The sequence below is a fragment of the Nicotiana tabacum genome, chromosome 21, assembly GCF_000715075.1.
Source record: "Nicotiana tabacum cultivar K326 chromosome 21, ASM71507v2, whole genome shotgun sequence".
Classification (NCBI taxonomy): Eukaryota; Viridiplantae; Streptophyta; class Magnoliopsida; order Solanales; family Solanaceae; genus Nicotiana; species Nicotiana tabacum.
Window position 1 is genome coordinate 89,605,240 of NC_134100.1, and position 72,089 is coordinate 89,677,328.

The window sequence follows — 72,089 nt, forward strand, 5'->3', positions numbered from 1 at the left end:
CAAGTTGGGTTTTCTTCCTTTCCATTTTTTATATGGAGTAGATTACGTTTTGCTATGGGGTACTCTGTTGAGTATTCGGTTAGCTGTAAGGATAGCTTCGCCCCACAAACTCTGCGGTAATCCGGAACTTATTAATAAAGAATTAATCATTTCCTTTAATGTCCGATTTTTCCTTTCCGCAATTCCATTGGATTGAGGTATATAAGGTGCAGTAGTTTGATGGATAATTCCATATTCCGAACATATTTCTGCAAATGGAAATTCATATTCTCCACCCCTATCACTTCTAATCATTTTGATCTTTTTATTCAATTGATTCTCCACTTCATTCTTGTATTGCTTAAATGCTTCAATTGCTTCATCCTTACTATTAAGCAAATAAACATAACAATATCGAGTGCAGTCGTCAATAAAAGTAATAAAATACTTTTTTCCACCTCGAGATGGTGTCGACTTCATATCACAAATGTCAGTATGAATTAAGTCTAAAGGATTTGAATTCCTTTCAATAGACTTATAAGGATGTTTTACAAACTTAGACTCAACACATATTTGATATTTTAATTTATTACACTCGAATTTAGGCAACACTTCTAAATTAATTAACTTTCGCAAGGTTTTGTAATTGACATGTCCTAAACGAATATGCCATAAATCATTTGACTTCAATAAATAAGAAGAAGCTACAATTTTATTCATACTGTCAACAACCATTACATTTAGTTTGAAGAGGCCCTCTGTGAGGTAGCCCTTTCCAACATACATTTCATTCTTGCTTACAATAACTTTATCAAAAACAAATACACATTTGAATCCGTTCTTAACAAGCAAAGAAGTAGAAACTAAATTCTTCCTAATAGTAGGAACATGAAGAACATTGTTAAGCATTAACACCTTGCCGGAAGTCATCTTCAGGAATATCTTCCCATAACCTTCAATCTTGGCTGTTGCAGTATTTCCCATGGAAAGCTCTTCTTCGGGACCAGCAGTAGAGTAAGTCGCAAATACTTCCTTGACAGCACAAATATGTCGAGTGGCTCCAGAGTCAATCCACCACTCCTTCGGATTTCCAACTAGGTTGCATTCCGAAACAGTACCGGCATAATGCATAAACATGATATCTAGCATAATTGAGAACTTAACTACTTTATCACAGGGTGGAAACACGGATATCAACAAAGTAGGACACTATACAGCGCCATAGAAGCAACAGAGTCCCAATTCACATGGTGCACGCCCACACGCCCCGTCACCTAGAATGTGCGTCACCTCAATACCAATCACATAACATGTATTACGGGGCTTCATACCCTCAGCACTAAGTTTAGAAGTGTTACTTACCTCGAACAAGCCAATACCAATACCGAGCAAGCCAAGCGATGCTCCAAAGATGCATCCCGTGCGTTCCAACCTCTAAACGGCTCGAAACTAACCAAAAACAACTCAAATACTTCAAACAATGCTAAAGGAACCAATCCCGATCGAAAAAGATCAAATCTTGAATCAAAAGCCTAAAATCGGCCAAACGCCCAACCCGGACCCGCACCTCGGAACCCGACAAAATTCACAAAATTTAACAACCCATTCAATTACGAGTCCAACCATACTAGTTTCACTCAAATTTGACTCCAATTCGACGTTCAAATCTCAAAAGTTCACATTATGAAACTTTAGACCAAAAACTCCAATTTCCTCTTTAAAATTCACAATCCAATTACCAAAAACGAAGATAGATTAAGGAAATATAACCAAAACCAAGTAGAGAACACTTACCCCTATTCATATGGTGAAAATTGCTTCAAGAATTGCTTTAATCCGAGCTTCATAGCTCCCAAAATGAAGAAAGAACCAAAACCCTCGATAATATAGCTTCTGCCCGGCTATTCCGCATTTGCGGACAATTCGTCGCATCTGCGACCATCTCTTTTGCGGTAAAAACTTCGCTTCTGCAAAAACAACTCACCCAGCAATCCCTTGCACCTGCGGTCTTGAAGTCGCTTCTGTCATCGCGCTTCTGCGCACTTGAACCGCATCTGCGGTTGTGCAGGTGCGTCCAAGCACCCGGACCTGCGATCCTCACGCCCAGCTCTCCCTCACGCTTCTGTGACTCATCTGTCGCTTCTGCGACCATCGCACCTGCGCAAACCAGCCGCATGTGCGATTTTACCAGAACCAGCAGCTAGCAAAAATCCAAAAATGCAATGAAATGATCTGAGGCTCGTCTGAAACTCACCCAAGCCCCTCGGGACCCCGTCCAAACATGCCAACAAGTTCCATAACACAATACGGACCTACTCGAGGACTCAAAACACACATAACAACATCAACACGACGAATCACACCTCAACTTGAAATCAATGAACTTTGAAACTTCAAACTTCCATAACCGATACCGAAACCTATCAAATCACGTCCGATTGACCTCAAATTTTGCACACAAGTTCAAAATAACATAACGAATCTATTCTAATTTCCGGAATTACAATCCGAATCCGATATCGAAAAGTCCACTCCCAGTCAAACTTTTCAAAATTTTAACTTTTGCCATTTCGAGTCGAATTCAACCACGGACCACCAAATCACAATCCAGACGTGCTCCTAAGTCCAAAATCACCCAACTGAGCTAAAGGAACCATCAAAATTCCACTACGAGGTCAAATGCTAAAAGTCAAACTTGGTTAACGCTTTCAAATTTAAAGCTCTCTAGTTGAGAATCATTCTTCCAAATCAGTCCCGAATAACCTGAAAACCAAAATTGACAATTCACACAAGTCAAAATGCATCATACGGAGCTACTCACGCCCGTAAACTACTGAGCGAAGTGCAAATACTCAAAACGACCGATCGGATCGTTACAGTAGCAGAATAATAGGCTTGAGATTTTGTATATTTTGCATATGAAATCAGTATATTATACTGGTAATCTTGAAAGTTTTAATACTATAGAATCTATATTTTTCATATCAAAATGCAGTATTATATTTAATATTAATGTAAAGTTTGTTGTGTCATTTGCAGTATTCACTAATGAGCTGGAAAATAATGATGACAAAAAACAAAAGAAACTAAAATTTTAAAGTTTTGTTTTTACATGTTTTCTACATCTCTCTTAATATTAGTATATGATTCTGGATTTTTTTGTTCCATCATATACAAATATGATCTGCTTATAATTTTCTTCTGTTTTTCCTCTTAATAAAGATATCCCTTTTTTGAATAGCACGCCATGCTTTTCCATAGCCAACATCTATTCCATGTGCTCTTTTCATTTCTGAAATGACAAACTTAGGCTTTACTTCAGTAGCTATGTCTCTTAAGTTGTCAATCATGTAATCTCTTATCACATTTGAAGTCGCTTATCTTTGATGTGACTTTCTAATGTCAACCGAGCATTCATGTATTCTCTGAAATTTAACTATTTTAAAAGGTGTTGATTCCTTAATTCTTGAACCTCAAACAGTCCAACTATAATTTTCATCACTACATATCAAAGAGTATCTTGTATTACTTGATCTTTCAACATAGAACTCAAAGTGCTCCTTGATTGCTCCTAAGCAAAAACATCTAATCATAGCATTTTTGTCTTGAAAAACAGATCCCAGTTTTACCTCATCCAATGAAGCATTTTCCTTTAGTATTATTGATGGGGATTCTTTTGCCTTTCCTTTTGCTTTCCTTTTTCCCCCTTCAATTGTGTGTGGTATTTCAAAGTGTTGATCTTTCACAGGAATTACACTCTCATTTTCCATTGTAATTTCGGAAATCGGCATGTCTTGCTCTTTTGGTATTTCAGAAATCAGCATGTCTTGCTCTTTTAGAACATTGTGGTTACCTTCTATGATTGTTGATTGTCAATATCTATTATTGCATTAACTTCTTGTTGTTGATCTCTAGTAAAATTTTCAGAAAGTATTTCTGATATATCAACAACAAATTTGCAGCCTTTGTAGTATGGATCGTTTCTTAAAAGCATCATACAGGAAGTAAGTTCTTCATCTTTTGTTACATGTATTCCCTTGTCGGTACCTAGGTTGATATTAAGCCATACTGTTGCTTCAAACTTGTTCGTGTCGAACTCTATAACTTCAAAAATCTTATTAATGAATTCGTCAAATGAAGTCCCATCATTTATAAGTACTTGCTTCGTTTTATGATCTAAATACTTGTAATCTGGTGTCCATTTTCTATCGAAATCAATAATCAATAAATTTGTATACATCTTGCATTTAATGTACACAAATAATTAGATATTAGTATCCTGTATTTTATTCAGGAAATAGGGAAAAGATTAGCCATTCACTTTTTTTGTTTTTTGTATGATAAATTAGAGAATTTTTCAGTAATATATGCTGGAGAACATTAGAGGAACAATAGACATTTTAGATGTTTTCTTCTGTTTTGAATCACAGATATTTTCAGTATAAAATGCTGGATGTTTGTGAAATTTACATATCAATTGAAAAAGGTTCAGCATATTATGCTAGTGTTTTGTTTTGCACTATTTTATGCAGCATTTTTTATAGATTTGAATCAAAGATACCTCCATTACTATAAGATCAAGAGTTTGTAGTTTTGACATATGTAATCACAAAAGTCCAGCATTTTATTCAGGTCATTACAAACTTAGATGTGTTCTTCTGCTTTAAACAGCGGATACTTCCAGTATAGTATGTTGGAATTTTATGAGTTTTACATATCAATTTAGAAAGCTCCAGCCTATTATACTGGTGATTTGTTCTGCACCATTTTATGCAGTATTTTTCCTGGTTTTGAATCAAAGATACCTCCAGTACTATATATTACAGAGTTTGTAGTTTTCACATATATAATCATAAAAGTTTAGCATTTTATTCGGGACAGTAGGGGAACCTTAAAAACTTAGATGTGTTCTTCTGGTTTAAATCACATATACTTCCAGTATAATCTGCTGGAAGTTTCTGAGTTTTAGATATTAATTAAGAAAAGTCCAGCATATTATATTGTCATTTTGTTCTGCACCATTTTATGCAGTATTTTTTCTGGTTTTGAATCAAAGATACCTCCAGTACTATATGTTGCAGAGTTTGTAGTTTTCACATATGTAATCATAAAAGTTTAGCATTTTATTCAGGACATTAGCAACCTTAAAAACTTAGATGTGTTCTTCTGGTTTGAATCACAAATACTTCCAGTATAATCTACTGGAAGTTTCTGAGTTTTAAATATTAATTAAGAAAAGTCCAGCATATTATACTGGCGTTTTGTTCTGCACCATTTTATGCAGTATTTTTTCTAGTTTTGAATCAAAGATACCTCCAGTACTATATGTTGCAGAGTTTGTAGTTTTCACATATCTAATGACAAAATTCCAGCTTTTTATTCACGATATTAGGTTAATCTTAAACATTTAGATATATTCTTGGTGTTTGAATCATACATACTCTCTGTATAATATTCTGGAAGTTTGTAAGTTTAATATATCTATTCAGAAAGGTCTGGTATATTATACTGGATGTTTTGTTCTGCAATTAACTCAACTGCCATCACTTTAACTGTTTTTTTTTTAATGAACTAGATATTTTCAATGTTTAGTACATCATAAAGTACTTGCAATTAAATTACATTTATATATTATACAATTAAGTATTTTTCATATAAAATTTATAATAATATATAACAATGCAGATATTATTAGTTACGATATGAATTGCAAATGAGAAGAATCGTAGATTAACGCATTGATAAGAATAAGAAGATCAAACCAGAAAATTGGAAGAATCAGAAGAATAATCGTAGAGCTTACTTCAATCTGTAGATTGACGCCGCAAGATTCTGCTAAAACAGAGTATGAGGTCATGTCGTGTAAATTTTATAAATAGAGTAGGGGTATATTAGTCAACAAATTGTTTTCGTGCTAATTTAATGGCTAAATATAGTTGATTTTTGATTATGTGGCTAAATTTGATTGATCGAACGTAAAAACGGGTAGTTATAAATTTTCGCCCTTAAAAGCTTTCGAATATTGGGTCGTGCTCGGCAGGGGCTCACCTTCACTAGTAGCTACTTAATATTTATTTATATTGGTAAAGATTCTTTCAAGTTAACAAAATGTTATCCAATTGTTTTAATACACTACTTTAGTTCTAGTTGTCTAAAACCTTAATTACAAATATGAAGATTTGAGTAGTTTCATTCAAGTTATAAAATAATAGGTAAAGTTAGTAAAAGCTTAAAAATTTAAAAAGAAGATTTACTACATTCCTAACGCCGTTACCATACAAGAAAATTAATAGTTTTTTTGTTGTTAATAGAAACCGTCAAACAATGAACATATGAAATAATTAAGTTTTTCAATATTAATATTAATAGTAATCTCTTAACATAACTGATAATTTTGTGAAAGGCCTTTGCCAGAGAACTAAAAATTGATTAGAACTTGGTGTATCGAAATAAAAACTTGAAGATTTGGAAAGAAGATTCAATTCAATGCATTCATATGTCGCTATACATGAAAATTATAACGTCTTTTAGCATTTAACCCCCTTTTGTGTTGTGAATTTTGCTGTTCAAAAAATGAGAGAGATTTTATTTTTGAATTTTTAGTAGAATATGATTGTGAAGTATATAAGAAAAGAAATTAATTAACAAGACTTGAAAATGATACTTAATGCATCCCAATATCACTTGCTACTTCCCTCTTTTAATAAGAATTTCCTTATTTCTTATATCACTTAATTTCACATGTTTAATAACATTGCTAGTTTTTTTAATAAAAAAACTTTTTATACTGATAATGCATATATATAATTTAAATCCTAGTAAATAAGGAGAGAAGCTTACCACACGTGTATATTATTCTGCCAGAGTGGCTAAGCAACTGCTGCACGATTATTCAATATATATTTTATCGCTTCTAATCCAAAGGCTATTATGATTGCACTAGCTAGCATTTCTAGCAGGCTCCAAAGGACAAAAACATGGAATATAGGCTACGTGTTCGAGCCGTGGAAACAATCATTAACACTTGCATTAGAATAAGCTGTCTACATCACATTTCTTGAGAAGCAGCCATTTTCCGAACCTTATATAAATGCAAAATATTTTATGCACCCAACTATCTTTTTATCACAAGGTGCATCTGTTTTTAGGTTACTACATGGAGATAGGAAGGAACAAAGAAGGAAACCAATAAAAGAGAGTCATTTAAAGTTATGTACATGACAACATAATTGTTTTTACACTGTCAGTATAATTTAACATGAGATAGTATGCTGGTTACTAGTTTTACTAAGTTGTCAATTACTTAATTATCATAGAGAGTTATTTGTAATTACCTTATAAATAAATAGATACCTATAGCTGTTGGTTAACTTATTCTAATGGTGTAAGAATTTTATGCACTATATTGTCTTTTGTCTTTCCAAAGACAAATTGATTAATTTCAAGATTGAAACAAAATATTTATTGGATTGCCTCTTGAAACATATAACTTTCATAATGATCCTACATGAGAAAGAGCATAAGATGTAACATTTGGCATTTTAAATTCTACTTGACACTGAAAATCCTAAACATGACAGTCATCAACAAGAGTATGCAAGAAACATCGTTCAATTATCTCAGTAACTCATACTAATGTCATTTGGTTTTTGCAAGAATTATGTTATCATTAGCCATGATTCAAGATCCAAGTTGTTTACATTTTGCACCTTTGAGATATAGATCATTTTAGCGTTGTCCCCCGGTAATAAATAAAGAGAAAAGAAGAATAAGAGAAATTAACTTAAATAGCAGTCCACTCAATTACTTAAACTAAAAATAACTGGCGAATATATAATGTATGTATGATATGTGTATAACTATATATAATCAGTATATAATTTATGTATATCGGCTAAAAAAATTAAATAGTAAAATTGGGCGGCTACTTGTGTAAAGATCCCTGGAACAAAGATGGGCTAAACTCTTTTGGGTACTTGACAAAACCAACACATTTTTCACAATACACTTCATTTCATTTTGTACTCAAAAGTCATAAACTAATTAATTCGACTAATTCAGATATGCGCTAGATAAACCAATCAGAGGGGTAAAACGCTCCCTACTGGTACTTTAAAACTTTCATACACATTTTTAGTCAGCCATCTTTTGAGAACAACTTCTACGTAAATAGAGAGCACTTAATTAAACATTTTTCGCGATAAGCAGATGAGAAATATTTTTAATAGAGCAATCTCATTTGGAAGATTTTAATAGTTTTCAAGAATCTTTGACAATAGTTTAACAGTCCAGACGCAAGCAAAAATAAAGTGAACTAGCTTCAATATAAAGTGACTATGGGACTTGGAGGAGTAGTGGGGACGAAAGCGCTATGTGGATCACGACTGTGCAGTGCATTAGAGAAGTCGCGAGAGAGGTATTAGTGGTCACAAGGAAGACCGGTGGTGGAATGGAGAGGTGCAAGAAAAAGTGAAAACCAAGAAAGCGACGTATCTGAAACTAGTGGAAAGTGTAGACAAGGAGGAGAAGAGGGCGAATAGGGAGCAATATAAGTTGGCTAAGAAAGAGGCAATGCTAGCAGTTACGACGGCCAAGACTGCAACTTTTAGTCGTTTGTATGAGGAACTCGAGGCCGAGGTGGGGATAAGAGGATATTCAGGTTATCCAAGGTGCGAGAAAGGAAGGCTCGTGACTTGGACCGAGTTAGGTGGATCAAGGACGAAGAAGGTAGAGTTTTGCTCGATGAGGGGCTTATCCGTCGGAGATGGAAGACCTATTTCCATAATCTCTTGAACGAGGAGCGGGACAAGAACATTATACTGGGTGATTTGGAACTCTCTGGGAGTCGTTGTGACTTTGGGTATTGTAGGCGGATTAGAGTTGATAAAGTGGAGGGGGTTATTCGTAAGATGAGCAGGGGCAAAGCGACCGGGCCATATGAAATCCCGGTGGAGTTTTGGAAGAGTGCGGGCAAGGCAGGCTTGGAATGGCTTACTAGGTTATTTAATGTCCTTTTTAGAACGAAGAAGATGCCCGAATAATGGAGGTGGAGCACGATGGTTTCTGTATACAAGAATAAGGGTGATATCCAAAATTGCAATAACTATCAGGGTATCAAGATACTTAGCCATACTATGAAAGTCTGGAGAGAGTAGTAGAGCTAAGGGTGAGCAGGAGTGTGTCTATTTCCGAGAACCAGTTCGGATTTATGCCGGGATGTTCGACTATAGAAGCTACCAGCCCACCACCTTGTTAGGAGATTGATGGAGCAGTATAGGAAGAGGAAGAAGGACTTGCATATGGTGTTCATCGACTTAGAAAATGCGTACGATAAAGTTCCGATGGAGGTTTTGTGGAGATTTTTGGAGGCTAGAGGTGTACTGATTGCCTATATTAAGGTGATTAAGGACATGTATGATGGAGCAAAGACCCAAGTGAGGACGGTGGGTGGGGACTCAGACCATTTTCCGGTTATGATGGGGTTGCATCAGGGATCGACACTCAGCCATTTTTTGTTTGCCCTGGCGATGGACGTACTGTTGCGCTACATCCAAGGGGAGGTGCCATGGTGCATGCTATTTGCAGATGATATTGTATTGATTAACGAGACGCGAGGCGGTGTGAATGCACAGTTAGAGGTATAGAGACAGACCCTGGAGTCTAAAGGTTTCTAGTTGAGCAAGACCAAGACAGAATACTTGGAGTGTAAGTTCAGTGGTGATACTCAAGGAGGGGAAAGGGAGGTGAGGCTGGACTCAGAGGTCATCCCTAAGAGAGGAAGTTTTAAGTACCATGGGTCTATTATTCAGGGGGATGGGGAGATTGATGAAGATGTCACACGTCGTATTGGGGATGGATGGATGAAATGGAGACTCGTTTCTAGTGTTTTGTGTGACAAGAAGGTGCCACCGAAACTTAAAGGTAAGTTCTACAGAGTGGTGGTTAGACCGTCGATGTTATATAGGGTTGAGTGTTGGCTAGTCAAGATCGTTCATGTCTAGAAGATGAAGGTAGTAGAGATGAGGATGTTGAGATGGATGTGCGAGCACACCATGTTAGATATAATTGGAAATGAGGTTATTAGCGACAAGGTGGGTGTGGCTCTTATTGAGGACAAGATGTGGGAAGCGCGGGTTAGGTAGTTTGGTCATGTGAGGAGGAGGAGCACAGACGCCTCGGTGAGAAGGTGTGAGAAGTTGACATTGGAGGGCATACAAAGAGGTAGATGTAGGCCAAAGAAGAGGTGGGGAGAGGTGATTAGGTACGACATGACGCAACTTCAGCTGACCGAGGACATGACCCTTGATAGGAAGGTATGGAGGACGAGGATTAGGGTAGTAGTGTAGGTAGTCTAGAGTGTTCATAACAGTAGTATTGGCACGCAGTCTCGCTTTCTGTTGGTAGTAGGTTTTTATGACTAACCGTTATTTTTTTTCAATGTTGATCACCTTACTATCTTGTTGTCTTTATTCTGATTTTATATGGCTTTTGCTGATGTCCCTTCTTGTCTATATTTTTATTAATATGGTGCTTATACTTTCCTGAGCCAGGGGTCTATTAAAAACAACCTCTCTATCCTCACAAAGTAGGGGTAAGGTCTGCGTACACACTACCTTCCCCAGACCCCAGTGTGTGAGATAATATTGAGTATGTTGTTGTTGTTGCTGACCAATAAAATGATAGCAAAATATGTTTTTGAGAATAAATCAAATTGCAATTTACATTACATGGGTGTATCTTCTCTTGAATGATGTAAATTTAATTGACAATCACTAACTCTTGTTCATTCTCGTCTTATATTGAAGTACTCTTTAATTCAAAATTGACAGAATATAAAATAAAATAAAATAAAATAAAATAAAATAAAGGTACTGTCTTCTTAAGAATTTACAAACCGCAAGGACATCAACATATACAACAAATATACATATGATATTATGCTTATATAATAGTAGATTAATTTTCAATATACTTTTTGCTTTTGAATTTTATACTACACTTTCTGTTTCAATTTAGATGAGTTAGTTTGACTCGATATGAAGCTTAAGAAAAAAGAATAAGACTTTTGACACTTGTGCTCTTAAAAGTTTAATGGGTAAAAGTTTTGTGGGGCAATGACATTTGTGTGGTTATAAAAGCTTTCCATTAAGGATTAAATGGGTAAAATAAAAAGTTTAAAGTTGAATTATTTCTAATTGTAGAAATGTGTCATTCTTTTTGGAATAGACTAATAAGGAAAATGTATCATTTAAATTGAAAGAGAGAGTACCATTTTTCCATTCTTGAAATATAACACCTTCCAACAATAATTTTAAATTAATATAAATAACTATAGGTATTTATTGTAACATTTGTAGATCCGCCCTTACGTTTTTAATTGGTCTGCAATTAATTAAAAAATATATAGATGAAAAAAGAATAGTACAAATTTGGAAAGCAGACAAAAGATTTGATCTATTCTTGTCCTTTTACTTGCTGTCGTTTTGTGTCCGAAAGCCGCCAAAAACCACCGGATTAAGGATGTCTAAAACCCGCCACGTGTCCGCCTAAAATTAGATTCTTCCGCATGGTGTCACATTACGTGGATCAATGTACAACCCAATCTACTTGCCTTTAATTGACTTTCACTTTTACCAAACTACCCCTTGTTATACAAAAAGGTTTTCGTGAGAATTGGTACAAAAGCTGTTGGGGTCATTTGGTCGCAAATAAGCTATATTGGGATTAATTATTTTGGGATTAGTTATTTCAAAATTATTATTTTATTATTTTATAAAGGTAAAAATAATTTTATAATTTTGAAATTAATTATACCGTATTTTTATCCCAATTAAACGTGAGATAAACTTATCTCAAATTTAATTTTGAGATTAATTATCTTTTATCTCTCGTATCAAACGAACCCATTTAGAACAAGCTTTTAAAAGTACCTTTGAGAAAGAAGTTACTTATTCGAAATTCTCAAAAATAATTTTTGCTTCTACTCAAAAATATCTTTTCCTCTTAGAAGTTTAACCAAATACCTCAACTTTCAAAATAAAGAATACTTTTGGCCTTGATAAAGCTTGACCAAACATGTTATTAATGTGTTGTTTGGTTATTGGCATTATATACTGATATTAATATGCAATTATAATTTTTTTTTACTGCAATTGTATTTATCTACCATTTGGTTGTTCCATATAAAAAGTGAGATTAAAAGTATAATCTCTTGAAGCGAATGACCCCTAAGTACTTCATCCATTTCATTTCTGCGTCTTAATTTGATTGATAGAAAATTTAATAATATAATTTTTTTAAAATTTTATGATCTTAAAATAAAGATGATAACATACCGAAATATTCTTTGGATTTTGAGATAAAAATAAGTAGTAGTATTAAATTTTAAAAATAAATAAGTATAATTACACTTTTAATTAATGTTTCCTAAGCGTGCAAACATATTCTCTTTTGGTAAATTAGGAACATTAATCAAATCTACACTTCCAAAACCCACTCCAGATTTTAGCGCGTTCCCTTCACATGCCCAGATGGGTGAAGTGAGCTATTGCCATTTAAGAAACATGTCGGGCAACAGAAGTGCAAGCGCGTGATGGGGTGCATTGAACAGTGGAGGGGCGGCTAAGAACTGTGGTAGAGGGAACTAATACTAGAGTTACAGCAGAGTGTACAAAGCTGATAATGACAGTGAAGGAAATAACTTTGTTTTTGAGTGGACCAAGTTGGACCTATTCAAGTAGAAGAAGCAGAAGAAGAAGAAGAAGTGCTAAAAACAAAAAAAACTCAAAATGGTTAAAGGTTTGAAAATTGATGATGCTTTAACGGATTCCTCGGGAGCTTGCATCTTTTTTATTTGAGATCTTTACCCAAATAGTCATTCAAACTCATTATTCTTTTTTAGTATATACTCCCGGTTCATTTTTACTTGTCAAGTATTTCATAAATAAATTTTTATTTTTATTTATCACTTTTCGCATATCAGGAAAAAAATAATTTATTTTTCATGTTTTGTCCTTAACATTAATTATTCATTCCAAATTATTTTTCAATTCATTAAGACTATACATCAATTAATATGAGTATCATGGTAAATTATACACTTTATTTATTATTTCTTAAAGGGTGTGCAAAGTAATACTGAAAAAGTAAAAGTGAACAGTGGGAACATATAATTTATACGCAATTGAGTGAGCGGGTATTCGGGTTAATTATCTTTATATTTGGACCTTTCTTAACTTTAATCCTTTGAGTAACGAGAAAATGACCAAATTTAAGGGTGTGTTTGGTACGAATGAATCTATTTATTTTTTTTAAATCTAATTTTTTTCATATTTTATTTCATTAAATATTTTAATTTTTTTTTCTCGTGAACTTATTTTTTTCAATTGAAGGAAAATGATTTTCCTACAAAAAAAAGAAAATAATTTCCAAAAACTCTATTTCAACCTAAAGAGAACAAATTCCACTAGGTGATATTTTTTTATTTGTTCAAGTCTTAGTGGATAAAGTTATTCGGTACTTGGCTAACCCGAAATGTTCGCCTAGTAGTCAATGAAGAGGGTTAAAACCATGAGGTCTTCGGTTCAATATCCAGCAAAGACAAAAAATACGAGGTAATCTCTTCCTATCTAGTTAAGTGTTGGTAGATAGAGTTATATGGTACTTGTTGTTGGTGGACGATAGCAGATACCTTGTGAAATTAATTGAGTTGCGCGCAAGCTGGCTCGGACGCGGCGATTATTAAAAAAAATATTACGGTTATTAAAAACAATTAAATAGGGAGAATATAAAAGTATGTCCTTCAATAGAAAAAGAATGAATAAATTAAAATATATGAAACAATTGTTTAGTTAACTGTACACATCATAACCAGGAAGAAATGCACAGATTCTTATAACCCATCGCTTAAATTACAAGGCAAAAAAAGGAGATTTCTTTTTAGAGAGAGAGAGAGAGAGAGAGAGAGTTTGAAGGAAGGAGACATGCTTGATTTCAACCCAACAAGAAACAGCACTTGTGTTTATTTCGTACTATCTTATTAACTTTACCAGATTCCACAGGTCCTTAATTCTCTCCATTTCACTTCTCTTTCTTCTTTGCTTTTTCTATTTTTGTATTTTCTTATGTTCTTTCATGTTTCAGTATTTGTGTACTATTTCATTTTGCTATTGATTTTTCAAAATTTCCTTATTTGGGTATTGTGTATTATGTTGTGTTAGATAAAGAATGTTCTAGTGAAAATCTTGAATGCATGTTGACTTTAAAGTCAAAGGTATGTCCTTTGTAAGATAATTTTGGGTAAAGTTACTATTTTTATTGGTTTTCTGTATATTTTTTGTTTATGGGTTGTGATAGGAAACTGGGTTTTGTCTTCTATTAGTAACATTTGTAGAGTGTAGCTGTTGATGCAATAAAGATCTGAAAATTTTGTTGACTTTTTTCATGATCTTGTGTTCTTGTTCTGATCTAGTGTTTTTCTCCTTTTTTTTTTTTTGGGATTATGAGAAGTGGTTTCTGATAAAATAGCATTTTGATCAAGTCATGATCTTCAGGGTATAAGATTATCTTTCTGTTAGAACAAGATGCATGTGGGTTTTTTGTTTTAATTTTCCCCCCATTGTAAATGGTATTAGCTACGTAATCCATGCAGACTTAGCGAAAGAAAAAAGATCTATATAAGCGAGACCTATTAGCTGAGGATATGTTTTAATCATGTTAGCACCTTATTATACGTCCTACGCTTTTCTAGGACTTATTTAGCCTTTCAGGGATGTATAATCACTAGAAAATATAAAGAACTTTTTGTACTTTTTAGTTTTATTTTGTATTATATTCGTCCGGGCATGAGTTTATATGAAGTAATATGGTCAGATGGGCGGATGCAACATGGCAATCTTGGGTGCATATGAATTCAGTACTTGCGACGCGGAGCATAAATTTATAAGTAAAAATTCATTAAAATTATAACAAATAGTAGATATGAACCTATAATTTTAAAAATACAATGGATTCAATGCTAAAAACCTTAGAGGTTCAACCCAAAAAGTTTAAATCTTGGATCCGCCTTTGCATGGTCAGTGAGGATTCATTTAGTCGACCCCCGTTTGTTTGGACTGAGGCTTAGTTGTTGTCATTGTTGTTTTTGTAATTGGTATAGCTGATTCCATTTTAGGTGGTCATTTTGCTATTTGTTCCTATCCTTTATGCTATGTTTTTAGGGTCTATATCTATGAATGGACTAAATTAGGTTGGTGAACTACTTTTGTTAATATATTGATAAATTGCTAGTTACTGCATGTAAATATCAGACACAAAATTCTTGTCTACCTCTGTATGGGGTGCTCTGCTCATCAACCCTGGTACTACTAATTTAATAAAATTTTCATGCTTAAATGTTTTAGCATTGCATAAGCCTGTTGTCCTTGTGTAGTTTATCGTCTTTTGGAGTTCATATTGCAGTTCTGTACTTCCTGTACACCTTACAGTTCTTTTCTTATTGTTCATTTGCACATGGTATTAAGTTGTTCGATAACAATACATTGGGACTATGTCCACTGGTTCCCTTGTCAACTCATCTCGCTAATCCATCTTTTTATATCGACGTGCTTAATAGCAGAATGGGGATGTAGTTGTTCATGTAACAGGTCGATGACATTTTAAATTACTGCAGTTCTTGATAGAGTATCTGTATATTCGTCTTTGCAATATAAGGGTGTGCAGTTCTGATAGCATGTCTTTAGTAAATTTGGACTTGGTATGTCTTATGCCATGTTAATCTTCTTTGCTTAGTATCCTTGAGGATTTAGCTCTATATTCTTTGCAGCCTGAAGCATAGTCTGGAAATCTGTCGCTAATCTTCATTATGGATAAGTAAATGGCTGTACTATACTAGTACAATTTTACCAAAGAAAAGCTTAGAGCTTACATCTGTTTTATGCATCATTTTGCTGTCAATAGCTAATCATGGTGGAGTTACGATGAACAAGAAACTTCACATAAATTTTTTGCCTCAGAAGTGGTATTTCCGTCTCCTTGCTGTCAGGAGATGAAGTCTTTGGATCCAGACTTACAAGGCGAGACATTGCGGTTGACACATTCAACTATTAACTCCCAGGACGAAATGACTACCTCGAAGAAAACAAATTCTCAAGATCAATGTGCCTCCTCAGAATACGGTACACATACTTTAAGATTGTTAAGCTTTTATTGCAACTCCCTTCTATATCTCATTTAATCTTCATTAGTTCAGTTTAATATAATGACTGAGAACTGTACTACTCAAATTACAATAATGAATGAATTCCCGGTGGTTCTTTTTGTGTGTAGAGACACATCTCGATTGGTACAGGTGATCCTTGCTTATACCACATTATTTGTTCTTAACAAGTTAATGAGTTTCTTAAATATATAATAGCAAAAATGTTATTTGTCAATTGGGCAAGTTTTCTTTCTGATGTATAAGTAGCCTCTCGGAGTTTCCCTCAACGGGCTTTAGCTTTTTTACTTGATGAAGTTTTTTGCTTATAACAGTGGCTATCTTACATCTTGCGTTTGATTTGCCAGTTCATGATGAAAGATATGGAAGAGATATGCAAGCTCAAATAAAGCCTGCTCTTTTTTCGTCGCAAAATGAAGTGGCCCATTCAACAGTATGTTTCTAGAGACTTTTGCTTTAGCTTTTGTCATAATCTAATTTATCATTTTTCATGTTGCAGGGTTTCTCTCCCTTTGGTTACTCTGATCCCTATATGAGTGGCTTATATACTGCTTATGGACCTCAAGCTTTTGTGAGTACTTCGCTTTCATTTTTGTCTCTTGTAGTGTTCGCTTTGAAGTTTCCTCTCTATATCTTCAAAGATGAGATGTTTGCTTAATTTCTAGTATACATGGCTTGATTGCAAATATGTTTGACCTTTTTCTTCTTTGACTTAATCTGAAAAATGTTACGGATTTAATACATGTAATTTTGTGATATACCGGATGCAGTATTTTGTTGAGTCACGCTATAAATATCGAATAGAACTTGGTCATTTTAGACGTAGCTATCACAAGTTTGCAAAGGAGATGAATATTCTCTTGTAAAAGTTCTAATATTGATATTTGGTCAATGCAGCCACAAATGACGGGGATAGCGCCTACACGGGTCCCACTCCCCCTAGATCTTGCAGAGGATGGACCAATTTATGTAAACGCAAAACAGTACCATGGGATCATGAGACGGAGACAGATACGTGCTAAGCTTGAGGCTCAGAACAAACTTGTCAAAAATAGAAAGGTATTTTGGGTACTTTCTGCTCTTCCCCAGTTTTAGTAGTTCATTCAGCTCACATATGTGTCTCATTTTCATTCAATGAAAACGTGATAGACAGATTAAAAGTAGCAAGATGGTGGCAACTCAGAACTGTTTCATCCTTTTATCTCTAACCTGTGCTTACCATATTTCCTTTAACAACTTAAGAGGGGAATTTTTCCTCACGAAACAACACTATATGCATCGACAACAACAACGTACCCAGTGTGATCCCATAGGGTGTACGCAAACCTTACCCCTACCTTGTGTGAAGTAGAGAGGCCGTTTCCGATAGACCTTTGGCTCAAGAAAAGCGTTTTTAAAACAGGTTTGAAAAATACAAGAGTAAAAACGCTAAGATGAAAACAAACTATATGCATGTCTGCATAAAATAATTCAGTAACAGTTGTCAACATATTTGGCATTTTAAATTGCAGCACATTCTGCTATTAACAAACTTTCATCAGCCTGTATAATGGTTAACAAAGACTATTAGTGCCGACTCTTCCATGTATTTGCATGTTGCATGATCATAAGTACTTCTTTAATCAAAGTCTCCTCTTTCACAAAAAATACTGCGGACATCAATCTGCTGCAAATTGCTCAGGTAGGTGAAAAGCATTTTCTGAGGACATCAGTCTACTGCAATTTTTTCCATGAAATTATATTCAGGAATAAGCAAAACGTGATCAGGCATTATATCGTTAAATAAGTGCCCAAGGAAGCCATGATTCCCCGAGTCTGTTTACTCTGGTTCTTTGTAAATTGTGTGCTAAAACTTTTTTTACAACTGTTGTCTTGACATGCGAAACTTCATCGTTTTGATAGTTTTTTGTAAAAGAAGCAGGCAAATAGGCTGGTTAGAGAGATCTAAAGAAAGGAAACAAAAGAAATTGGCAGTTTTCGTTTCTTTTTTTTTGGGGGGTGGGGTGGGGTTTTTGGGGGGGGGGGGGTTGGGGGGGCGACTAGCAATTTTGCATATCCGTATCTTGGGGAATTGATATACCAGTAACCAAATAGGACAAGATGAAGTTAAATAGGAAGTTCTGCACAGAAGCAACTCGTGGGATTACTACCATTACAAAGTACAGGGTAGTCTAGTTCCCAATTATAGGCTTCCTAAACTTCTTGACTTTAACTTTTATCATTCTTCAGGATGAATTTTGGACTTATTCTTCTGGTCTTTTATTGCAAATGCAGCCATATCTTCACGAGTCACGGCATCTTCATGCAGTAAATAGAGTTAGAGGGTCCGGAGGACGTTTTCTTAGCTCAAAGAAAGTCAATCAATCTGATCCAAATAGTTACCCTACTAACTCAACTTCTTCTCAAGACTCAGTTGAGCGCGAAAATTCAACTTCTGCTTTCTCAAGTGTCCGGAAAGATGTCAACAACGGCGTCAGCTTCCAGCAGCAACCTGATCACAGGGCCTTTGGTGTATCCTCTCACATGGCTATTACCATGCAAGGCAATGGGGCTCAGCAACGTGCTCCAATTGTCCGGTGATAACTTCTAATCGACAAAGATAGTCACCGGCAGGCAAATCATCCTTGGCTTTATCCTTTAAATCAAGTCTCTCTTGTTTTTGTAAGTGTCAAATGGATTTCCACTGTAGTAATGGTAAATTTGGTTGTTAATCCTAAATTTGAACCTAGACTTAAGAAACGAATGTTTTTGGTACTGAATTCGTTATCTGGTCTGGTTGCACGTCTGCACCAAGCTTAAAATGCTGTTAGTGTATGCATTGAAGTTATGATTGATAAACCAAAAGGAAAAGAGAAGTAAAGTAATGGTTACTGGTTGTGTATTGAGTGGCACAAGAGATTGATGTATAATGCCAAATTCAATCAGAAAATTTGTGCAATGTATTCAGTGGACTTTCATGAAATCTGAGCTAGCTTGAAATGTGTTTTTGAACTACTTAGGACATGAAACATTTTCCTTTGACTCTAATAGTATCTTAGAACCACTATCAAGATTGTGGTGAGATGGATAGGATCCAAGATTGTGGTGGGATGGATAGGATCCTCCACTGCATAGGTGGTGACTTGAAATGTAGGTAGGCAAAGCTGCAAAGGAAAATGTTTCTATCCATAGTACAGTCAGACATCTTTATAACATCGCTATATAACAACCATTTACTATAAAAGCCAAGTTTCTTTTGGAATCAATTTTCATGCTATGTTATAATATATGTTCTCTATAACAACACTTCACTATAACGACCAAAGAAATTTGGAACAAACAAAATTGTTATAGAGAGGTTTGACTGTAGAATTCTTTCCCCTTTGCAATAAGCTTTGCGTAGTGTGAATCCGAATTAGCAGAGCCCCAATCCGAACTCCGGAAATTGTTTATGATTTTCTTGATCATTTTTTCCTTTTTATCCAAATGAGGATGAAGGTAAATTACATGACGATGTTTGAACGGAGTTTGCCTTTTCGAGCTAGTAACGAAAATACATACCACTATGTACGTAACATCACTCAGAAGGGCAAGCAAATGAGAACATCAATGTAATAAAGGAATAACTGACTTAATCATAATTGATTGAAATCTAATACAACAAGGAAAGAAGATGTGTGATTGCACTTCACTAGGAAAACTGATGCTTTTTAAAGATATTATTACTACTCTTCAACTGCCAATAAACTACATATTTCTCCTGCTACATGGGGATAAATCAGTCAACACTAGATGATACAACTTCTGAAGCTCATCCTTGAATTTAGCCTTAAGGGGTTCGCGCTTCAATTTGAGAGCTGCAGTAACTAATCCGGACTCGGGTGTCCATGGCTCGGGTATCAACTTGATCTTTGCAGGAATCTCAAATTTGTCCAATTTTGCAGCTTTGCCTACCTGCATTTCAAGTCAATCACCTACACATTCATCACTCTATAGTTGAAAACTAGTCACAAATTATTTCCGTGAAGATTAGAGATCTTTTGCTTCGGTAGAGTTAAATCTGTTATTGGCAAAAAGATATTAACTCATTCACTGTTTGCAATGACAATGACAGCATTCTTCGATTACGTTGTCTGGGATTTATGTCTTATGATAGCGTCGAGTTATCCTATATAGAGCTTAACACTGAGCTGTCAGATATACAAGCCAGGTTCATTTTCAGTAGGATCGTCGTGATTATAATTGGCATGAAAAAGGAGACAAACCTTTGAAAGCGATTGCTGGACCTCATTGACCGCTTCAACTTTGTTGCATAGATCGGAAAAAGCTCTGTGCTCGACGCCATTTTCTTGTGCCCACTTCTCAAGCACCTTTTGTGAAGGAACTATTAGTGCTACACAGAAATTGTGGAAGGGGTCTGCATACACCATTATGTTATCGACATAATTGCTTGATAAAAGTGCTGCCTCAACCTGCAATGAACGTTAATTCATCAAACTATTTCCAGAAATCAAGACTTAAAGAGGAGAAACAAATTTGGTAAGACAAATTTGAAGCAAGAAATACCAAACTCAGTTCAGATGCCAAAATAACAGATAAAATCCCTGTAAATATAATATAAAGTGTTTACAGTGCCCGCTACTGCCATTGTATAATATGCAGTTGCATTGAGCGAGTATCCAAAATAAACAATTATAAATCGCCACCAAAATGAACTCGGAAGTCACAGTCAGATGCACCAAATCAAACCAGTTTATGTTCATTGTAACTCCAAGCAAAGCATTGAATGTATATTTCTGGAAAATGACGTGACGGAGGGGAAAAGAAAATAGTGAATGCCGACCTATCCAAAAATAAACAAATGACACAAAGAAGTACCTTTCCAAGTGAGATATACTCCCCGTGCTGAAGTTTAACAATATCTTTCTTTCTATCAATGATTTCAAGGCATCCATCAGGATGAAACCTTCCGATGTCGCCTGTGTAGAACCAGCGCACGCCCCTCTCATCAACCTGATACAATAATGGCATAAACAGGCTTCTGTTATAAACAAATTCAGTCCATTTACACAAGGAAAAGCTCAGTACTACCTTGTACACCTCATTAGTTTTGTCATCATTGTTGAAGTAACCAGCAGTAACACTGTTCCCACCAACAACTACTTCTCCCCGAGGCATCGGCTTATCAACAATTCTGTAGCCTCCTTCTTCCCAAGAAATAAGCTGTATTGTTAAACACAGGACATACTAACCTCAGGGAACATTTATGACATTATCCTTAGTTCTTAGAATGTGATAAACACAAGGGTGAGAAGACTTTGAGTAAAAGTCATAAGCTTTAAAAAAAAGGGAAATGTTAGACACTTGCTAATGCAGTTTTAATAACACTGCGATTTCAAACAGGAAGCTGAATTCTCTTATGTATGAGAAAGTAATTGACCTGTTGGTATTACTCTTCTAACTACATGAACACTAATTTCCCTATAGTCGGATTATTTTGTCCACTGCATGAAATTCCACCAAATGTATCTATCCAGAACAACTTTGTTGAATAGTTAAAACATAGATCAATAAATGATTGAATGTAGCAGATGGTCTCAAAAGAATTCTATAGACTGATTATGAATGGGACAATCCCAGATTATCCATACATGAGATTTTATCAATCTTTTTACCAAGAAGTACCCATCATACCTTTATATAGGAACAAGGAAGAGGTGGACCAACACGACCAACTGAAGGATCATCTGACTCGGTAAAGGCAGCTCCGGCAAATGTCTCTGTCAAGCCATATCCCTGACCAATAGGAGCTCTGCAGCAAATGATTATAAAAATTCTAACATTAAACATCCCGTCCAGAGAGCAATGTTGAAAAAAAAAGTGAACACATTCGCTTTTTAAATACAAGTAAACTATATTCAAACAATTTCCTGACGTTAAGACGGTAGAAAAGTTACCCCATACAAATGTTGATAAATCTTTGTGAATCTCTTGACAGAGGAGCACCACCGCAAAGCATGAAACGGATATCTCCTCCGAGTACTGATCGTATCTTTTTAAAAACAATTACCTCCCATAATCGTTTCTCTAGACCCCATGCTCCAAACCAGCTACCTTCCATAGCGTCCAATTGGCGCTTAAAGGCAATATTGAAAAGTTTCTTGGCAGATCCTCCCTTCTCCTCCACCTAGATTGAGAAAAATATAACCAACAGATTAGTACTTCAGGTTAGGCCCTATACTCCAACTAAAATATGCACTTTCCAGCTCAAACCTTCTTTATAACACCATCCCTAACACGATCCAGAATGGCTGGAACCGCCGCCATTAAAGTAGGCTTTAAAGCGGAGGCATCTCCCTGTGTCCCTTTCATGATTTTATTAGATGTATCTGTCAACGTCAGAGCCGACCCATAACCAATTGACGCACCAGCAGTCAACATAACCGTCTGCAGGACCAGAATTGCTTAGAACTAAAACAATTTTCATTGCTAGATAAAGACTCAAGGAAACAAAAACGATATATAGACTCTGAAGATTACCTCAGCAGCTAACTCAAAAACATGAGCTAAAGGTAGGTATGCCAAATAGACATCACTGCTTCCAAGTTTTGGAATAACAGTTGTAACTGCAGCTGCAGTGGCTACGATATTGCCATGAGTTATCATGACACCCTAAAACATAAATAAATAAAAAAAAAAAACTTAATTAAGAACACTTCAAGCAAACTTTTTCTAACAAACGAAGAGGATAACATTAAAAATTTAAGTTTGATTAAACTCAAAGCCAAAAGAGATTAATGATTATTATTGCATTGGAAACAGACATCTAGAGTATAAAACTTATGAGATTACATTATGGCAAAAGTTAATGCTCATTTTCTTTTTGCTCGCTCGGTTTAAGCTTTTATAGCGTAATTGATAGGATTGAAAGAAGAAACATTTTCCAGGACTAGGGTTGAACTCTTCCTAAGGGAAAATGCCAAGTGTGTGCCATGACTACTTTGTCTTTGAACAGGCAGAATGCTGTTTTAGAATCTGCAATAACAAAGTAGAATAAGCTTTGTTGTCCTAACAAAAGCTAGGAAAGAAAGGAGCTCTCTTTTTCCCAGCCTTCTTTCTAAAGGCATACAGTGCGTTCTCGCTTTTAGAGGGAATTCAAGTGAAATCTAGTATAGGGATTTTAAGAAAACGCCTTGGCGATCAATGGTTAAGGATGAGTATAATGAGATACTGTTTGGGTCCTGCAAAAGTGATCAGAGACATCTCAGTCTAATCAATTCTATTCATTGCATTAATCACCGAGCTTTTGCCCGTGGAGTCAAGATGGATGAGCCATATTTTATTGTTCAGCTTCAGCCTTGTAACCATTAAATAACAGAAAAGATCTGGCCGTGTGAAAAGCTCTGATGCTCTATCCCATTGAGGAATCGAGAACATATTTGGTTGTGGTTTCTCTTGCGTTCCAGCTTAAAGCTAAATATCATATCAGAAGGAAAAATTAAAAGCAAGTTGCACCATACCTTAGGCATTCCTGTGCTGCCACTTGTATACATGATCACTGCAATATCTTTCTTTATAGGCAGTATCGGCTGAATGGGACTACTTTTACCCACTTTTTCAACTTCAGAGAAAGATGTCACCTTCCAGCTGTCAATATTCATAGAAATGCTTGAATCTATTGCAGTCTCATTGTCTTCAAAATATATGACATTCTTGATGGTTTTCAAGCTAGAACCAATTGCAGCCAATTTTTTAAGTTGCTTGGCATCACAAATCAACATGGATGCTTGAGTCTGTCAATAACCACAGGTAAAACCAATTCATTACATGTCACCGACACCTTGTGTAATCTAGGAGAAAAAAATATTTAAACTGACCCACCTCATTTAACGAGTGTATTAGGGCATCATCTCCCAAAGAAGCATAAATAGTAACAACAGTGATATTCTGGCGGAAGCATCCCTGAGAAAAACAATTTCACCTATTAAAACTTATTGCACTCCTGTAGTAATAAGATAACAAACAAATACAGGAACTATTTCAATATACAATAGGATTAACTCAAATACCTGAAAGGCAATTAGCCACTCCGCACGAGTTTCAGAGAAGATAGCAGCACGAGTCTCCACATCGTGACCCAAATTAACAAGTCCGGAGGCAAAGTTGCAAACACGATCAAATGTTTGCCCATAAGTCTCCCACTGATACTCTCCCAAGTGAAGTTTCTCAAACTTCCTTCCATCCTTTGCTGTTATAAAGTCCCTATTAACTAGTTTTCTAGTCCCAAGACAGCGCTTAGACGAATGTTTTTTACAAGACTTCTCAAATAGAGCTGCCATCGTTGTAGCCCCTTCCCAAGGAACTTCAACTAATTTGTCCGATTTAGCATTTCGCATTGCGAAACCTGCCTCACCACCAACTTGAACTGGAACTCCTCTCTGTTTTGCCTTTTTCTTCCCCATAAGTACCAATGAGAGGAATATAGGTATTATAATCGCAATAACAACAGCCCCAGCAACCGCAGATGACCCCTGGTCATTGAATAAGGAGACATAACTATTGCTGGCCATTCTCTCCAATATATTCCGATTGTAATTACTTCCTTCAGAACCTTCTATTTTATATGCTATACAGTTCTACGCTTCCACAATACTCTTCAAAATAAAAAACAAAAAAAGAGACATAAGACATAATACACAAATCAGCACCATTGCAGGCAAGCAACAGCGAGCAATGCAAATGTGGCATTTCGGACAAAAAGGCATTCCCCAATGACATGAACCAATTAATGCAATTAGTATGGCATTCTCTGCCCAAGAAGATACATCAAATGAATGGCCAATGAGCTAAAACTACAAAAACTAACAAATATTTGTGCATTTTCAGTCAATTTTCATAAGATAAGCATCGTGAATACTTTCAAATGTGTAAATGAGTAATGGTTCGAACCTCACTATCATTACTCACAGTGGCGGATCCATGAATTCTAATAAGGGGATTCAAAAAATCCAAAAGTGTTAAACTTGGGACTTGAACGTGTATTTCTCTTATGTTAATGGTTCGAACCTCACTATCATTACTCACAGTGGCGGATCCATGAATTCTAATAAGGGGATTCAAAAAATCCAAAAGTGCTAAATTTGGGACTTGAACATGTATTTCTCTTATGTTAAGGGGATTCAAAAACATTTTATATATATAAAAATTGTTTTACCCTTTGATTACATAGAATCCTCAACCTCATTAGTTTAAACCCTTTTCATTAAGAGGCTATATTGTTCAGTTTTTTCATAGACATAAAAAGCATTAACACATAATATACAAAAAGAAAAACAAAATACATTATTGCTTCTCATAAACAGCTCAAACACTTACAGTTGGAGAAAAATCAATTCGCGAAATGTACAAAAATCACCAAATTGCAACATAATTTACACTAAGTTCGCACTCGCGTAACTTCACGACTATTAGTTTCAAAATTTCGGATCAAACTTGAACATTAAGAAAATGATCATCTAAATAGGAAATTGGAAAATTCACGAAAATGGTACCTTGAAAAGTATTTATAGATTGTTGGTTTTTGAAGGTTAAGTCATGCAAAATGAGGAAAGTTGATGAAAAGTTTTCAGTTTCCAGAAAGAGTAAGTTCTTTCTGTTTGCTGTTGAAATATATATAGGGTAGATTGGCACAGAACTTCATGTATTTGCGGTTTGATTCAGATACTTTTGGGTATTGTAAATTCACTCCCGAATTTTGTAATAGTCTTCCCCATTATTGCATTCCTATTTTTGTTTCTTTATACTTTCTTCCTTCATTTTTACTTGGTACATTTTGACTTTTTACGCTCCTTAAGAAATAATAAATGAAGAGCATAATTTACCATGATACTTATATTAATTGATGCATATTTTATTGGATTTGAAAAAATAATTTAAAATGAGTAATAAATATTGTGGGTATAACATGAAAAACAAAATTGTGATATGCGTAAAGTGACAAGTAAAAATGAAAATCTATTTTTAGTATACATGTTAAGTAAAAGTAAACGGAGGGAGTATGTTATAGGTGTTAGGACCACAAGATTTCTAGGTTTTTTTTTTTTTTTTTTTTAGAAAGATTAATGATGAGACTTAAACAACGAGGATAATTATGATATTTTTTTAAATCTTAATTTGTATTGGTTGTTAACATCTTAAAGCAAAATTTCACACTTAGAAGTTATACAATCAATAATAAAATCAATATTTATAACTAAAAGTGATGTAAAAACATATGAAATTATTGGGGGAAAAAACATGCTTATTTTGTAAATAGTCATTTTCACCACATAAATGAATTAAGCAAAAAATTGTGTATTTCTTTAATACCAAAAATATTATTTACTTAACAATAAACTGTACATTTGTTTGGTAGATTAAAAGTTTGCTAATACCTCTTATCAACCTTGATTAATATAGCCAATGAACAATAAAATGATACTGTTATTATTTAAAAAATCAACTTAAAAATTTTTGATCGTATTTTTTTCACATATTTTTTACAATTCTTAGGCAAATATGGACCTGACACATAGCAGAAAGATCCATATCCGCATTTATATGACTAACTAATAACAAGTTGAATCGTTGCACCTGAAGTTACAGACACATGGCTTTCAATATGTGATCTTGGCACGTATTCCTATTGTATGTTATCGGAAAAGTAAAAAAGAAAAAAGAAGAGTTTTTTAAGCTACAACAATGTTTATTATTAATCTCCTTCTCAGTACAAGTATTAAGTTATTATTAAATACTCTGTCCGTTCACTTTTACTTGTCTGGTATACTAAAAATAGATTTTTATTTTTACTTGACACTTTACGCATATCAAGAGAAGATAAAAAATAAATTCTGTTATACCCACAATATTTATTACTCATTTCAAATCATTTTCTCAAATCTAATAAAATATGCATCAATTAATATGAGTATCATGGTAAATTATGCATTTCATTTATTATTTCTTAAGGGAAGTGAAATCTCTTTCTCGGTACAAGTATTAAATTATTATTAATAGTAAAGTTTCTCTTTACGGGGAGTTGTTTTATAATTATATTACTTTTTATATCAATAAGGTGCGAAAGTCAATAATAATAACGGATATGCAAATAGAAAGATCCAAAAATAAAATGTTGATCAAATATTTATCATTTGAAAATAGAATTTTGATTAGATAAAATAATAACTAAAGTTAAATATTTAAAATCTAGAATAAACTCATATTAAGAATTTGAGTCAACAAAAATTAAACTATCCTTTTTAGCGTTGAGAACACATGATTAATAAGTCTATATTAAATATCTAGCAAAAGAATCATATTCGAAAATTTTCAAATTCATTATACAAGTAAAAGAATTTTCAAGTTGACAAAATTCTCTGAGTACATGAACTTTTTTACATAAGAAGAGAATTGACAGTGAATGAAATTAAGAAATATAGCAAAATCGGTCATAAATATAGCATTAGCAGTCAAATTGGTTAAAAAGAAAACTTGAAGGAATGAGGATAAAATAATAAAAGACAAAACATATCCTAAATGAGTTGTGATTGTTAATCTTTCTTTCATTTTTCATCATTCCAACGAATGATTTTTATTATTTTTTAAATATTAAGTTCTTTATTGTAGAATATTAACTTAATATTAATCATATTTAGACTTTACATTATCACCTATCAATTTTTTTAGAATCTATAGGACTAACCCCTTCATTCACAGAACTTGTAAAAGACCAAAAGACTCAACTTCTTATTTGTGTCTTTTTAAAAATATTTAAAGAATCAATAAAAATATATAAAAATTATTCGATCATTGCAAATTCAATATTAAGTCATAAAAATTAAATATAAAAAAATTCATAAGTATTTATAAGAAGTCAATATCTTTTTTGGTCAGTAAGAAATTAATATTGTTTCCTATTGATATTTATAGTTTTTAAAAAATTTATACTCCTTGATATGGGTACTAAAACTAGTTACTTTAATAGGCAAAATACAAACTTGGCCGATTGCAATTGTCGAGGCTGATGAAACAGCAAGCCATGCATCAATTAATTCCATCACAAACATTAAGAGAAAAGGCATTCATTACACCGTGACAAATATTCTCTCTATTCACAATAAATGACTTTTTGACGACACACTTTTTAAAGAAAATATTATATAACTCTTAGAAAAAAATAAGTATTTTGATTAAATTACACTTATTTAAAATTTGATTATTGTTAACTTAACAAATTGGAATATGTAAATAAAAATAAATTTAAAAAATTAAAGTTAATTCATTCTTGATTAGATAAAAAGTACACTTATTTCAAATCAAAATAAAAAGACTAAAATATCACTTATTATGAATCGGAGAAAATACGTGAGCATTTTATTTTTTTAAACTTTAACCAAATCATGTCCAAATACCTTTCACGTATTTGCTAGTATCTCGAATGAGAGATAATTATTTCCTTTTCTCTCACAATCAAATAGAACAAAATTTTCTATTCCATTGTTAAATGCGAGTAAAGTTACCCGTTGGACAACCAAACAACGGTGTTCTTCTAGAAATTAAAGGTTTTTTCCACTTTACGAGGTCAAATCATTTTGGTATCAGAAACATATGAGAGGAAACTGAAGTAGCTACCCTGCCTTATTAATTTAGTTTTCCCAAGTCCAACGAGAATTAAAAGCTACCAACTTCCAATTTAATATCTATTCAATGAAGACGAGATTGGCTTCCAATGAAACATTCTAATAATTGCCTAGCGACAAGGATGGATAAACTACTACACTTTCAAAAATATATTTATTTTTCCTTATAAATAAATAAAATAATTAGAACGTCTTACATTCTAGTTCTAGAAACTTATGTCCACTTAACCACCCTTATGTTGGGATCTCATGCTTCTTTATACAGGCGTAATATCTGCGTACACACTATTTTTCCTAGACCCTACTTGTGAAAATAAAATATATTGAATATATTGAATTTATTGTTATTGTTGTGATCTCATGCATCGAGAGGCATTTTTACCTTTGCACCTCTATGATTGGCAATTTCAAAGAGGCCGTATTGGCTCGTCGACTACAAGGAGAAAAAAAAAACAAGAACAATAGCATTGCATATGTATGATACTCAAACCTAATGTCAAAGTTGATGTCATGCCAGAAAAGAGAGGCCAAAAATTTTCTTGATACATCCTACTAACATACAAGCATGGAACGGATGATTAGCTCACAACAGTCAGGAGTACTGATAGAACGATAAACTCTTGTCATCAGACACACTTGCAAGCATACAAGACCGAATATCAGTCCGTGATGTCGGACCAAAAGCCACAGCCCAAACCTGATCTGTATGGTTGGTCAAAGTCTGCGTAGCTGCTCTCATCTTAAGATCCCACAGCCTAACCGTCTTGTCACTTGACCCTGTTGCAATTGCTGCTCCATCTGGGGAGACATCAACACTCAGAACCCAACTTGAATGACCCGACAAGGATGTTAGCAAGGTTTTACCCTCAGCATCATATACATGTACATGACCATCATCTGATGCTGAGAAGAGTATCCTTGAATCATGAAGCGAAGGTGAAAACACGAGAGATCGCACAGGCATGCTATGGCCTTCTAAGAAGTGAAGGAATTTGGCACGTGCTACATCAAAAACAGAGATAGTCCCGTCAACTGAACCACAAGCAAGAAGTCTACCATCAGGATTCCATGCAACTGAAAGGACAAATTTCTTGTTGCTGCTTTTCTCAGATGGTTGCGGGGCGGCTTCTTGACGAGGAATTGACAATGTGGTAATAAGTTGCCACTGAGTAGTATCCCATAGCTTGACCGATGAACTACCACCACCAGCTGCTGCCAGGGTGCTACCCTGGAAAGTGTGAGAACCATAAGCGGGCGACCTAAAACTTTCCATAAAGATGTGTACAGGAAATTTAAATTCTAGAAAAGAGGCATTGCTTTATCACAAACCTTGAATACCATAAAGGATCAAGTAACATACATACTGGCAGGAGCAAGTCGCGATGTATGATGAGACAGATGTCAAAATCAAACAAGATGATACATGTGGGAATGACAAGGAAACATTCAAATGCTCCATTTAACTCTTAATAAAGGAAAAGAATCCCAATTACTGAAAACCATGTAGAACATAATCAAACAGAACTTCTTGTTCTGTTTCTTCTGTTTTTGATAGGCCAATTGACCCAAACTAGTTTAGGACTCAAACGCAGTTAAATTGATTTGATAGGTCAATCAAACAAAGTTCCTCATTTTTTGTCTCAATCCAATAATATAAGCAGATCCCAGCTATTTCAGTATCAGTAAGTTACCCACTTCTCTGTTGCCATTGCGATTCCGACCTCGTACGTCCAATTACATGAACAAACCATAAAGGTAAGTATGAGGAGAGCACCACACTTCAAAACATACTTGCAACAAAGACAGCACGAAGTACTGGTCGATACAGAGTCTGTTTCTTAATAATATTCACCACTTCATCAAATAGGTGTGCTGTTTCCATCAACATCTCAAGAGCTAGATCTTCATTACTCCGCACAATCAGGAATCGGCCAAGAAGAATTTAGGTATCCAAATCGTTCTACTTATGAAGGATCTTATGGCCTTCTAGCAACAACAAGGCATTCCAAAGAGCTATTTTAAATAATTGTTTGAGAGGTCTACGCATTGAAATCTATGAGGAATTTCGGCACCACGGCTCATCAACTAAACTAGTAAAAGCAGTTATTCCCTTTCAAAACATGAAAATAAGGGAAACCCATATTGTTATACGGACTTTAAGTATTTTTTAAGGAACGGGAAAGAAGGCTGATGCATCAAGGCCGATATTTACATCGAGCTCCTAATCAGAGTTTTGTATAGCAATGCAAGTTACATGCATAATCCCCTAACCTTAAAATCAACTCCTAGGACAAACATTAACAGTTTACTTAGCACTAGAAGAATAGCTAATATTTGTCCAACAGCCAATCAAAAAGATGAGAAAAAGAGAGAAACCGCTAGAACATCGATTACCAGTAAACAACTAAACATCAATCAATTTAATCAACTGACCCTCAACTCCAAACTAGTTGGGTCGCCTATGTCGTTATAAATTCCGCTTGGTACTGGACCTGACGATATCATTCAAATACTGGCGAATAATCTGTCTCTTAGAACAAACAAAATTTAGTTTTTTTTTAAGCTAAAGGTTCTCTTAGCACTAGCCCCATTGCTTTGTTCTAGCGGTAAGAACACAGTTCGTTACGTGTGGCTATTTAAATGGAAAGGTTGAGGATTTCTCGGTTATAAAGAGAGGTTCTCTTAGCACTAGCATACAAGTCTCTAACCAAACCGATGAAAATCTAGTAAAGACTATAACTTTATGCATAAATGTTTGTACGAGAACACTATACATTTCCAATTCCTTACTTACATTGGGACTAAATTGCAATTGCCAGACTTCGGAAGGAGGAGCTTCGAGAGTAGCAATGGTGTTATTCTTATCAACCTCAAACACTCTAATAAAGCTATCTATAGAAGCCGATGCCGCAATTCTCCGAGTAGGATGAGCTGTAACAGATACGACGCCTAGGCAGTGACCGGTGTAGGTTTGAATACAAGTGAAGTTTTTCGGATCCCATAGCCTCACGGTTTCGTCGAGACCTCCGGTGAGAAGCAGCGCCGGAGATTCCTCCGTCGACGGAATCCATGCCGCCGTCCAAATGGAGTCGTCGTGCGCGTTTTGTACGGTGTCTAGTGGAGCTAATTTCATGGTATTTTTGGCTTTTGGTTAAAATGTTAAAACCCTAGGAATTTCGCAAACGGAGAAAGAGACGGTTGAATATTATGTGTATTTTTTGCAATTGCGTCCTTTATGTTTTGATATTTTCATTTCGTTTAAGCTATCATTTAGACATAAATTTGATAAAAAAAAAATTTTTTTTTAAAAAATGAAGTTACGCTGTAAGATATTTTTGGAAATTAAAGTTATGTTTTGATATATATTTTACTTGAAATTTTTGGAAGTTTCTAGTTTTTAAAACTTATGAACAAATAATATTTTCAAAAAAAGAAGAAAAAAATTTTGGAAAAAAATAAAATAAAAATTTATGTCCAAACGGAAACTAAAATGTAATCACCGTGAGAGAAAAGTGTACAGAAAATCCTTTAAAATTTGTTCAAAAGAATTGCAAACCATCTGAAATGTTTAATTATTTTCTCCTTTGGTGGAATGATAAGATAAATTGGCAAATAGATGTTCTAATTCTGTTAAAGTGCTAAAATTGAGTGTAATGATAATGTGACATATTTGGTCGACTAGAAATCTTTTGTACTTTAATAATGATTTAATTGAGCCTCCTAATTAGGAGTGTTCATGGTTCGGTTTGGGTCGGTTTTTCCCTAAAAAAAAATCAAATCAAGTAAGTCGGTTTTTTAAATATTGGAACCAAACCAAACCAATTAAGTCGGGTTTTTATCGATTCGGTTTTTATCGATTTTTTGGTTTTTTCGGTTTTTTGTCGGTTTTTTCTTAAATATGAGACATACACTACCAAACGCATATTCCGGCGAGTACATTTTCAACGTAACGCTATCAAATCAATTGCTCTTTGAGAAATCTATCATTTACCAAGATATATTGATGGTAATTGACTCAAATAGTGATGAATAACTTAAGAACTCAATTAAAAATCGATTATTTTTAACATAAAATAAATTCTTGTACTTAGCAAAAGAAAAATATCAATCAAACTAGAGGGCATAGAATTAGATTATTATAATAGCAAAGAACTAGACTAAAACTACAAATGACTAATATGTACCATAAAATTTTAGAAACTTTATATAAAAATATACATATATATAGGTGTGATAATAAATTTAAATAGCTTTTTTTATAGTCGGTTTGGTTCGGTTTTTTCGGTTATTTTTTTATTAAAACCAAAACCAAACCAAATTTGATCGGTTTTTAAAATTTAAAATTAAAATCAAACCAAACCTAAAAAGTATCGATTTTTTGATCGATTTGGTTCGATTTTCGGGTGTTTATGAACATCCCTAGATACAACTGATTTCATTAATTACGAGAATGATTACAATGAAGATCCATAGCCACACTACTAGCCTGACCAAACTGCAAAAATTAGCTTATTTATTTTTAAAAAAAATACTTTTCTCAAAAGTACTTTTGATGAGAAATAGTTTGTGTTTGGCTAATTAATTTGAAAAGCACTTCTGAGCAGCAATTAGTGTTTGGCCAAGCTTTTAAAAACTGCTTCTAAGTGTATTTTTCTCAAAAGTGCTTTTCAAAAAAGTGCTTTTGGAGAGAAGCCACTTTTTCTGCTTCTACTTCTCTTCAAAAGCACTTTTTTCATTCCAAAAGTTTGGCCAAACACATCAATTTTTAGAAAAAAACACTTTTGGTTTTTAAAAAAAAAGTACTTCTAGCCCAAAAAGAACTTGGCCAAACAGGCTATACATCACAGTCTGCTATCTAATCATGGACTACCACTAACAGAAAATAAATAAAACTACATAACTACTAGAGCTAATCTAAATATTAAGTTGCTGGATCAGAAATTTAATTCTAGTAGACGCCCGGATATTACAAACATATACCATCTCCCTCACCAACTGACCGTGACTCTTTGCTATTTTTTCAAACCATCTCTAATTTCTCCCAATCCACATAGTATGCACCCATTCGGTATAAGCCAATTTGAAGATTTGAGCTCTTTGTGATTTGCCCTTTGATACTTTGATGATCCATTTCTTCAGTAGCTGCGATCGCGAAGTCCTGAAGAGAGGAACCTGCATCCGTTTCAACACTCCTTCCCATACTTTGATAGAGAAAGGACACTTCATGAATAGGTGATTTCTTTTTTCATTGTGATGTTGCATAGATTGTAAATAAGATCTACAGTTATCCCCTAGGAAGTAAGTCTATCAACAGTCATTAACTTCCCATGCATCTGCAGCCAAACTGTGAATTGGGCTTTTGGTCTAGCATCATTTCCAAATCTCAAAGTCTTCCAAGTTATTCTTTCATTATCACCAATAAGCTTAAGGTAAATATGTTTGATTAAACTGCCTAACTCAATATCTTGAAGCAGTGCCATTGTGTCTCTTGTTTCAAATATTTTCCTCACCATACATCCTGCCTATTGAGGAATAGGAATTTGATTAAATTGATGGTTCTTGATGTAATAGGCATGTAACCACCTAATCCACAACCTATCTGCCTTATGCTCAATATCCCAACTTACATTAGCTATTGCAGTTGTAACGACCCGACCTGTCGTTTTAAGAATTAACGCCCCGTTCAGTGACTTAAGGTCGCGGGGAGCTTCGTAATATGTATTATGACCCGCGGGTATGGTCGAGTTTAATTTTCGGAAGATTCGAAATTAAATTAAAATAACAATTCTTATTTAGAAGCTTAAATGGAAAGAGTTGACCGGTGAGTTGACTTTTGAGCAAACGACTCCGGAATGGAATTTCGATGATGGCAATAATTTCGTATGATGATTTCTGACTTAGGCGTATATTTGGATTTGGATTTGGAAGTCCGTAGGATAATTCTACGCATTTTGGCGAAAGTTGGAAAATAGAAGATTTTGAAAAGTTCGACCGAAGGTTGAATTTTTGATAACGAGGTCGGATTTCGATTCCGGAAATTGTAATAGCTCCATTATGTTATTTATGACTCGTGTGAAAAATTTAAAGTCATTCCGGATTGATTTATTACGTTTCGGCGCAAAATATAAAAGTTGAAAGATTTAAAAACTCATAATTCGATTCGATGCGCGATTCGTAATTTCGGCATTGTTTGACGTGGTTTGAAGCCTCGACTAAGTCCGTATTATATTTTGGGACATGTTAGTATATTTAGTTAAAGTTCTGAGGGCCAATTGGACTTGAAGGAAGCTGCTGGAAAATGGCAGCAGCTGTTGGAATCACATCTGCGGAATTTTGGGCACAGGTGCGACCATCGAAGAAGCAAGAGGAAGCTCGCAGAAGCGAGTGAAAGGGGGCCGGGCAAGGCTGATGGAGAAGGCCAAAGAAGCGGCAATTTGTGCGCAGATGCGCCTGGCCATCGCAGAAGCGGCCATCGTAGAAGTGCAAATGGCTCCGCAGGTGCGATGCTTCGCCTGGCAGCGGCCTTCGCAGAAGCGAGTTTTGGCTCGCAAAAGCGGCTCCGCAGATGCGGCGACTCGTCCACAGGTGCGAAACTGGACAGAATCATTGAGGACTAAAATTGGTCATTTCGCTATTTTCGTTTTGGATTTTTAGAGTTCGGAATTGGGCGATTCTGGAGGGATTTTTCACAAGTTTGGTTGGGGTAAGTGTTCTATATCCTAAAGTGATTATATTTCATGAATTTATAGTTATATTCATCGTTTAATTCGGATTTAAATGGAAGAAATCAAGATTTTTGCAAAATCTTCCAAAAATAAAAATTTAAGATTTGGAGGTCGATTTGTTATTGGAATCCGATAAAATTGGTATGGTTGAACTCGTATCGAAATGGGTGTTCGAATTTCATAAATATTATGTCGGGTTCTGAGAGGCGGGCCCGACGTTGACTTTTGTTGACTTTTTGGAATAAATGTTTAATTCGAAGTTTTACTATCCGGAATTATTTTCGATGAATTTTAATGAAGTTATACAATTAATTTGGATAGATTTGAGCTGTCCGGAGGTCAATTCAAGCAAGAAGGCGATTTTGGAATATCGGCATAACTTCAAAAAGGTAAGTATCTTGCCTAACTTTGAGTGGGGGAAATTTTCCTTAGGCATTGAGTCTTATGTGCAATTTGTGTAATTGAAAACCATGTACGCGAGGTGACGAGTACGTACTTGGTTTATATGTGCAGATTATATTGGTTAAAATCCTTAGACGCCCTTATATATTAAATTGGAAATTATTGGCACTTATTAAATCCTTTAATTATCTTACCTAAATCCTTCTTTTATTGGATTTATTTTTATATGATGATTTAGTGTGATTGCCACCTTGATTTTTATGTAAAATATTATTTTGTTGAGTTGTTCACTCTCGGATATATTTGTTAAGATTTTGTACACATTATGGTCGAGCCATGAGCTCCTTATTGTAGAAAATAATGTGTTGTTGAATTTTGTGGCGAGTTATAATATTTGAGCACTTGATGTGCAATCTGTGATAAATTATAATATTTGAGCACTTGATGTGCAAATCTGTGATATGTTGTAATATTTGAGCACTTGAGGTGCAATTTATGAGATGTGATATTGGCACGTTATATTGTTGGGAAGTTTTGTTCGGGTATTTGCACGAGGTTTCTGTCGTGCTATTGTTACTATTGATTTATGCGCATGCGGCGTGACAAGGCGGGATATATATATATATATATATATATATATATATATATATATATATATGGGTTTGCGCATGTGAAAAGACAAGGTGAGAATATTACTATGCGCGTGTGGCGAGACAAGGTGGACTATGTCGGAAAGTGAATTGTGATGACTTGTGATGGCCTGGGGGCATTGTTGTTCTTGCATATTTACTTTGGGACTACGAGGCGGTACCTCGGGAGATACCCCTATCTTGCATATTTACTTTGGGACTACGAGGCGGTATCTCAGGAGATCTCCCTGTCTTGCATATTTACTTTTGTGACTACGAGGCGGTACCTCGGGAGATCCCCTATTGAGAATTTACTTTTGGGACTACGAGACGGTATCTCGGGAGTGCCCTTGTTGACATCTCTCTATGGTTGCACTCGTCCTTGGTTATTTTGTATTTTCGTGATAGGTAAATCCCTGTGATCTGCCGTGATGTGTTATTTGATTTTACTATGTGTTTGTATTCTTGTTGTATTGTGTTGGTTTGGGCTTTTTAGTACGAGACTCTGAAGATTTATATTCCTGATTTTTATCGGTTTTTGATGACTGAGTTGTTTTAAATAAAAGAAGTTACTATTATATTTTAATTTAATAAATTTTACACCCAAATTAGTAGTCATCGGATGCTTCATTTTAAATTATTTTTCTTTACTCAAACTATTTCTAAAATAAACTCATTTCTTTGTTGAATTCTTATTTGGTTTTAAAATTTATAATCTTACTTTATTGAAAATAAATTAATCATGTGGATCTTATGTATTGAAATATTTGGCACAAGAGTTGTTCGTGCGTTTGTGATTAGAGATATGAGCATGAGGTGCCGTGAGAATATGAAAGGGGGTCGAGAACCGTATTTTATGATTATGATATGAGATATTTATTTGGAAGAGTTTTATATTCGAAGGATACTTATTTGAAAAAATATATTTGGAGGGTATTCATTTGAAGAGACTATATGTGAACGACTTGTTTAATTGGTTGTTCTTGTGTTTCTTATTCGTCTGAGTAATAATTATGGTGTTCTTGTTGCCTTACTGTTCATAGCACTAGTGGATTATTGTTGCTATCACTGCTATTTGTTTTCGATTATTTTAGTATGACACAGGTTATTTGACTAGTGAGTGTCTTGATTGTACCTCGTCACTACTCCACTGAGGTTAGTCTTGATACTTACTGGGTACCGACTGTGATGTACTCATACTATACTTCTGCACATTTTTGTGCAGAGCCAGGTAAATGTGGAGTCAGTTGACCGATCGCTAGCAGTACTGATCTTGCTGTGGTGACTCAAGGTAAACCTATTGCTGCGTTTGCAGGCTTCGGAGTCACCTTCTGATATTATACTTGCACTGTTTATCTATACTTCAAAACAGTTGTATTTATAGGCTTTCTAGTGACTCACTAGAGCTTATGACTTGTAGTGAATTGTAAATTTTATAGAGATTCTATTTCAAAAAAATTAAATTTAGATGTTATTTAATTATTGTTGTTATTCAGTAACTGTTAGGCTTACCTAGTCCCTAAGACTAGGTGCCATCACGATACCTAACAGAGAAAAAATTGGGTCGTGACAACAGCTTTATTCCATAGTCGTATATTAAGCAAGCCTAGACCACCAATTGATTTTGGAGTGCAATCCTTATCCCAAGCAATTAGAGCTTTCCTTGTGATTGGGTTTGTACCAGACCATAAGTAGCTTCTACAATAGGCCTCAATTGTACTTAGTACTTTTGAAGGAATAGCAAACAGTTGAGACCAATATGCTTGAATACCAAAGAGGACTGTTTGGATTAACTGAGATCTTCCTGCATATGAGAGTTTTTTTTACAGTCCAAGATGAGATTCCGGATACCATTTTGTTAATCAAAGGCTGCCACTGTAATAATGAGATATTTTTTGTGGACATGGGTATTCCTAGATATTTGAAGGGGAGCTCTCTTTTTGGAAATCCTAACTGATGTAGAATTTGATCTTGAATGATCTGAGTGACACCTCCAAAATAAATGGAGCTTTTCTCTTTGTTAGCTTGAAGTCCTGAAGCAGAAGAAAAGTCCAAGAAACACCTATTCAATATGAAAACAGATTCAACATCTCCCCTGGAGAATAATAGTAGATCATCTGCAAATGATAAATGAGTCACTGCTAGTTTAGAGTACTTTGGATGATACTTGAACTTTTTGTTTCCTTTTAGTTCATTAAGTTTCCTGCTTAAATATTCTATGGCTAAGGCAAAGAGAAATAGAGAGATTGGATCTCCCTGTCTTAGTCCTTTAGCTACATCAAATGGGGTTGTGGATTCACCATTAATCAATATAGAGTAGTTGACCGTCTTCACACATTCTAAGGTCCACATAGTAAATTGTCTAGGATAAACAAGTTCATCTAGGACCCGCTCCAGAAATATCCATTCCACTGAATCATAGGCCTTTTGAAGGTCTATTTTTATCATGCATCTAGGGAAAATAGTTTTCCTTGTATGGGACTTGACAAATTCTTGAGCAAGGAATATGTTATCAGATATCTTCCTGCCTGGAATGAATCCAGCATGTACTTCACATACTACTGATGCAATAATATTTTGGAGTCTTGAGGTAAGTACTTTGGAAATGATTTTGTACACAACAGTACAACAAGCAATTGGTATGTACTCTTTCACAGTAGCAGGGTGATCAATTTAGGGATCAAGGTGAGAGAAGTACAGTTAATAGCTCTATTCTTCTTGCCACTCTCAAAGAATCTTCTTACAACACTGATAATCTTTGGCCCTACTATACTTCATGCCTTCTTAAAAAAATAAGCATTATACTCATCCACCCCTGGAGATTTATCATTTCCAATTGTGCTAAGTCCATCAACTATTTCTTGGTCAGTAACTGGAGCACACAAGGAGATTTTCTATTCATGACTTAACTTGGGACCCTTGCTCATTGTAACTTTGTTGACACCCTTCGTAGAATAATACAATCTCATATCTGAGCTCCTTAGGATCTGTTAGCTTAGCACTTGAAAGGGAATTGAGTTCCATGATTTGCTTCCTTTGGCTCCTTTCCCTCATGACTGCAGCAAAGTACATAGAATTTGAGTCCCCCAACTGTATCCATTGGGCTCTAGACTTTTGCCTTAAGATACTCTCCTCAAGCAGGTTCCATTTTTCAAGATTCATCAAAGCTTTTTTTTCTCCTTAGTCACTAGACTATCATCATATCTAGCTACTAGTGCAGCTTGGATGCAGTGTAATTCTTCTCTTGCCTTCATAATTTTCAATGATGTGGCTTGAATTTTTTTTTGATTCAGTTGTCTAAAGACTGGTCGCAGAGCCTTTAGCTTGTTCCACACATTCTGCATAGGATCTCTAGTAAGCTGTTTCTTCCAGTTGGTATCAATTAGCTCCAAAAATTGTGCATGATCACTCCATATGTTGAAGAATCTAAATGGAACTCTGATGCTATAGTTTATAGTATTCAATGTTAATAGTATTGGGGCATGATCTGAAATGTTAAGGAGGTCATATTCTAAGACAATATGGCCACACATCATCATCCAATCATTGTTACCAAATGCTTTATCAATTTTGCTACAAACCATATCAGATCCTTGTTGCTTGTTTGACCATGTGAAGAATTCACCCTTCCATTGTAATTCACTTAGTAAAGTGGCAGTAATACAATCTGAGAAATCTTTCACTTCATTGAAACTCACAGGGTGATAGCTTATTCTATCAGTAGTCGACAATATTGCATTAAAATCCCCATACACTAGCCATGGGCTGTTAGTATTATATGAGATATTTTGAAGAGTGTCCCATAGAGATCTCCTTTCCTCCACAGTATTGAATCCATAGACAACAGTCAGGACACATTGAAAGTTAGAGGAGAAATCTCTAACTTCAGTTTAATAATTGAGGTTCCATTTTCAGCATTGTTACATTGTAAGTCCCTTGATCCCACATCAGCCAGATTCTTCTATTAGCAGCAAATGAATAGTTATTAAGAATACCCTAATTAGGAGCAATAGTCTTAGTAATTTGTGGACATCTATGTTGCATAACTCTGATTTTCAGCAGCCCCATTAATTTGATATTTTAATTTTATCTTATATACTTCTAACTCTCTCTGTTTATACACTTTATTTACACCTCTAATGTTCCATATAAGCCAAGTCATTGAGAAGTTATTTTACCTCCTAAGTCAGGAGATTTTGCTTGTCTGGTTCTCTGATCCTCTCTTTGCAAAGTCATAATCTTCCCAGGCTTAGATTTGCTAGCCATAGGAGCACTCAACTGTGGGAAGTTTATCAAGTTCAATTCTGGGATTGGCATTTGCTCCTTGCCTTTAGAGGCATTCCTCACTGTTCCATCTGGAGTTATTTCTTGAATTTGTGAATCAACTTCTTGTTGGTGATATTTGCCTTCATTAATAGCTACTCTAAGCTGAGCTACCTCAAGATGATCCAGCTGTTGTTTGTCCACAGTTTGGCTAGTTGATGGTACTTCTTTAGGTTTCCATTCCTGAACCACCTTTTTTTGTTCGCCTCTTCTCTTGTTATGTATTTGCCTCTCCATCAGGTGTTGTTCAGGTTTCTTCAGAGAGCAGACATGCCCTATAGTTAAGCATTGAGGACAGAATTGAGGCTTCCATTCACATTCCACCTCCTGCTGAAATTTTTGTCTATTGGGCTCCATAATTGTAATTTTGTCAGGCAGTAGTTTGGACACATTCACTTCATGAATTAGCATTCTAGCATATGAGATCCTTGTTTGCTTAGTTGTACACTCATTAGCAAACAAAGGTTTCCCTAACGCACTAGCAATTCTTTCCAATGAACCACATCCCCAGGAACTTATAGGCAATTTTGGGAACTTAACCCACAGTGGAATCTCAGTCATAAACTCCTGGCTAAAATCAAAAGCAGGAGTCCATAGTTTCAAAATAATTGGTCGATTTCAAATAGTGTAAGGACCAGAGAATAGAATCTCATTCATATCTTTAATATCTTGAAATCGATCCACATAGTAACCTTCCTCATGAAGATACAAATCCGGTGTAGCTATGGTATTCCACATCTGGGATATGTACCTATGCATGAGGGAGTACACTGATGTTTCTCCTATAACATAGACAATAAGGACATTCTTCCACTTTTTCGCTTCCTTGTCTATCTCAGTTTTTTCTAGTTGTACTATAGTTTCTCCATTAACAATCTGTGGGGGGAAATAGGTTAAGGTCATACCATTTTCCGCAGCTCTATTTCCAGCAAATAACGAATTCTATTTAGGTTTGTTCACAAGTGGCTCTTGCTCTGTAGGAATCTACTGATTTGCCTCCTTAATTTTAAGGTTACTTTGTACTGGGGCTTTATCACCCTGTGCCTGAGTAGGTAAATTAACAATCGGGGCCTCAGCTATCTTCAATTGTGTTTCACCCTCCGCCTGAGATCTTACTTGTATTGGTGTTTTATCATCTTCCACCAGCTCCACCGCCTTCCACTTCTTAGCTGTTGACCTCGAAGATGGTTCTGACAAGGGTAACTGTTCCATTGGATTTATAATAGCTATTCGTTTGGATGTTGAAGCATTTACTTTGGATTGAGCATGCACAACACTCCCAAAAGCAATTTGTATCTCTTTCTTAGGTCTTCCTCTTCCCCGATCTCGCCCCCTTCCCATGGGATTCCAGGGTGCACGTTAGACTAACCAGCGCCTAGAGAGAAAAAGGAACTAGTTTGATTTTCTTATTTGTTATTGCAGGACTACGTGTTGATAGGAAGAAGGCAAATATTGATTTTGTTGCTATAGATAGCAAGGGTACTCTACCTCACGTCTCCCACCTCAATTTCGAGTGAAAGACATTCCATGTGACAAGTACTGGATTCAATTGAACCCGTTACCGAAAGGTTGCATTCGCCTTTATATGCATCTGCATATACTTAAGGAGTCCAGCCGAGAACAATCAAATTAGGAAAAACTTGCAGCAATCGCGGATGCAGCAAGTCCTGCACGTTCTCTAGTCTCCTTCTGATAGTAGTTTCAAAACAGTATTGTGGCATAATACCACATATCCTTTATATGTCCCTTAATTGATAGAGTCAGAGAGAGTTAATCTTAGAAAAATATGATTTATGTCTAATTACTACAAAAAGTCATGAGCGGATAAAATGCAAACTTATACTCCCTCTATCCCGTTTTATGTGAAGGCGTTCAGAATATGAGGTTTAAAGTAACAACAAATTTCAGTATGAATTTCAGAAATACAACAACAACAACCCAGTATAATCCCACTAGTGGGGTTTGGGGAGGGTAGTATGTACGCAGACCTTATCCCTACCCTGGGGTAGAGAAGCTGTTTCCGATAGACCCTCGGCTTCCTCCCTCCAAGAACTCCCCACCACTAGAGCAACACAAATTTACAAATTTAAAACTACGCGAAAATTTTTAAAGTTAATAATTCAAAATATTTAAGAAAAGTTTGAGAAAATCATAGTCAGAGAAAAAAATTATTTGACTGTCCAAATAGTAATAGTGTCACGCATAAAATGGGACGGAGAGATTAATAGCTATTGTATCTCCAACAAAGAACAGAAAAGATTACCTTTGAACATTGAACAGAATAGATTACCTTTGAATCAATTATTTACTTTAAGATTCTTCATATTGCTCACTCAAGAATTGACCCTTTTCCACTTTTGGCAAAACTTGATATATAAAAAAGGTCTAAATTTATCTATTACAATTTCTAAAATCCTTGTTGATGCAAAATTTCGGCCTCATTTTATTTAAGTTTAAGACATTTGAACTGAATACACATCTGAATATCAAGATATGTATTAAGATTAAGATATTTGAATCTGAATACGCATCTGAATATTAAGATGTGTATTAAGATCTGAATACTAAATGATTAAGATGGTTTATTTTTAACATCTGAATGTATAAAATTTATCTTTATTTGAAAATTAATAAACATAAAATTCAATATCTATATTATTATAAAAGCATGAATACAATGTCGGTTTACAAAAATAACCTTATAATATTAAGCATAATAACTCATAATAAAAGGACACAACCGAAATTCTAGATATTAGCCTTATAATCCTATTAGTTTTAGGACATAATACTACACGTTAGGAATCCTATATAATTCCTTTAGGAATCCTATTAGTATAATTACTTTCGAGATGTCTAGTTCGTATAAAATTGAATAAGTAAATATCTTTAGTCATATAATCCTATTACTTTTAGGATATACTTCTTAAAAATTTCTATTACTAATTTAATTTGAAAACGTATTATAATGTCATATTACTAATTTAATTTTAGAATGTATTACATTGTCCAAATTCATTTAGAAAAAGAAGAGCATATATTATTATAAAAGCATAAATACACTATTAATATACCAAAATAGCCCTAAAATATTAAACGAAAGAACTCATAGGGAAAGGACATAACTACAATAACCTATTTTTTGGACTACAATACATTCTATGCTAATTTTTAATATTTAAGTTTTTAAAATTAATAAAAAAATTTCTATTAAATTCTTATTAAAAATATGTAGGAAGGTTTAATAAAATCAATTTCATAAGAATCCTCCGTATTGGCAATACATTGCCACTTCACAATGTCCAATACCAAAAAAAATAAAAAATAATATTAAATGGACATATAAAGAGTTAAAATTGAGAGAAAAAAATACCCCCACGATAATATATATTTATATTATATTTGAACTATTTTCCTACTCAAATAATATTTTTAATCAATTTTTTTGTTCAATATTAAAAAATACCCAATTATTAAACAACAACTATGAAAATATTTATGAATATAAATGTGTGAGAAAGAGAAAAAAATTATTGGTAAGAGTCAATACTACTAATGATTCTAAAGACATAAAGATCTAAAAGTAAAATGTCATATCAATCTTTTACCCTTTGAACATAAAATTTATGGTGGATAAAATTATAATTAAGATTAAATATTCAAAATAAGAGATAAACTAATATTAAGATCTGAATCAACATATAATAAATTATGTTTTTTGTTAAAATCAAATAATTAAAATTTTTAATTAATTATTTAGCAAGAGAATCCAATTCAATTATTTTTTAAATTCATCATATGAGTAAAATTCTTATTCAAGTTAAAAACAAATCTTAGGGTACATAAATTTATTCCATAAAAAGAGCATTAGAACACAATGTAAAAAGGTTAGTATATTATTAAGAATCAAAATGCTATACAAGTGTATGAGGAAGCACAATTAAAGTTAAATCCTAAACAAGAACAAGCTTTCAAGACTATACTATAAAGAGTCAACTATGCTATAACGAAATTATTCTTTATAGATGCCTTCGGCGGAATCGAAATAATATTTCTATGTCATGCATTACTTGCACATATCATATCAAGAGGCATGACACTGTTAGCAATAGTAGCAAGTGGTGTACCAACAATGATTTTATTGTGAGGCCACCAACTTTAGATTTGATATATCTCTTCAAACAACTTAAATAACCATCACAAAGAAGAACAGATCCAGTATTCAGTGCCTTCTTGTTTCGTGTCGGAAACGAAGAAGAGCATCCAATAAAAGATGATTTGGTTCTTCCTGAACACTTGGTTATCAATCCCAATGGTAATAGTAGTGCATTTAATAAGAGAAATATTTCTATTATTAGATTAAAACGCAATTTGTACAAATCGCATGATAGAATTAAAAAGATATCTTAGCTAGCAGAAATGAATATGTTGATCAACTAAATAAAAGTTTTATTGCAAACTTTGTAGTAAAAACAAAATATTTTTCTGTTTTTGACTCAACAGAAAATGATACCAATAATTACTACCAAGAAGAATACTTAAATACTTCAATACCAAATGGGCTTCTACCATATATGTTCGTTGTCAAGTTTATTATTTCTTACGTATGTTAGTGTCACCATATATATAATAGATTAAGTTAAAATTGATCTTCCATATTATATAGGTTAATTTTGAAGAAAAAAATGCCTGTCATGCTACTGAAAAACTTAGATATGCCGAATAACTTATGTAATAGCACACGTGGTGGTATATAGAAGTTTTGACAATAACGTCATACATGCAAAAATTATGATACCGATTAATGTGCTTCTACGTATATTATTATCCCTGAATTCAACTTTCGTCTTTCGAAACTAAGGAATATCCTTTTAAATTTGTGTGAAAATAATTTTTAGTATGTTTATGTTTGGCAAATATAATAAATAAAGCACAAGGACAAATATCCTAAATATTAGACTATATTTACCGCAATATATTTTCTTGTACGAACAATTATATGTTGCACTTTCAAGAGGGATATCAAGATCGACAACAAGAGTTCTGGTTAATGCATAGCAACCAAAGCATTAGGAGAAAATATACACAAAAAATATTGTCCACAAAGAAGGGTTCATTAAGATACCATCACATTAAATACATTTAAACTATAATACATAATTATCTAACTAACATGACAAAATTGATCATTTGTGTAAGTTTTGATGATGTCCTTGATAAATGGCCAAAGGTGCATGATTTTGAGTGTATTTTCATCTCATTTGTCGTGTGAGTTGCGGGATATTACATGATATTTGAAGTGAATTATACTCATTACGTATTTCTTTTTTGTAGGAGTAAACTTGAATAATAATGGAGCAAAAGATATCAAATTATTGCAAAAAGGAGAAAAATGGAAGGATTGGGAGCTCGTATATTCTCGTGCGTGATAAGTAGGGATTTTAGCCTATTAATTGCTCTCTTTTACTTGTGTTTTGGGCCTAAAATGCGTGAAGGTATTCCCGAAAACTAACTTAATATGCTTGCTTGCAGGGATTATTCAAAATGAGCCAAAGGAGCCATAATCAACTCATAAAGGAGTCAAAACTTGAACAAAAACCAAAACTAGGCCAAGAGGTGTGGAACGCGGACCGTGACAAAAAAGTGCGGCCGCGAAAGTATCAACGGGGACGCGGCCATTATTTCGCGATCCGCGATATGAATAATCAGAGAGATAGTTTTTTAGGCACAAACATGAACGCGGACCACGACAAGAAGATGCGGCCGCGAAAGTACCAGCGTGACCGCGATGGGAATTTCGCGGATCGCAGTTGCTAAGGTTCAGAGAGTATATAATTCAAGCAAAAATTAGAAGGGCGGTCTGCGTCAAAGTTACGCGGCCGCGGAAGTCTCTCACATGGACGCAGTAGAAATTTTGCGATCCGCGAAGCAAAGTTCAACCCAGGTCCAGATGTGAAGAAACACGGGCCGTGTTCAGAATTACGCGGCCGCGAAAGCAAGTGTGCGGCCGCGGTCAGAATTACGCGGCCGCGAAGCTTCCGCTGGAGTATTTTTGTCCGAAAATTTCAGCTTAGTAAAATAGATTTTTCTGTCAATTCTAGGTTATGTTATGTTTTTGCTGAGTACGTGAGACGGCTAGGTTTTCCTTTTTGGGAAATTTTGTACAAGATTTACTTTATAACATTAGATTTTCATCTTTTAATTTAGTATTATGGATTATATCTTCTCCTTATCTTTGATTTCTGCTATTATTATGAGTAGCTAGACTCATAGCTAGGGTTGTGACTCAACCCTAGTGTGGGTATTTAATGGGTCTTGAATTTTAGGGCTTGAATGTTTATGGGTTAGTGATATTTAGTCTAGTTCTTGCTAGAATTATAGAATTAGTGGTTGCAAACACTGATTCATGCCTTTATGATTTGGTCTCTTCTTGAGAAAGAGGGATTAAATTTGGAAAAACTAGGATAACAAGGAATTGGGGTGAACTCAAGAAATTGATAGCCCCAATTAAAGGGTTAAACCTAGAGATAGTAATACCCGACTTGAGCTAATATCACATGACTTGCATGAATACCCAGTTGGACTTGAGAAAGCCAAACTGGGTAAAATCACTCAAACTATCGAGAGATATAGAGTGAGTACTTGGGTGTGATGGCTATATTAAGATCCCAAATTAATCAAGCTTTCCCTAGATTCTTACTACCCGTTAGATGTTCACCTAGGCGAAAGTCACTACCCTAGTCCTTTTAAACACTTGAAAACAAACATCAAAAATATTGTACTTAGCTTTAATATTAGCATACAATAGAAATAGAATCAACACCATTATATTTGGAAGTGCAATTAGGAACAACACACGCATCTAGACTTAGATATAAACCTAATTCCAAATCAATTAACTCCCTGTGGAAATTGATCCCGACCTTATTGGGTAAAACTGCATCGACCACCTCGCTACTCAATAGTGGTGTAGGTTTGGACCCGATCAATTTTTGGCGCCGTTGCCGGGGAGTTAGGCGGTCTTAGCTATATATCTAACTATTTGTGTGTTATGTTTTTCTTTCCTTCTGTTTTTCTAATTTTTGTGTGTCAATTGCTTTTAGGTACCAAATGGCTCTTAACGAGGTCCTTGGACATATTCCTTAGGGGGAGGAGGTAGATGAAAATGAAGTGGATGAGGTTCATCTTGAACCTCAAGTACAAAGAAGAGGCCACCTGCCTCATGACAACGTTCGAAACCCTCCCCCACCTCCTCCAAGGGCAGCACACCGGGTGTTGCCCAATGAAGGCTACGCAAGTGCAATTGTCCCGCCCCAGATTCGGGCGGGCAATTTTCAAATAACCAATGTCATGCTTACTTTATTGGAACAAAGGGGTTTCTTCACCGGAGCTCCACATCAGAACACATATAAGCATCTCAAAGGTTTTGTAGACACATGCTAGGGGAGCAAGCAGACGAATGTATCTGAAGACGTTTTAAGGTTGAGGCTTTTCACTTTCTCACTTAGAGGGAAGGCTTTGGATTGGCTTGAGAGGCTTCCCAACCATTCCATCACCACGTAGGATGAGTTGGCTGAGAAGTTCATAGCAAAGTTTTTCTCTCCGGGTCATATGGCAACATTGAGGGATGAGATCTTAGCCTTTAAACAAGAGCCAAATGAACCCTTACATGAAATCTGGGAGCGGTACCGGACAATGGTAAAAGAATGCCCCAACAATGATATGACTGAAGCAATGATCCAGCAAACATTTTATAGGGGTATCAACACAACTAACAAGTGTGTGGTGAATCAGCTCACAGGGGGTAACTTCATGAATATGCCATATTCAGAAGCATGTGAAATTCTAGATGAGATGGCGGACACCTCCTCAGCTTGGCAAAGTCGGGCAAACGTTCCTCAGGGTGACCCTAATGTCATGCAACTTCACAAGGAACTTCATGATCACGGACAAGCCATAGCAGAATTGACAACTACTATGAACCAGTTAGCAAAGGCTCAACTTCAGCAGGTTCAGGGGCCAAAGCAAGTAAACGCCATGTAAGGAGTGAATGTAATAGTCAACAAGAGAAGACAGCGTGGTCAACAAGTGCAAAGCAATTAGGAGCAATTTGAGCAAAGTGGTAGTGGCTACAATCAAGACTATTTTTATGATGATCAAAGTGAGGAAGTTTTATATGCCAATAATTACCAAGGCCAACGGAGCAATGCTCCAAATCAACAATGAAGATCACAAGGAAACAATCAAAATTGGGGCAACCAAGGCCAAGGGAATTGGAATAGTGGCAACAACAACAATCCGAACAATTGGGGGAACAACAACCAAAATTGGGGCAATCAATAAGGCAATTGGGGAGGAAACAATAATAGCAATTGGAGTGGCAACAATAATAACAATTGGGGAGGCAATGGAAACTAAGGGGGTTGGAACAACAGTAATCAAGGGAACCGGGGGTCGGGCCCTCAAAGGCCCCCAATGTATCAACAACCCAACAACCCGCCTCCATATCCGTTACAAGGGAAAAGTTCTTCCAACAATGAGATAGGACGAATAGAAAGTATGTTCAAACAAATGATGGAAAGAAACGCCGACTCTGATGCCCAAATAGCCTCTCACAATACTTCTATCCGTAACTTGGAAGTACAAAAGGGTCAAATTTCTCAAGCATTGAATACTCTCCCTAAGGGGCACTACCTAGTGATACAGTAGTAAACCCGAAGGGTGGGAACAATACAGTCCATGCTATGGCGGTGACCACAAGAAGCGGTAGAGGTGGAGATGCAAGTACCTCCAATCCAAGAAAGATTGTGAATAAAGATTTGGTTGTGCAAGAAGATGATGAGATCCAAGTCAATGATGAGAAGGTGAATGATGAAGTGAGGATAGACATTGATGACAACGTGGAGGAGACACAAAATGATGTGAACCCGTCTAGGAAACACGTGATAGACATACCGGAAATGGTAGTGCCCAAAGCCAAGGCCCCTTTGCCAAGGCCTCGTCCACCGTATTCTCAAAGGCTTGCAAAGCAAAACAACGAGAACCAATTCAAGAAATTCATTGATATGATGAAAAGTTTGTCCATAAATGTACCTTTGGTTGAAGCTCTAGAACAAATGTCGGGATATGCCAAGTTCATGAAGGACTTGGGAACAAAGAAGAGGTCAATGAACTGTGAGACGATCAAAATGACACATCAAGTGAGTAACATTGTGCATTCCATGTGTCACGACCCAATTTTTTCTCTGTTGGGTATCGTGATGGCACCTAGTCTTAGGGACTAGGTAAGCCTACCAATAATTAAAACAACAACAATATTTAAATAGAATCTCTTAAAATTCCCAAAACCAGTAGTACAAGTCATAAGCTCTACAAAGTGCTTGCTAGAAAACTTCTAAATACAACTGTCCGGAAATGAGGATAAACAGTGCAAAATAGAAACTAAAAGGTGACTCTGAAGCCTGCGAACGCAGCATCAGGTTTACCTTGAGTCTCCACAGCAACAGTCCACACAACTAGCTAACGAACAAGTACCTGGATCTGCACAAAAATGTGCAGAATAGTAGCATGAGCACACCACAGCGGTGCCCAGTAAGTATCAAGACTAACCTTGGTGGAGTAGTAACGAGGAACAGTCAAGACACCCACTGGTCTAATAAACTGAACAGATATAAGTACATGAATAACAGAAGTATGATGTCTACATAAAGACTATGCAATATGGCTCACAATACAGTAATGGCAATAAGGAAGGAAACAACAAGTATCGGCGGAATATCATGAAAATGACACAAACAAAGTGAATAGAACACAACCTAAAGCCGGAATCACGAGTACAGCAAGGACAAGTAATAACTCAGTAATTACAACCGCTTTTACATCAGGTCTTAGTCAACAACTCCACGAGGAACCGAACCTCGGACAATTCATAACTCACGGGTCTCAATACCTGAACCCTAACACTTGGCATCTTGTGCCCTCATAACACCTCATAACCACACTGACGACTCACTGCCAATAGAGCCAATCTCACATAGTCCATAGAAGGCAAGTAAACAAGGGTGAGCATCTATGCTCAACAATATCAAGAACACCTCTTATCCGATAAGAGTGCTTAACTACGTGTATACTTGTGCAAGTGTCCTAACATAGTCCATACCAGCAAATAAGCATAAGGAAGAAGAAGAACGGACAACACATAGAATATTTTCTCACAGCTTTCACAAGATAAAGCTCACACAGGTACGTATACCACTACACAAATATCAACAACAAGAATGCCCCCAGGCCATAAATCATCACAATTCAATCCCTGACATAGCCCACCTTGTCTCGGCACGTGTGCAATAGTAACATAAATGCCCGCCTTGTCTCGCCACACGTGCATAATAATGTTCCCACCTTGTCTCGCCACATGCGCAACCCATAAATATATATACATATCCTTCCTTGTCACGCCGCATGTGCAAATATCAATGGTAACAATAGCACAACAGAAACCTTGTGCAACCCCATAGTAACAACCGCACAGCAGAAACCTCGTGCATCACAATAATAACAACCGCACGGCAGAAACCTCGTGCATCACCACAACAAGTACCACAACAATAATGACAATAATACAAAGTACGACAAGTAAATCAACTCAAAAACTTTTAAATCACAGAAAAATGTGGGACCAAATCACAAGGAATAACCACAGTAAAGAATGCTAGGCGTAAAGAGAACAACTCAACAAAGGGAAACTAATTTGTATCAACGATCCCACAATATACATTTCGACAACAGGGAAACTAACACGAATCAAATAATTCCATATAAAACAAGTCAACGAAGATATAGGATATCTAAAACTTCTTTTAAAGTTAAGGAATTACTATGGATTTTCAACAATTTAATTAATGATAAGCAGCGGAAAGATAATCATAACCTCAATTAAGACTGAACAAATTATAAGATGATATAATAATAATTTCAAATAAAGATAAGCAGTTATGAAAAGATAGCATGACAATAGAGGAGGTAAAATCTTCAGTTAAGTCAAATAAGAGTCAAATATGCAATAAGAGTGAATCCTGAAAGCAATTAATTCTAATTAAAGCATGTAGAGGTGAAACTAGTAAATATGAACTTAATCATATCAAGAACAACTTCATACTCAGTGAATATAAGGACCTAAGAATCCTAAGAGGCCAACTTTTCACAAATAAGTCGAAGCACGCACTCGTCACCTCGCGTGTATGGACAACAATCAACATAGAAAACTCAATCCTAAGGGGAAAATCCCCCACACAAGGTTAGGCAGGATACTTATCTCAAACCTAGCTCAACCAGTCTGTAAGAATGCCCCTTTTTTTCAATTATCCGACTCCGAATGTCCCAAATCTAGCCAAACACAATTGCATAACATGAATACAACCATAATAGACTCATCTAATTAATAAAATTAATATTTAATAAAAATCTTGAAATCCGCCCTAAAGGTCGACCCGGGCCCACATCTTGGAATCAGGTAAAAGTCACAAAATACGAATACTCATTCACTCACGAGTCTAACCATACAAAAATCATCAAATTCCGATACCATTTCGTCCCTCAAATCGTGATTTTTCATTTTTTATTTTTCTTTTAAAAACCACCATTTTCCTCAACTCAAAACACGAATTAAATGATAAGAATAAAGATAGAATCATGAAAATAAATAAATTCTAGGTGAAGAACACTTACCCAATCGATTTGCATGAAAAACCCACAAGGAATCTGCCCAGAGGTTTTGTGCATCGCGAACGCGGAGAAAGGGGCACGTTCGTGAAGAAGAGAAACAAAAGCTGCCCAGTTGTTCTTCGCGAACGCGACAACACGTTCGCGAACGTGGAGAGGAAAAATATGATGGCCCAACGACTGCTCTTCGCGAACGCGTGAAGTAGTACGCGAACGCGAAAAGTGTAATGGAATAGCTACGCGAATGCGTAAGTGACACGCGAAGAGGAAAATGATCACCAGTGCCCAGGGCCTGGTTTGCACTTCGCGAATGCGAGATCGGGAATGCGAACGCGAAGAAGGGGGTGGTAGAACTTCGCGAACACGAGAGGGTGACTGCGAACGCAAAGAGGAAATATTTCACCCTCCAAAATAACACTACGCGAACGCGAAGGCAAGGAGGCGAATGCGATGAAGGAAACCAGATGACAGATAAAAGCAGTTCACAAATAGGGGGAAAAGAACCGTAGCCCATCCGAAACTCACCCGAAGCCCCCGGAACCCCGTCTAAACATACCAACAAGTCCCATAATCTAACACGAACTCGCTCGAGGTCTCAAATCACATCAGACAACACCAAAAATACAAATCGCACCACGAATCAAACTTATGAACTTCCAACTTTGAAAACTCGTGCCGAAACCAATCTAACCAACCCGGAATGACGTCAAATTTTGCAGGCAAGTCCCAAATAACATAACGGAGTTGTTCCAACTCTCAGAATCGCATTCCGACCCCGATATCAAAAAGTCCACTTCTGGTCCAAATCTCCAAAAATTCGACTTTTGCCATTTCAAGCCTAAATCATCTACAGACCCTAGATTTATAGTCCGGACACGCTCCTAAGTCCAAAATCACCCAGCGGAGCTAATGGAACCGACGGAACTCCATTCCGGAGTCGTCTTCATATAGTTCCGACTACGGTCAAAATCCTAAGACTTAAGCTTCCATTTTAGGGACTAAGTGTCCCAAATCACTCTGAATCATCCGGTAACTGAATTCAACCATGCACGCAAATCAATACACATAATATGAAGCTACTCAGGGTCTTATGCCGCCGAACGAGACTTAAGTTCTCAAAATGACTGGCCGGGTCGTTACATCCTTCCCCTCTTAAACAAATGTTCGTCCTCGAACGTGCTAAGAATCGCCTCAAAGTCTTCAAATCACTGAAGCTACATATCCAACACATACACATGGGCGAATCCACGTCACCCGAATCCACTTAAGCCTGACGACACCATCCCAACTGTAATTTATCCTTTCTACCAACACCGATAAGCCTTAGAGTCAAAATTCTCACGTTTCATTTGTCTTCAAAAGATCCGATTCTAAATCCATAACCGATAACAGTCTCAACCAGCTGTAACAACTCATGCCTACACCCACAAGGTATGACCACACAACAAAACACCACACATAGGCCCATAATAACATTTCTGATCACAATAGCTGCCCGAAATCAAAACCAGCACCGACAATTAGACCCATATCCGTTAGTAACCCGTTTCAAACCTCCACAACGCTGATAATGATGCAAGAAACACGAAGACCTCATAGCTATACACCCAATTCAACAAGTCACAACTAACTCCATCGGGCACACACCCCGCAGCCAACACTCAAGAAGCACATAACGAAATTGACTATGTAAAGGGAAACACATAAGATAAATATCAAACAAGCCCGACAGGCACAACTTTCTAACAATACCCTACTACGAATCAATTCAAAAGGAAAAATTAAAGTACATGAACAAATCATAAGGATCTCATCCTGTAATCACCCTCCGCCGCGGCACGCAACCCGGCTCAAACATATCAAATCATATGGAAGCGCGAGGGTCTCGGCCTCAACTCTGAATCACAAGTCGAATACACATCATACCAATGGAAATCCTCCATTAACTCAATTTTGCCAATAAAATCTCAACACTAGTTAAATTCACACCCTGGTAGAGTATCAAATCACAAATTATAACCAAATTTACTTAGGAATCACATCAAACCTACCATAATGGACAACGTGAATTCACTTATAGTCTCGTAACTTTCAATAATGAATAGAAACAAACGATAGACATGGGCTACCGCTCATAGAGTCTCCCAACAGGGCAAACAAATATACAGAATACTGAGTCATGAACTCACCCATAGGTGGAACAACAAATAGGGAAACTCGCCCCGATAAGAAGAACCGAATCAAATACGAATAGTGCCCCTTTGTAACAAATCAAAAGCATACCTGTATGACATCATCTGGCGCAATGACCTCAAGCCTACTATATGAAACACATCAATGGGCTTGGCCTTCCCCTCTTGGGTTCCCTCTACTCGCCTGAATACTCCGCTGTGACACGCCTGTCCGGAGTCTAGGACAATCTCTCACCCTGTGGCTAGTATCTCCACACTCGAAGCAACCTCTCTACTAACGTGGCTATGGGAACTGTGCGGTACAAGTACTCTGAGACCCATGAGCACCTGAAGCACTGTGCGAAGCCTGAAGTACAAACTGAATTGGCTGACCCACAAAACCTCTACCATGTCGTACCCTGCCTCCAAAATAAGGACCAGAAGATCTCTCCGGTCTACAAGGCCTCCTCACCTCCCTGTCCCCTCTCTCATGATCTCCCATGTACTCTCTCTCGTGGCTTCGCCCATCTCCTCCCTCCTAGTCCCATATGCCCTCTACTCGGCGAGCAATCCCTACCACCTGCTAAAACGAAACATCTGACTCTAACTCCCGAGCCATGCTGAACCGAATATCATGTCTGAGTCCCTCAATGAATCTACGGACACGCTCTCTAACTGTGGTGACCAAAGCAGGTGCATGCCTGGGCAAATCACTGAATCTCATGGAATACTCTGACATTGACATAGTGCCCTAGCGCAGCTGCTCAATCTCCGCGTGCTATGCATCTCGAAGGGATTGAGGTACAAACTCTCTCAGAAACATCTCTGAAAACTGAACCCATGTAAGTGAAGCTAACTCGGCTGGGCTACCCAACTCATATGCCCGCCACCACTGGTAAGCCGCTCCCCTGAGCTTGAACGTAGTAAAAGAAACCCCGCTCGTCTCCACAATACCTATAGTACGGAGAACGCGGTGACACTCCTCCAGAAAACCCTGTGCACTCTCTAAAGCCAAACCACTAAATGTAGGAGGGCCATGTTTCTTGAACCTTGCAAGTCTAAGCTGCTCTTCCTCAGATGCTGCTGCCCTGACCACGGGCTAAACTGGGACCACAGGCTGTGTCGCCATGACACCTGGAACCTGACCAACATGAACTCGCTGCTCTGGGGTGTGGGCGGTGGGAGTTTGGGCTCCTCCCCTGGTCTGTGAAATAGCTGGTGCAACCGGAATCAACCCCGCCTGAGCCAATGTACCAATCATGCTCAGGAACTGTGCTAAGGAATCCTGAAGTCCGGGGGTAACAACAGATGCCTCCGATACCTGCTCCCTTACTGGAACTACTAGCGGCTCCTCAACTGCTGCCCTGGTAGGTGCTCTAGCTGCGGCATGTACTCCTCGTCGACCTCTACCTCTGCCCCTAGCGATATCTGCTCCGGGAGCAGCGTCGTCGATAACTGCAGCTCGTGTCCTCACCATCTGTGAGAGAATGGAATGATAAAAGTTCAAACTCCGAGATCAATAAGCTCGCACGATAGGAATGAAAGAAGTGAAATTGTCCTAATAGTTCTGTAGCCTCTCGAATATAAGTACAGACGTCTCCGTACCAATCCGCAAGACTCTACTAAACTCGCTTATGACTTGTAGCACCTATGAACCTAGAGCTCTGATACCAACTTGTCACGACCCAATTTTCCCTCCGTTGGGTATCGTGATGGCACCTAGTCTTAGGGACTAGGTAAGCCTAACAATAATTAAAACAACAATAATATTTAAATAGAATCTCTTAAAATTCCCAAAACCAGTAGTACAAATCATAAGCTCTACAAAGTGCTTGCTAGAAAACTTCTAAATACAACTGTCCAGAAATGAGGATAAACAGTGCAAAATAGAAACTAAAAGGTGACTCCGAAGCCTGCGAACGCAGCAGCAGGTTTACCTTGAGTCTCCACAGCAACAGTCCACATAACTAGCTAACGAACAAGTACCTGGATCTGCACAAAAATGTGCAGAAGAGTAGCATGAGCACACCACAGCGGTGCCCAGTAAGTATCAAGACTAACCTCGGTGGAGTAGTAACGAGGAACAGTCAAGACACCCACTGGTCTAATAAACTGAACAGATATAAGTACATGAATAACAGAAGTATGATGTCTACATAAAGACTATGCAATATGGCTCACAATACAGTAATGGCAATAAGGAAGGAAACAACAAGTATCGGCGGAATATCATGAAAATGACACAAACAAAGTGAATGGAACACAACCTAAAGCCGAAATCACGAGTACAGCAAGGACAAGTAATAACTCAGTAATTACAACCGCTTTTACATCAGGTCTTAGTCAACAACTCCACGAGGAACCGAACCTCGGACAATTCACAACTCACGGGTCTCAATACCTGAACCCTAACACTTGGCATCCTGTGCCCTCATAATACCTCATAACCACACTGACGACTCACTGCAAATAGAGCCAATCTCACATAGTCCATAGAAGGCAAGTAAACAAGGGTGAGCATCTATGCTCAACAATATCAAGAACACCTCTTATCCGAAAAGAGTGCTTAACTACGTGTATGCTTGTGCAAGTGTCCTAACATAGTCCATACCAGCAAATAAGCATAAGGAAATTGAAGAACGAACATTACATAGAATATTTTCTCACAACTTTCACAAGATAAAGCTCACATAGGTACGTATATCACTACACAAATATCAACAACAAGAATACCCCTAGGCCATAAATTATCACGATTCAATCCCTGACACAACCCACATTGTCTCGCCACGTGTGCAATAGTAACATAAATGCCCGCCTTGTCTCGCCACACGTGCATAATAATATTTTCACCTTATCTCGCCATATGCGCAACCCATAAATATATATACATATCCCGCCTTATCACGCCGCATGTGCAAATATCAATGGTAATAATAGCACGGCAGAAATCTCGTGCAACCCCATAGTAACAACCGCACGGCAGAAACCTCATGCATCACCATAACAAGTACCACATCAACAATGACAATAATACAAAGTACGATAAGTAAATCAACTCAAGAACTTTTAAATCACAGGAAAATGTGGGACCAAATCACAATGAATAACCACAGTAAAGAATGCTAAGCGTAAAGAGAACAACTCAACAAAGGGAAACTAATGTGTATCAACGATCCCACAATATACATTTTGACAACAGGGAAACTAACACGAGTCAAATAATTCCAAATAAAATAAGTCGACGAAGATATAGGATATCTAAAACTTCTTTTAAGGTTGAGGAATTACTAAGGATTTTCAACAATTTAATTAAGGATAAGCAGCGAAAAGATAATCATAACCTCAATTAAGACTGAACAAATTATAAGATGATATAATAATAATTTCAAATAAAGATAAGCAGTTATGAAAAGATAACATGACAATACAGGAGGTAAAATCTTCAGTTAAGTCAAATAAGAGTCAAATAGGCAATAAGAGTGAATCCTGAAAGAAATTAATTCTAATTAAAGCATGTGGAGGTGAAACTAGTAAATAGGAACTTAATCGTATCAAGAACAACTTCATAATCAGTGAATATAAGGACCTAAGAATCCTAAGAGGCCAACTTTTCACAAATAAGTCCGAGCACGCACTCGTCACCTCGCGTGCATGGACTACAATCAACATAGAAGACTCAATCCTTAGGGGAAAATCCCCCACACAAGGTTAGGCAGGATACTTATCTCAAACCAAGCTCAACCAGTCTGTAAGAATACCCCTTTTTTTAATTATCCGACTCCGAATGGCCCAAATCTAGCCAAACACAATTGCATAACATTAATACAACCATAATAGACTCATCTAATTAATAAAATCAATACTTTAATAAAAATCTCGAAATCCACCCTAAAGGTCAACCCGGGTCCACGTCTCGAAATCGCGTAAAAGTCACAAAATACGAACACTCATTCACTCACGAGTCTAACCATACAAAAATCATCAAATTCTGATACTATTTCGTCCCTCAAATCGTGATTTTTCATTTTGAATTTTTCTTCCAAAAACTACCATTTTCCTCAACTCAAAACACAAATTAAATGATAAAAATAAATATAGAATCATGGAAATAAATAAATTCTAGGTGAAGAACACTTACCCAATCGATTTGCATGAAAAACCCACAAGGAATCGCTTAAAATCGAGCTCTAGAACTCCAAAAATGGTGAAAATGGCAAACCCTCGGAATAGAGGACTTTATATTCTGCCCAGAGGTTTTGTACATCATGAACACGGAGAAAGGGACGCATTCACGAAGAAGAGAAACAAAAGCTGCCCAGTTGTTCTTCGCGAACGCGACAACACGTTCGCGAATGCGGAGAGGAAAAGTATGATGGCCTAACGACTGCTCTTCGCGAACACGTGAAGTAGTACGCGAACACGAAGAGTGTAATGGAATAGCTACGCGAACGCGTAAGTGACACGCAAACGCGAAGAGGAAAATGATCACCAGTGGCCAGGGCCTGGTTTGCACTTCGCGAACGCGAGATAGGGAATGCAAACGCGAAGAAGAGGGTGGCAGAAATTTGCCAACGCGAAGAGGAAATATTTCACCCTCCAAAATAACACTACGCGAACACGAAGTCAAGGACGCGAACGCGATGAAGCAAACCAGATGACAGATAACAACAGTTCAAAAATAGGGGGAAAAGACCCGTAGCCCATCCAAAACTCACCCGAGGCCCCTGGGACCCCGTCTAAACATACCAACAATTCCCATAACCTATCACGGACTCGTTCGAGGTCTCAAATCACATCATACAACACCAAAAATACAAATCGCACCACGAATTGAACTTATGAACTTCCAAAACTTCCAACTTTGAAAACTCGTGCCGAAACCAATCTAACCAACCCGTAATGACGTCAAATTTTGCAGGCAAGTCCCAAATAACATAACGGAGCTGTTCCATCTCTCGAAATCATATTCCGACCCGATAGCAAAAAGTCCACTTCCGGTCCAAATCTCCAAAAATTCGACTTTCGCCATTTCAAGCCTAAATCAGCTACAGACCTCGAATTTACAGTCCGGACACGCTCCTAAGTCCAAAATCACCCAACAGAGCTAATGGAATCGACGGAACTCTATTCCAAAGTCGTCTTCACATAGTTCCGACTACGGTCAAAATCCTAAGACTTAAGCTTCCGTTTTAGGGACTAAGTGTCCCAAATCACTCTGAATCATCCGGTAACTGAATTCAACCATGCACACAAGTCAATACACATAATATGAAGCTGCTCAGGGCCTTATGTCGCCGAATGAGACTTAAGTTCTCAAAACGACCGGCCGGGTCATTACACCATGGTTCCAAAGCTAGAAGATCCAGTTGCCTTTACAATTCCATGCACTATCGTTAGGGCCACATTCGCCAAAGCCTTGTGCGATTTGGGAGCAAGCATTAATTTGATGCCATATTCTGTATTCAAGACATTGGGGATTGGGCAACCAAGACCTACTTCCATGAGGTTGCAAATGGCAGACCGAAAAATGTAGAAGCCATTTGGGATAATTGATGATGTGCTAGTTCGGGTCGATACGTTCATACTTCCCGCAGATTGTCATAATCGACTGTCAGGTTGACTATGAGATGCCAATCATATTGGGGAGACCTTTCTTAGCAACAGGGAAGGCATTGGTTGATGTGGAAGCTAAAGAGCTCACCTTCGGGGTGGGCGATGAAAAAGTTATGTTCCACGTGTGCAAGTCAATGAGGCAGCCAAATAGCAACGAAGTATGCTCTTTTGTGGATCTAGTGACGGAGGTGATTGTTGATGACACGAGTGCTATGATCAATGTGGAAGACCCTCTGGAAGCTGTGTTGTTGAATCATGAGGATGATGCGAAGGCAGGCTTGATAGAATGTGCAAATGCTTTGCAAGGAATGGGATCCTACACATATGGACCCCGTAAACTTTCCTTGGACCTTGAGAACCGGAAGACTCCGCCAACAAAGCCCTCAATCGAGGAGCCACCAACATTGGAGTTGAAGCCCTTGCCTTCACACCTCAGGTATGAGTTCTTAGGCCCTTGTTCCACATTACCTGTTATTCTTTCTTCGTGCTTAATGTCACACCTAATTTTTTTCGAGAGGATAGGGGATAAGAGAGCTTTTTCAATTAAAGTGACATTAATCTAAATGAGATTATTTATTTATTCAGAGTCGCCACTTGAAATAATTTATGATGTCCCAAGTCACCGGTTTATTTTAAATCCCAAATCGAGAAAAAATTGACTCTGTTTTAAAGTCTGCGAAACCAGTAGATCGGGTAAGGAATTCTGTTAACCCGGGAGTAGGTGCGAGGCACTCCCGAGTTTCGTGGTTTTAGCACGGTCTCTCAATTATTAATAATTGGCCTAATTATCTGATTTATTGCATTTTTGAAACCTATTGTGCATTTTTTACTTTTGAATCACATTTAATATTTATGGAATTATTTTTGGAACAAGTCACGATGTCGTACACTTGTCGTTTTGGTACACATTGCAAACCACGCCACATGAAATTCACCCGCAATTTATGACATGTTTATTTTTATTACTATTAGAAGTTACGTTCGGGTCACAAGAAATGCACACCCGAATTTGGATTTACGGATCGTGACCATGCCACGGGAACCGTACCCATGGTCACGATGATTTATTATTAATCGCACCTAAAGTGCCTAAACCATATCAAGCGTTGTAAGAACACAACATTATCCATAGCTTAAAAATATGAAGAAACAAAAGTGTAGCAGCTTTAGGATGTGTAGAGAAATATAGAGCAATTAACAAGTAAAATTCACAAAGATAAATCAGTAGGATTCCAGTATCCTTCTCAAAGTTAAAGCTGCTTTGCTTTTCCTTTACACACAAAAAAAAAGCTATTTAACTACACTAATCAGCACAAAAAATGGTAATGGGCCTCACATGTGTATTATAGAAAAGATTAAAAGAAACAACAGCAAGAGCAAGCTTTTGGAGATCAACTTTTTAAGTCAGAATAAGAAAATATCAACGTGAAATCCATGTTTAATGCAAGTAAACAGATGAAACTAAAGTTTTAAGTAGCAAACCTTACCAAATTTTTAGTACTAAATTTCATAGAAATAGAACCCTCATTAACACATTAATGAAAATAGAAACTATCAAAATTAACGTGGCCAACGTAGTTTCGTTCATCTCACATTAACATAATTAAATAGGTAACTCAATGAAACACCGTTAAGGATAGTCGAAGTTACGAAATTTATTTAAGAGTAGAAGATAATGAACCTTTACAATTACTTGACTACTTCTTTCAGAATTCGAACAAGAGTGAACCTCTGACCGGAGCTTTTGCCGGTGAATCCGGACTGAACCGGCAACTCAAGACCTCAACGGCAACCTTGATCGGAGTTATATCTAACCCGAAACTTATCCTCAATGTTTAATTCATCTCTGCTTTGTAATTTATTGAAGCTTTGGCAAAGAAAGTGATAGAGGACTGTGATTAGAAAAACCTCCAAACCGCGAACTCGACTCGATCGGAATGGAATACCACCGCAACCGACCTCGGCAATGCCTATTTTCGTGTATAGTTTTAGTGATTGTTTGGGGTGTTCTTATAGAGGATTTTGGATTTGGTTTAATGATGTTAACAAGGATGAGCTACAGGTGGAAGAGCTAAGGATGGCATTGACCGGGATGTTGTAGCGAGAGCTGCATCACTACCATCTATGCGCAATAGTTGCTGCCATCTTTCTTAGCTCTCTCTGTTTTCTCTCGTGCCCTCCTCCTCTCCCGATCTATTTTTTTTTCTGTGTGTGTATTTATCTTTAGGTAGGGAGAAGGGGCTTAGGGTTAAGGGATTGGGCTTGGATTTAGGAAATTGGGTTGGGTCCATGTCTTGTTGGGTTTTAATTTTGGGCTAAGAAGACTAAAATAATATAATGTATTTATAAAAAATAAAAAATTACTCTTAATTAATTAAAATAAACTGCTAAAGTAAAACTAAATATTAAAAATGAAACTATTTTTGTATTTTCAATTTTTGTGCTTTAAAAAATAGAATTAAAATTAATAATAAAGTGAAATCCTATAGAAATAAACTCAAATAAATATTCTAAAAAATACTAGGACTATTAAAGATAATTCTAATGTGCGGGTCTAAAACTACGTGCTTACAGCTTTGCTTGGAAACACAAAGTATTTTTGAGCAAAGAAACAAGTAAGCGACGTAATTGATTTCTGACCCGACACTTATTCAAAAGAAAAGAAATATGGGTAAAATATTGTGACCGAGCTCTGGTATCTGAGCTGCCTACATATCCTTGGCTATAAAGGAATCAGGTCACGTGTAGTTCAGAAGTGAATGAAGTGATGGAGTGTGTGGAGAGGATGAGAGAGTCGAGTGAGGTTCCGTCACGGTTCCGGTTCGCGGTCCCTGCAATTACATCATGAATTGAAAGCAAAAATTACAACAAAAATAAAAGAAAACACAAGATCCTATCTGCTTCTTGTCTTGAATCTTCCTTGAATCTCCACTTGATCCTTCAATATGAAACTGAAAATTTACCCCATTCTTCAGGTGGGCATCCTGCTGACTTGAATTTGAAGAAAACTGGAAGTTGACCTTATTCTTCAGGCGGGCACCCTGCTACTTGCACTTGAAATAAACTTGAACTTGCGGTAGACTTGAGCTTGCAAATCTTGTTCTTCAGGCGGCTCCTACTGTCTCTGGAGATTGCCCCTATTCTTCAGGCGGGATCTTGCTGTCTCTAACTTGAACTTGAAAACTGAAAGTTGACCCTGTTCTTCAGGCGGGCTCCTGATGCCTCTCTAACTTGAACTTGTAAACTGAAAATTGACCATGTTCTTCAGGCATGCTCCTGATGCTTCTCTAACTTGAACTTGAAAATTAAAAGTTGACCCTGTTCTTCAGGCGGGCTCCTTATACCTCTCTAACGTGAACTTGAAAATTGAAAGTTGACCCTGTTATTCATGCGGGCTCCTGATGCATATTTAACTTGAACTTGTAAACTGAAAATTGACACTGTTCTTCAGGCGGGATCCTGCTGCCTCTAACTCGAACATGAAAATTGAAAGTTGACCCTCTTCTTCAGGCTGGCTCCTGGTGCCTCTAACTCGAACTCTAAAAGAATTCTGAAACGACTTCCCTCATTCTCCAGGTGGGCCTGCTAATGACTTGAAACTTAAAATGAATTTCCTCATTCTCCAGGTGGGCGCCTGCGACTTAAAACCTGAAATAAATTCCCTCATTCTCCAGGTGGGCGCCTGATGACTTAAAGCTTGAAATGAATTCCCTCGTTCTCCAGGTGGGCGCCTGATGACTTAAAACTTGAAATAAATTCCCTCGTTCTCCAGGTGGGCGCTTGATGACTTAAAACTTGAAATGAATTCCCTCATTCTCCAGGTGGGCGCCTGATGACTTAAAACTTGAAATAAATTCCCTCGTTCTCCAGGTGGCCGCCTGATGACTTGAAACTTGAAATAAATTCCCTCATTCTCCAGGTGGGCATCTGCGACTGACTAGAACTTAAAATAAATTTTCTTATTCTACAGGTGGGTGCCTGCTAATTACTTGAAACTTAAAATGAATTTGCTCATTCTCTAGGTGGGTGCCTGCTAATGCCTTGAACTTGAAATAAATTCCCTCATTCTTCAGGTGGGCGCCTGATGACTTAAAACCTGAAATAAATTCCCTCATTCTCTAGGTGGGCGCCTGATGACTTAAAACTTTAAATAAATTCCCTCGTTCTCCATGTGGGTGCCTGATGACTTAAAACTTAAAATAAATTCCCTCGTTCTCCAGGTCGGTGCCTGATGACTTAAAACTTTAAATAAATTCTCTCGTTCTCCAGGTGGGCGTCTGATGACTTAAAACTTGAAATGAATTCCTTCATTCTCCAGGTGGGCGCCTGATGACTTAAAACTTGAAATGAATTCCCTCGTTCTCCAGGTGGCCGCCTGATGACTTAAAACTTAAAATAAATTTCCTCATTCTCCAGGTAGGCGCCTGATGACTTAAAACTTAAAAACTAAAAATTGACCCTGTTTTTCAGGCGGGATCCTAGTACTTCTGACTTGAACCTAAAATCGATTTCTGAAATATTTTCCCTCATTTTCCAGGTGGATGACTGCAATCAAAACAAACAAAATTCTCTGCCCAGTTTGCACTAGGAAGATTTGTGAGTTGTTAGCAAAAGTGTAAATCACCTATACTATCGATGAAGGAAGCAATGATGAGACTAGAACCAAAGACTCGACTAGGATGTGTGTCTCCTGTGAGTAAAACCAAGAAAATTTTGACTAGCAAATGCGTCTGCTAAAAATAAAACCTGAATGACCCAAACTAGGAAGTGCGTCTTCTAGGGGTGACACTTGAATGATCCAAACTAGGAAGTGAGTCTCCTATAAGTGAAATCTCAATTTAGGAAGTGCGTCTCCTAAAAGAATGACTTGAAAGATCCAGACTAGGAAGTACGTCTCCTAGGGGTGAAACTTGAACTAGGAAGTGCATCTCCTAGAAACTGAATAACTCAAACTAGAAAGTGCGTCTCCTAGATGTGAAATTGAGCCTAAGGAAAATATAAACTGAGCTTGACTAGAATAAAACTGACCCTATTTTTCAGGCGGGACCCCTGAACTTAAAGAAAGCTAAAGATTCTTCTCAACTAGGGGAATGCCTAGGAGGTATGGTTCTTCTCAACTAGGAAAAATGCCTAGGAGGTAATGATCTTCTCAATTAAGAAAATACCCGGGGATAATGAGATTCTCAAACATCTTATGCTTCAATTAAAACAATCACGTGATTTTTTCCTCTCTTTTTTCTTTTTTTTTTTTAAAAAAATAAATAAATAATAAAAAGTGGTTGACTCATGACAAACTTGTAAGCTGACTTTTAATCATTGTTGTTTGATTGGCTTGTCAGGGTTGATTTGAATTGGTTTCAAAGAAGGCCCAAAGTGATTTGCCCATGGGATTCGACCAAGTTTATTCCTATCACTTCACTCAAATTTATTAATTCATTCTTTTTCAGTTGAATTGTCAAACAAGTCATTTCCCTTTACTAGGATTGTCGAATTGAACGTCTCTTTCACATTGATTGCCAAAACTGATCATCTCCCTTCCTAATTTGGGACCTCTTTGTGGCAAATTTGAAAATTCTTTCTTGCTTGTCTTGAGCAAAAGAAGAAGAACAAATGCACAAGTAAAAATCAAATAGAGTGGTGTATGATGAGATTCTACTGAGAAGGAGAGCTTATCTAAAATGAAGAATAAGGCAAAGGAATGTGACACGCATTTAGACCAATAACTTAATTTGTCCATCTTTTCAATCTTGTTGACTCGTCAAATCCTTGTCTGATGTTGAAGAGTTGGTCTACTTTGCTCCTCCAAATGTGCCGCAGATGTTGCATGTTTTCATCAAAGACATTTTGTTGCACACATATCTCACCATTTCGACTTGTAGTGCCTCGAAAGGTTTTCACTCTCTCATTTTCCTTTTTGCTCTCACTCATTGCCGCTTCCAGTTCTTAGCTTGGCTAATTGACTACCCCTTCAATCGTTATTGATTTCCACAAAAATCTTGATAAGCTCACAACATGCTTGACTTGGCATTTTTAGGAATCGATCTGATAAGGACTTTTATTTGGACCGTAATGAAGGCTTTTGGACAGGGTGAGAAAGAAAGGACCGCATGGAGGATCAAAATTGTAATGACATGGTTACTTTATTTACAACTTTTGGAATCCATTTAAAAAACTTTGCCCCAGTTTCTGAAACGAGAGAATTTGAGTTTTTTTTCTTTTCTTTTTGAGATGGAATTTCTAAAAATCTGTCCCACTCTTGACTTCGTGGGATTATGAAATATTTTATTTGGTGCGACCGAACCGTAAGGCTGCCTACGTATCTTGTGGTAACAAGAATCGGGTCGAACGTAGTTCAAAAAACTACATGGTATGGGGATCTCTCTAATTTCTTCTTTTTTTCTTTTTTTCTTGAATATTAAATTCAAACCGGGACCATTTTAAATCTTGAGAAACACTTGATTCAAAAAGAGGGTTGCCAATGAAAGAGGGTTTCCAATTAAGGTTCAAAGGGCTGACAAATGGTATTAGTGTTTGGATAGCAGAAAGATAGCCGTTCATCATTTTAACTCTAAAAATGCCAACTCAAGACATGTTTCACACTGATTTTACCTGGAACATCTTGAAGGATTAACATACATATGGAGGATAGAACCAAAATTATTTCAGATTCCACTTGCGAATTCTCTCTCTTCAATTGAGCCCTAGAGGTGCTTATCATCAGTTCAAAAACTTGTTTCTTCCTGAATGTGAAATTCATCATCATATTTCCCCTTATAACTTCATTATCTTATAACTCATTGCCTGAAAGCTTGTGATGATGTTCAAACCTTGGTCATGACGGATGTCACATTTATTAAGATAGAAAATGATGAACTGTATTGAATGAGAATGAGAATGCAAGAACAATGGGGAATGGTAAAAGAATGCATTTAAGAGAGAAATGTGAAAAGGATATGGGGTTGAACAAGACAACAAAACATGATCCAAACCCCCTGATTGAACCGGTCTATTTGAAAGAATGGCCAAATTAAAATCACAAACAAGTCCTTTTGGCACGAGAAAGGATTGAGATCTGCACTATTCTTGAGTCCCTTGGACAAGGTCATAAGGCTATTGTTGGCAATTGAGGCCAAAGGGCATTGGTATCCTCCATTTTGAATCGGCTTGTTGGACCTTTTGAATTAATCAAGACCTTGAAGTGTTCAAAAATGGTCAGGGCATGCAAAGAAGTGACGGTTGGTATCAAGTGGTACATGGTCTATGTTATCTTTTGATGTGAAGATGGATTGAAAGAAGATGGGTATGGGGTTGAAAGCACATGAGTTGTCATTTCTGGCCAACATTGCTTTTGGTTGAATATAATCAGAATGGTGTTTGTTCAACTCCAAACTTGTCACGAGTCAACCTTTATTTTGGAAAACCCTTTTTTTATTTCTTTTTTCTTTTACTAAGGAGATCAAACCCGATGTAGGTTGCCAACGTATCCCACATCCGGTGAGAATCAGACCTGCGTAGTTCGGTCAGTTTTGACATAATAAACAAAATCTTTTTGGATTTTTCATTTATAATTTTTTTGTTTTTTCAAATACAAAAATAGGAAGTACGATGACAAAAGGTTCGACAAACACAACTAGACTATGACAGACTCTGATACCACCTAAAAGACTTAATACTACTGGACAAGACCAGAAAGTAAAAGAAACATGAAAACAGACTCAAAAATATAAAGTCTCCTCAAACAGCTTCTAAAGGTAACGATCCTGACTGGGATAGTCCTAAGGCGTATGTCATGCTCAACTTCTGGTAAGTGGATCCAAACCTCAATGATAAAGATAAGACCAAACAAAGTTAGTGACTCAGGACACTATGTGAGACCATAACGCTTCCTAATGGGCACATGCAAGGCACGAGAGAGGCTATTTCTACAAAATGACCTATGTGGCCAAGGGTGGGTAGAAGTGAAAACTCAATTAGGACGACCTCTAAAACATGGAAACACCTCACAAAGGCTCATAAACTCTCAGGAATTGCGGTCCCTAAAATTGCTTTGCATAAATGACCCAACTTTGTATAAATGGCCTATGTGACCGAAAAATGGCTAAGCATGCAAGTTCAACATGAATGGACCTTAAACTGAGAGATTTGTTGTGGACTTAGGCCTCTAAGACATGGGTTAACAAACCACTTTGAGAAAAATAGCCCTATTTTGCAAAGTGATCGATGTGGCCAAACATGGCTAGGCATGCAAGATTTGGCTACGACCACCGAAGCCAAGAACTTAAGACTCACTAGGAAAATCGGACCCTATGTGAGTTGCCTACGTATCCCGCCTCGAAAGACGAGAATCAGGTATGCGTAGTTTGGGAAGATCAGAAATAAAGAAAATAAACTAACTCTTTTTTTTTTGGATTTTGAATTTTTCTTTAATTTCCGAAAGAAAGACTTATAAAGAAGAAAGAAACTATTTTTGGATTTCGATTTTTTTTTTTTTGGATTTTTGGGAGAAAGACTTCCAAAAAAGAAAAAAACATATTTTTGAATTTTGGTTGATTTTTTTTTTTTTTGAATGAAAGACTTCTATAAAGGAAGAAAATATTTTTGATTTTAATTTTTTTTTGTATTTGAAATTTTCTAAGGAAAGACTTCTAAAGAAGGAATTAAAAGAAAATATTTTTGAATTTTTGACAATTAGGGCCGGAACCGATGAGGTTTTCCTACATATCTCACATCCGGTGAGAATCAAACCTGCGTAGTTCTGCCAGTTTTGATGGAACAGAGGAAACAATGACTTTTGAAAATATTGGCTTATTTTCTCTCTTTTTTTCAAAATTTCGGCAGAGTTTCAAAATGTTTCAAATACCTACCTCACTCTTGTTTCTTTTCTTGATTTTCTTTCCCTATTCTTGAAACCGGTCAACATACAAGCCGAAGCAAATGAATACACAAGTAACACGTAAAATGCATCAGGATGATCTTTTAATTTTTGGGTACACTTGTCCGAGACGGACCCAACCCCTGTGTTGAGTCCCTAAGGTCAAATGCACGTGATGCAAACAATCGTATCTAGTAAGGATCCGGCATGAGGCTATGTCATTCTAAGTTTTAAAAACCTGGGTGTATTGTTCTAGACCCGACTTACCCGAGCGGACAACTCGAGCCGGGGGGAGGGCAGCGTACCGGGAATACATAAGCTTCACCGGCTTTGCAACTTCTCCGAACCTCGTTCTAAAATTAGGATACGACTCTAACAGAAAAGAAGCCACGCAAAGCGCACGCTTCCTAGAAGATTTAGAAGACTCATAGAGAAGAAGGGTTTCGTAAGAGTTTTATATACAGTTCAAACATTATCAAAGCGGTAAAAAGTGGCATTTAGCACATTAGGCTCAAACACGTAAAAATCAGATAATAAACAAAATCAAGTATCACAATTATTCTAAGCTCGAATTTTGAACCCTGAACCAGAGATTCTGGGTTCGATCCCAAGCAGAGTCGCCAAAGCTGTCACACCTCCTTTTTTCCGAGGGGATAGGGGATAAGAGAGTTTTTTCAATTAAAGTGACATTAATCGAAATAAAATTATTTATTTATACAGAGTCGCCACTTGGAATAATTTATGGTGTCCCAAGTCACCGATTTATTTTAAATCCCAAATCGAGAAAAATTTGATTCTGTTTTAAAGTCCGCAAAACCAGAAGACCGGGTAAGAAATTTTATTAATCCGGGAGAAGGTGCGAGGCACTCCAGAGTTCCGTGGTTTTATCACGGTCACTCAACTATTAATAATTGGCCTAATTATCTGATTTATTGCATGTTTGAAACCTATTATGTATTTTTTACTTTTGAACCGCCTTTAATATTTGTGAAATTATTTCTCGAACAAGTTACGATGTCGTATACTTGTCGTTTTGGTACACATTGCAAACCGCTCCACATGAAATGCACCCGCAATTTATGACATATTTATTTTTATTACTATTAGAAGTTACGTTCGGGTGACATGAAATGCACACCCGAATTTGGATTTACGGATCGTCACCATGCCACGAGAACCGTACCCATGGTCACAATGATTTATTATTAATCGCGCCTAAAACGCCTAAACCGTATCAAGCGTTGTAAGAACACAACATTATCCATAGCTTAAAAATATAAAGAAACAAACGTGTAGCAGCTTTAGGATGTGTAGATAAATATAGAGCAATTAACAAGTAAAATTCACAAAGATAAATCAGTAAGATTCCAGTATCCTTATCAAAGTTAAAGCTGCTTTGCTTTTCCTTTACACAAAAAAAAAACTATTTAACTACACTAATCAGCACAAAAGAATGGTAATGGGCCTCACATGTGCGTTATAGAAAAGATTAAAAGAAACAACAGCAAGAGCAAGCTTTTGGAGATCAACTTTTTAAGTCAGAATAAGAAAATATCAACGTGAAATCCATATTTAATGCAAGTAAACAGATGAAACTAAAGTTTTAAGTAGCAAACCTTACCAAATTTTTAGTACTAAATTTCATAGAAACATAACCCTCATTAACACATTAATGAAAACAGAAACTATCAAAATTAACGTGGCCAACGTAGTTTCGTTCATCTCACATTAACATAATTAAATAGGTAACTCAATGAAACACCGTTAAGGATAGTCGAAATTACGAAATTTATTTAATAGTAGAAGAGAATGAACCTTTACCATTGCTTGACTGCTTCTTTCAAAATTCGAACAAGAGTGAACCTCTGACCGGAGCTTTTGCCGGTGAATCCGGACTGAACCGGCAACTCAAGACCTCAAAGGCAACCTTGATCGGAGTTATATCTAACACGAAACTTATCCTCAATGTTTAATTCATATCTGCTTTGTAATTTATTGAAGCTTTGGCAAAGAAAGTGATAGAGGACTGTGATTAGAAAAACCTCTAAACCGCGAACTCGACTCGATCAGAACGGAATACCACCGCAACCGACCTCGACAATGCATATTTTCGTGTATGGTTTTAGTGACTGTTTGGAGTGTTCTTATAGAGGATTTAGGATCTGGTTTAATAATGTTAACAAGGATGAGCTACAGGTGGAAGAGCTAAGGATGGCATTGACCGGGATGCTGTAGCGAGAGCTGCATCACTACCATCTATGCGCAACAGTTGCTGCCATCTTTCTTAGCTCTCTCTGTTTTCTCTCGTTCCCTCCTCCTCTCCCGATCTATTTTTTTTCTGTGTGTGTATTTATCTTTAGGTAGGGAGAAGGGGCTTAGGGTTAAGGGATTAAGCTTGGATTTAAGAAATTGGGTTGGGTCCATGTCTTGTTGGGTTTTAATTTTGGGCTAAGAAGACTAAAATAATATAATGTATTTATAAAAAATATAAAATTACTCTTAATTAATTAAAATAAACTGCTAAAATAAAACTAAATATTAAAAATGAAACTATTTTTGTATTTTCAATTTTTGTGCTTTAAAAAATAGAATTAAAATTAATAATAAAGTGAAATCCTATAGAAATAAACTCAAATAAATATTCTAAAAAATACTAGGACTATTAAAGATAATTCTAATGTGCGGGTCAAAAATTACGTGCTTACAGCTGCCCCCTTTTTGAGAAAAAAAACAAGTAAGCGACGTAATTGATTTCTGACCCGACACTTATTCAAAAGAA

General features: G+C 36.5%; 4 protein-coding genes across 6 annotated transcripts; 1 reads left to right on the forward strand and 3 right to left on the reverse strand.

Moving 5' to 3' along the window:
• The first annotated feature begins 14,107 nt into the window (after positions 1-14,107).
• Positions 14,108-18,952, forward strand: LOC107764454 (nuclear transcription factor Y subunit A-6-like). Its single transcript, XM_075242261.1, has 6 exons — positions 14,108-14,251; positions 16,022-16,154; positions 16,543-16,628; positions 16,695-16,766; positions 17,093-17,254; positions 18,470-18,952. Exons 1-6 carry the CDS (start codon positions 14,231-14,233, stop codon positions 18,773-18,775), a joined length of 780 nt encoding a protein of 259 aa, XP_075098362.1. The 5' UTR covers positions 14,108-14,230; the 3' UTR covers positions 18,776-18,952.
• Positions 18,953-19,786: 834 nt separating this feature from the next.
• On the reverse strand, positions 19,787-25,843 carry LOC107785394 (long chain acyl-CoA synthetase 8-like). Of its 3 annotated transcripts, none has more exons than XM_016606695.2 (12): positions 25,726-25,843; positions 24,244-24,828; positions 24,056-24,136; positions 23,695-23,967; positions 22,715-22,846; positions 22,448-22,621; positions 22,132-22,361; positions 21,869-21,986; positions 21,275-21,397; positions 21,053-21,187; positions 20,440-20,646; positions 19,787-20,128 (listed from the first exon to the last, which is right to left on the reverse strand). In XM_016606695.2, the coding sequence occupies exons 2-12, from the start codon at positions 24,742-24,744 to the stop codon at positions 19,922-19,924; spliced, it is 2,181 nt and encodes a 726-aa protein (XP_016462181.1). In that variant the 5' UTR covers positions 24,745-24,828; positions 25,726-25,843; the 3' UTR covers positions 19,787-19,921. The 3 variants fall into 3 exon arrangements, with proteins under 3 accessions (XP_016462181.1, XP_016462179.1, XP_016462180.1); XM_016606693.2 differs by having other exon boundaries at positions 21,266-21,397; XM_016606694.2 differs by lacking the exon at positions 25,726-25,843 and adding an exon at positions 25,550-25,687 and having other exon boundaries at positions 21,266-21,397.
• A 3,442-nt stretch (positions 25,844-29,285) lies between these two features.
• LOC107785395 (WD repeat-containing protein VIP3-like) lies at positions 29,286-32,057 on the reverse strand. The gene is made up of 2 exons (XM_016606696.2): positions 31,646-32,057; positions 29,286-30,079 (listed from the first exon to the last, which is right to left on the reverse strand). The coding sequence occupies exons 1-2, from the start codon at positions 31,982-31,984 to the stop codon at positions 29,444-29,446; spliced, it is 975 nt and encodes a 324-aa protein (XP_016462182.1). The 5' UTR covers positions 31,985-32,057; the 3' UTR covers positions 29,286-29,443.
• Positions 32,058-39,768: 7,711 nt separating this feature from the next.
• Positions 39,769-41,491, reverse strand: LOC142175354 (uncharacterized). Its single transcript, XM_075241937.1, has 2 exons — positions 40,786-41,491; positions 39,769-40,490 (listed from the first exon to the last, which is right to left on the reverse strand). The coding sequence occupies exons 1-2, from the start codon at positions 41,489-41,491 to the stop codon at positions 39,769-39,771; spliced, it is 1,428 nt and encodes a 475-aa protein (XP_075098038.1).
• Positions 41,492-72,089: the final 30,598 nt, after the last annotated feature.

Coding starts and splice junctions, on each gene's coding strand:
- LOC107764454 (XM_075242261.1), top strand. CDS start 14,231: ATGTTGACTTTAAAGTCAAAG. Junction 16,629..16,694: donor ATGAAGTGGCCCATTCAACA/GTATGTTTCTAG, acceptor TTCATGTTGCAG/GGTTTCTCTCCCTTTGGTTA. Junction 17,255..18,469: donor AACTTGTCAAAAATAGAAAG/GTATTTTGGGTA, acceptor TTGCAAATGCAG/CCATATCTTCACGAGTCACG.
- LOC107785394 (XM_016606693.2), bottom strand. CDS start 24,744: ATGGCCAGCAATAGTTATGTCTCCTTATTCAATGACCAGGGGTCATCT. Junction 24,137..24,243: donor AGTGGCTAATTGCCTTTCAG/GTATTTGAGTTA, acceptor TGTTTTTCTCAG/GGATGCTTCCGCCAGAATAT. Junction 22,362..22,447: donor GGGATGGTGTTATAAAGAAG/GTTTGAGCTGGA, acceptor TTCTCAATCTAG/GTGGAGGAGAAGGGAGGATC.
- LOC107785395 (XM_016606696.2), bottom strand. CDS start 31,984: ATGAAATTAGCTCCACTAGACACCGTACAAAACGCGCACGACGACTCC. Junction 30,080..31,645: donor AATTGCAATTTAGTCCCAAT/GTAAGTAAGGAA, acceptor CACACTTTCCAG/GGTAGCACCCTGGCAGCAGC.
- LOC142175354 (XM_075241937.1), bottom strand. CDS start 41,491: ATGACTGAGATTCCACTGTGGGTTAAGTTCCCAAAATTGCCTATAAGT. Junction 40,491..40,785: donor AAAATCTCCTGACTTAGGAG/GTAAAATAACTT, acceptor ATTAAACTGAAG/TTAGAGATTTCTCCTCTAAC.